At 43.5% G+C, this 72,089-nt stretch overlaps 2 protein-coding genes and 1 pseudogene across 2 annotated transcripts; 2 read left to right on the top strand and 1 right to left on the bottom strand.

Annotated features, from left to right (window-relative positions):
• The first annotated feature begins 3,200 nt into the window (after positions 1-3,200).
• On the top strand, positions 3,201-3,942 carry LOC120847023 (annotated as a pseudogene).
• Positions 3,943-22,067: 18,125 nt separating this feature from the next.
• LOC8036848 (cleavage and polyadenylation specificity factor subunit 4) lies at positions 22,068-23,360 on the bottom strand. Its single transcript, XM_002412025.5, has one exon. The coding sequence runs from the start codon at positions 23,193-23,195 to the stop codon at positions 22,350-22,352; it is 846 nt and encodes a 281-aa protein (XP_002412070.1). The 5' UTR covers positions 23,196-23,360; the 3' UTR covers positions 22,068-22,349.
• Positions 23,361-23,569: 209 nt separating this feature from the next.
• On the top strand, positions 23,570-71,445 carry LOC8036835 (transmembrane protein 208). Its single transcript, XM_002412026.4, has 6 exons — positions 23,570-23,758; positions 30,862-30,960; positions 32,894-32,953; positions 36,228-36,364; positions 56,753-56,837; positions 69,264-71,445. The coding sequence occupies exons 1-6, from the start codon at positions 23,753-23,755 to the stop codon at positions 69,387-69,389; spliced, it is 513 nt and encodes a 170-aa protein (XP_002412071.2). The 5' UTR covers positions 23,570-23,752; the 3' UTR covers positions 69,390-71,445.
• The last annotated feature ends 644 nt before the right edge of the window (positions 71,446-72,089 follow it).

Raw genomic sequence — 72,089 nt, 5'->3', positions numbered from 1 at the left:
CAAATGCACTAAGACGATGAGCGCAATGACGATGAACTTTTGGTGCTATATTAATGTTATATTTAAAGTTTCATTATTTTAAATGGACACAGGTCAGTGCATTTTTATGACGGCGTTGGCATAGTTTGTCCGAATTCCGTTCAGACTAATACAAGAAACTCAACCAAAAACACATGGGGTTGGCGGGGAGACACAGAAGTGGTGCCATCTCTTGAAAAGGAGTGGTCAACTCGGTGTCAATCAAAAATTAAATTGATATGAGTCATGTGCTCCACTCCCCTTACACTATCGTTAAAAATATATAGTTACCGATTAAAATTGAGAAACAGTTGGTTATGGCACATTTGTATTAACCGATGTGTTCCAGAAAGTTACTATGCAAGTCAGTAAACATGTGTTCATATGAACGATGTGTAGTTAAATGCCTACTTCATGCTCTCAATAATTTTTTTCTAGTTATTTGACTATTTATCTGTTATATTACCTTCAAGTCGTTATTATTAGCTAAAATTTAACTCTATTGTGTTATTCGCGTTCTTAATGGGTGAGATTGGTTTCCAGTGGCTCATATTGGTTTCTGGGACCTATTCTTGACCAGATCAGTTTCACTTGGCTATGAATAACTATTAGCGACTATTACTCCCGCTTCTGAGGCATTGGCAAGGAGGATAGAAGGGTAGGAAAGGGCATGACGTCAGCAGCGTAGCCTCCACAAGCCATGCTCCCTTGATGCCTCGCCTCTATCTAATTTTCCTCCTTACTCTCCTCACTTATCAGGCCAACGTGACCACATCAAGTGACCGTAGTTAGCCTTCGTCTAGCCTTCGCTCTGATAAAACCTACCGTATGGAGAGCGCGCAACCCTGCAAGGAATCCTTCTACAATCAACCATCCATCTCACACGTGACATGTCACGCGCACCAATTGCCAGAGAGATCTACGGTCACGTTGGCCACAACATCGTTTAAACTTTTTATGACTAGGTTTCACCAATATTGCAACGTGCCCACTCCTAGTACTTATAACCTCCTTGCCGCTCACTCAGTTCTAGTCCTAACTAGGGATGTCGCGAACTTTTGTCGGACCGGATTTTTAGGTCGAACGTTAGAGGAACCTTCGAACTTTAGACCAGATTCGACCGGTTCGCTTTGTGGACAGTGTGGCCAGACCTTGGTACAAGCATGTCTAGGTTTGGAGAATTTTTTTTATGCAAAGGGTTATTTTATTTTATGAACAGTAGCAATTAAAAGAAACCAATTCTAATCACTGAAGAAGTTAATAACTTAATTTTTTGTACTGTATTAACTGAAATAACCAATCAGCGCTGCCCTTAATTCATCCCTTAGCCATCACCATTCAATCCGAAGCCAACTGGCCAGCCTTTCGCGCATGCTCACACGAGTCGAACCTCAATACAAGGTCGTCGAACTTTCCACTAAAAGTTTGAAAAAGTCGAACCTGGTCGAACTCGAACCTCAGCCGGTTCGCGACACCCCTAGTTCTAACTAGGGGTGTCGCGAACTTTAGTCGAACCGGATTTTTAGGTCGAACTTTCGGGGTTCGACATAAACCTTCGAACTTTTCGCCAGATTCGACCGGTTCGACTTTGTGGACAGTGTGGCCAGACCTTGATACAAACCTGTCTAGGTTTGGAGTTTTTTTTTTTTTTTTTATGCAAAAGGTATTTATTTTTTTAAGAGTTGCAATTAAATGAAACCAATTATAATCACTGAAAAAGTTAATAACTTAATTTTTCGTACTGTATTAACTGATCTTGGAGCAGTCAGTATTAACTGATCTTGGGTCTTGGAGCTGGCAGACACCCAGACTTGCACTCACCATGCCTTTTTCGCCTGCAGACGGTTATCCTGCCGGTACTATGGGGATACGGTTCATTCGTCACATGCACACTCGTCACAGGAGGATTGGTCACAGGAAGATTCGTCACACAGGAACATTCGTCATAGGATGACTCGTCACGCGGCCAACCGGTCCCACAATAGTTCGTCTCCCCAAAAAATGAATCGCTCAATTTGGTTCGGGCGGACAAAGTGGCTCACCTTACATCTTAGTATGTGCTTGGCTTCTGAAAGGCGAAGAATTTGTAACAAACGTTTTAGCTTCTGGTTCGGTCCCGAACATTGAATGTTGGTTTGGCCTGACAAAGTGGGTCACCTCTTATCTTAGCATGTCTATCGCTTCTCAAGGTCAAAAAATTTGTAACAGACGTTTTAGTTTCTGGGTCCGTCCCAAACGGTGAATGAGGAGGCCATATAAGAGCGACTTTTTTTTAACTCGGACTACATTCAAAAGGATGGAGGTGATCGCAACAGAGAGAGGTGGAGCCATGCAGCTGCACGAGGGGTACTCGTACACATGCAGCAGAAAGAATTCCGATACTTATTGATTTTGTCGAATAGGGGTATGCAAGGCACAAGTAACAACTCATTTGGCTGAGTCGGATTATTGCTCGTTCAAGCCAGCAACTGAGATCAACCTGCTGAAGCCTCGTAATATAATGAAAGTAAAAGCGGAGTATTGTAAGATTAGTTTTCCTAACCATTGGTTTATGTGACAGTGGGAAGTCGTGAAACTCCTCATCAGCGAATGTGGGTAGTTGTTGAAATTTGTGATTTACTATCGTCCCCTGCCCGATCGATGTGACCAGTTGCCCCCATGACGAGTCATCCTGTGACGAATGTTCCTATGCGACGAATCGTCCTGTGACCAATCGTCCTGTGACGAGTGCGCATGTGACGAATCGTCCTCATCCCGGTACTATGCATCGTCAGCCACGCCAGCTTCGGAGGGACCGCGCCATCATCAACAACGAACAACAGCTTGGTGATCGGTCCCTTTGCGATGACTGCGCCAATGCTATCGACGACTGGACAGCAGAGGGCGTTCTTCCGTGTGCCCGTGGCTGACAGACACCCCTACAACGAATGAACTTCCCCAGTTGTTATATAAGCCAACGGACGCCACCGCTCCCTTGGGTCCTTGGAGCCGGCAGACACCCAAACATGCGCCCACCGTTCCTTTTTCTCCTGCAGGTTGGTACTATTTCCATTGGCTACCTTCCTAGAACCTGTCTTTGCCTGCCGGCTCCACCCAAAGACCTGTTTTTGATGTCATGTGCATGTTGTAAGCACCGCCACGTTGTGTTGCGCCGTAGGCGGTTTTTTTCTCGCTGGAGAATAATGTTCCTCGTTTTGTTGCTACTACTGTCGGGTGACGTCGAGCTGAACCCAGGCCCCTCGACGAAAGCTGAACAGATGACAAAAATAGAAACTATGCTCGAAGGGCTGACAGTCAGTATGGCCAATGTTACGATTAAACTTTCTAACATAGAGAGTAAACAAGAAGAATTTGTAAAAAAGCTTGACAACTTAATTAAAAGTAATGACCACTTGGAAAAGCGTGTTGCGGATTTTGAGGACCAGAACAAAAGGGATAGAAGAGCATATCGTTGACCTCGAAAACTGCAGCCGCCGGTGCAATCTCTTGTTTTACGGCATACCCGACGGAAAGCGCAATGAATCCTGGGAGGAATCAAAGAACCATGTGGTACAAATTTGTAATGAAAACGTGGAAATGAATCCTACTACGATTCATAGGGCGCACAGGATTGGTTACTTTAAAGATCGTTTCAAGAGACCATTTATAGTGAACTTTATGTTTTGGACCGAAAAGGAAGATATTCTACACTCTGGATTTAAAATTAAGAACATCGACTTTAGTGTATCTGAAGATTTCAGTAATTCACTTCGCGAAAAAAGACGTAATCTCTGGAACAACTCTAAACAAATAAGGCAAGATAAGAGCAACAAAGTGCATCTTTCATTTGATAAGCTAGTTGTAAACGGCGACGTGTTTATCTGGGACGCTGAGCGAAAAGTGGCAGTCCCTGTACGTAGAAGAAGTACAAGGCCACAACAATGACGCAGCCCTTTGACCACAAATGTTCAAAGCCCATCAACATCGTCGGACTTTCTTTCCACTGTATTGTTGCTAAACTGCCGTAGCCTTAAAAATAAAGTAGATGATTTCTTTCGCCTTGTAGAATCAATAAAGCCAAGTATTATCATGGGCACTGAGTCATGGCTCAACGAATTCGTGCTGGACAGTGAAGTATTTCCTGGTGGCTTCTGTCTACCGTAAAGATCGACACGCACATGGCGGAGGGGTGTTTTTATTAATAGGCGCACGATGGGCAACCAGTCAACGCCTTCTACCACACAATAACTCAGAGTTTATTTGGTGTCGAGTTCAACTATCCAAATGAGGCACTCTAGTCTGGGGCACCTACTATCGTCCCCCAACCATAAACGACATAGATGAGCTTAGTCATGTGCTATCTTCGATTCCTGATAGCTCTGTTATTATAAAAGGATGTACTCGTCCAATCTTCCTAACGTCGATTGGACGAGTACATCCTTTTGCACCGATAACTCTAGTTTGTATAAGGGTTTTGATGACCACATTATCTCGTTTTCTCTTAAACAATTTGTTCTTTCACCAACAAGAAACAATTCAATTTTAGATTTGCTATTGACCAATAACCCAAGCCTTATGTCTAATGTCACTGTAATTCCTGGTATTAGTGACAACAGTGCCGTTGTCTGTGATTTATCAATAAATCAGGCTCATAGACTGCAATGCCGCCACGAAAAAGCATACTGTACGAGAGAGGTGACTACGAAAACATTTCTCATGAACTTTCAGTTTATTTTCCTCACTTTTTAAACTTGAGCGTGGAGAGGGATGTTGAACATTTGTGGGATGTTTTCAAACAAAAGATTAAGCTACTCGTGAACTCTTGCATACCATTCAGAATTCATAAGGGAAATAAGGGACATAAACCATGGATTACTCTTCCAATTCGAAAACAAATGAAGCGTAAACGTCGTGCTTTAAAGAAGTATCGTAAAAATCAGTCTGACAGTGCTAGGCAAAAGCTCGAAGAAATATCCAGAGACCTTAAAAGAAATATACAAGAAAACAAAAGGACATTTTACGACTCTTTTCAAGATAAACTCAAGAATGACCCCAAAAAGTTCTCGAAGTTTGTGAAAGTAAATAAAAAAAAAGATACCTCTGTTCCTGGTTGTTGCAAAATGGCAAGTTAGTAGACAGCGACTTGGCAAAAGCAGAATATTTTAATTCATATTTTAAGTCCGTTTTTTCGCTTCCTGCGCCTATGTCCGTCCCTAGTCTGACCGGACTACAGGAGTGGTTATGGCCGAGGTGAATATCGTAGTAGATGGGATTAAGGCCTTATTACGAGAAATTGACACGTCAAAAGCGTGTCAATTACGGGTGATCTGGTCCGTGTCCAGACGAAATTTCACCCGTAATTTTTCACAATTGTAGAGAAGATATAGCGGAGTACCTTCAAGTAATTTTTACAAAATCATTAAACACTGGTTTAGTTCCGACTTACGGGAAAAGAGCAAACGTTACTCCAATTTTTAAGTCTGGGTCAAAAAATCTAGTTTAAAATTACCGCCCGGCTTCACTTACATGCATTGCTTTCAAGATATTTGAACACATTTTATATAGTTCAATATATAGTTACCCAGACTCTAGACATTTCTTTTCCCCCTGCCAGCACGGCTTTCGTCGAGGTTATTCATGTGTTACACAGCTTACAGAATTTACCCATTTCGCTTCAAGTACCATAGACAACAGATAGTGTTGATTGTGTATTCTTGGACTTCCGCGAAGCTTTTGACACCGTGCCACATCGTCTATTGTTAAACAAACTTGTATCTCTGGGCATCAATGATAAAATCGTCAACTGGGTTGCTGACTATCTTTCCGATCGCGAGCAAACTGTGGTAGTTAATGGTAAAATATCTTCACCAGTGATTGTGACCTCCGGAGTACCACAGGGAAGCGTGTTAGGGCCCTTGCTATTTCTTATAATCATTAACAGTATTTGTGAGAACATACAGTCTCATATTAAGTTATTCGCAGACGACTGCATATATATAGAATTATTGAAAATTGTGTGGACGCCAGTGTGCTTCAAAACGATTTAAATGTGCTTGAAGACTGGTGTGACCGTTGGGAAATGAGCTTAAATATCTCCAAGTCTAAACACATGTGTTTTTCTCGCAGTACATCTTCACCGACCGAATACAAACTGAAAAATGTGATACTTGACCGCGTAGAAAATTATAAGTACCTGGGAGTTCATTTGTCGTCCAGTTTGAAGTGGAATGATCACGTGGATAACACTGTTGCTAAGGCTAGTAAAATGTTGTATTTTATTCGTGGGAATTTTAAAAATACGTCTCGCAGAGTAAAACAAACATTATGTTTTTCTTTCATTCGACCAATTTTAGAATATGCTTGTGTCATCTGGGACCCACCACAAAGTTACCTTGAACAAAAGTTGGAACGGGTTCAAAACCAGGCATTAAGGTTCGTTACACGTGATTACAGCCCTTATACAAGTTGTACAAAAATGAAAAACAGTTTAGGTTGGGATTCACTCAAAGAGCGAAGAAAGTGCTTGAGATTGAAATTCTTTCACAGCATATATTACTGCCGGACTGGTATTGAAAGAAGTCTTTATATTTTTGAACCACACTATGCATCTGCAAGACGGGAACATTCTAAAAAAGCCGAGGAATTTCGCTACAATACTGATTGTTTTTCGTTTTCATTTTTTGGTTCAAACCATTCGAGAGTGGAATACACCTAGGGAAGAAATTGTATCTATTACTGATAATGATCTCTTTTATGATAAACTGCAAATTTGTATTCGCGATTAATAATGTATGTTTTATTGTTCCGTTTATCTATTGTATGAGTATCTATTGTTATTGTATAATGTTTCCTGTACCCCCCTGCATAATGCCTAACGGCGCTGCAGGTATCCATGTAAATAAATGTAAATAAATAAATCAACGCTGCCTTTAATTCATCCCTTAGCCATCACCATCCAATCCGAAGCCAACTGGCCAGCCTGTCGCGCATGCGCACACGAGTCGAACCGCACTACAACGTTCGTTGATCTTTCCACTAAAAGTTCGAAAAAGTCGAACCTGGTCAAACTCGAACCTCGGCCGGTTCGCGACACCCCTAGTCCGAACGCTGCTCGGAGCTCCTGCTCCTTTCGGTGCTTCTGCTATGCTTTTGCCCTGTTCGGTTCAGCGTCGTGCTCGCGCTTGAGTTTCCTCGCACGCGTTGGAGGTCCTCCGGCCGATACTCCCAAAGTCGTATCAGCGCCCAGGTCGCTTTAACGCTCCAATGGAAGCGCGGCGACCCCTTCCTGTAGTCTTGGAGGCTATTTCGTCGTTCGACATATCGCACAACGCGAGAGTGAAATACAGAAATATAAATTTAGGAAAACACACTTTGCAGTACACTATTAAAGGATGATAAATATAAAGTAGAGAAATAAAAGCTAGATCTCTATGGTTGCAAGGAAACTCGAGAGGAGGAAAACCGAAGTGCCGAAACGGACGATGCGAGCAGGCGAGCAGCGGGAAGACGAAGCCTAATAGATAGCTGGGACCGTGAGTGCAGAGAACTATTAGTAGAGCGAGGTCTGTACAGAATATACGCGAAATACGTGTTTTTTTTTTCTCTCAATAATAAACATACATAAACATTGATTTTAGATATCAGTACCATCTTTTATTTCAATCCTCTTCTCTACGGTAGACCGCTGCTGACGAGAGTACGCCTTTAGCACACAAAAAAAGATTCCGTTAGGTTTTTATAACACATATACAGCTCCAACCATACAGTTATCCCATGTAAATGTACAAACATGGGATTGCGCTATTTTTAATTTTAGAATGTCTTTACTGGACATTACCATACAGCAGTCAATGGAAAATATTCGTGCTTTAGAGTCTCAGATCGATATTATTTTAAAAACTTCCCCTGGTTTACCTTCAATAATATTAAAAAAATTGCAGCATTACATTCATAAAAAGGAGCGAGAAGTAATTAATACTAAACGACGTAAGGCACTTAGAGATAATGTACTCTTGGATTTTTTCTCGCCCCTAATAGAAAAATGGAAAAACTTCTTTTCACGCCTAATTAATAGAACAGAGCATACTAATACATGTAACTCAGAACATTCTACAGATTTGGGTGGAGAAAAGTCCGAAATATTCAATTATTCATCCCATGTAATTTCTAAACACGGAGAGATAGTCCTCAAGAAAGGATTAAAGTTTTGCCCCACTCCTCCCAACAATAGTGATGATTTGGACTTGCACAAAGGTTTAAATGAATTTGCACGGCAACTGCACTGTAAAGTTTTTTTCAAAGGTGCTCCTTATCAAGAGCCTTTATATAAACACAAATCATATTGGATTCCGCCGTTGAATAAACAAAATGTTAATGTCATAAAATACATAGAGGCGGTCCAGAAAGATGTTTTATCAGCGTCTAAAAAAGACAGACCACTTAATAATAATTTATCTTATAAGGATAGACAATGCTTAAAAAACCTCACGGATAACAGAGATATCATAATAGCCCAGGCTGACAAAGGGGGAGGTATATGCCTAGTTAACACAGCCGACTATGTATCGGAAGCAATTAAACAACTCAACGACACTAAGTTCTATAAAAAACTATAGATTATGATCCAACACTTAAGTTTCGAGAGACAATAAAAAAACAAATCAAATACCTAGTGGATAATAAGAAAATAGAGAAAAACATTCCTACGTATCTCATTCAGGAAAACCCGAGTCCAGGACAGTTCTATATGCTAATGGAAGTACATAAGCAAAATCACCCAGGTAGGCCAATTATTTCGGGAATAGGTACTAATACAGAGAATATTTCCGCCTTTATTGACGAACAAATTAAAAGTACTGCAGCCGGTGCCCCGTCCTACGTGAAAGACTCCTCTCATTTTCTCAATTTGATTAATGATATCCAAATAGATTTTAGGACTAATAGTACGTTGCTTGTCACAATGGACGTAGTGTCTCTTTACACTAATATACCGCATGATGAAGGTATTCAGGCAGTTCTTAATATTGTTAATGAGAACGACCTCACTGTTAGTAAAAGCGTCTTAAATATTTTTATGCACTTAGCTTTAGAGCTTAATAACTTTACATTTATGAATGAGCACTATTTACAAATACATGGCGCAGCAATGGGATCTCGCTTCTCTCCCTCCTATGCAAATATATATATGATGTCTTTAGAAGAGCGGCTACTTAACTCCTTCCCGCATAAACCCCTTTTTTATAAACGTTTCCTAGACGACATATTTATAATTTGGAATAATGGGGAAGATAAGCTCTTTGAATTTATTAATTTTGCAAACAATTTTAATCCACATATTAAATTTACGTATAAATACTCTGATACAGAAATAGAGTTTCTAGATATTAAGGTAAGTCTTACTGAAAATGGTTTGAAAACAACTTTATATCGAAAACCTACAGATAGACGTCAATTTCTACATTATAAAAGCTGTCATCCAATACAAAACAAAAAAGGTATACCATACAGTCAAATGCTACGCTTAAGACGCTTATGTTCAGAAGATAAGGATTTTGATATAAAAGCTAGAGCACTAGTAGAGGATTTCATTAACCGTGGATACCCCTTACCGCTAATAAATAATTCTATATCAAAAAGTCGAGCGATCTCTCGGAACACGTGTTTAGTAGAGCGGCCGAAAAGAAATAACCATGAATTACGACTAATCTTACCTTACCAGTCAAAACTTCCAAACATAAACAATATTCTTAGACGACACATGAACATTTTACACATGGACACAGCCTTAAAGGCAGTTATCCCTCGACCCCCTGGTATAGTGTTTAAGAGACCACGTAATTTATTAGATTTCTTTAAACAGTCCCGAAACTCCTGGTCCCTATTGGTTGCATCAAGTGCAATCATAACCAATGCAGTTTATGTGGGGACATAATTATAGCTAACTCTATTCGTAGCACAGCAAATAACTTTAACTGGAAAATAAATGGTACCTTTGACTGTAATTCGGAAAATGTTATTTATTTGATTCAATGTAAAAAATGCCAAATTCAATACATAGGAGAAACTAAAACAAGCATAAGAAAACGCATGAATCTACATAAAAGTCATATACGTAAACACGTTGCCGGACCAGTTTCTCGTCACTTAAACTCCGCAGGACATAACGGACTTTCTTATTTTAATTTTATTATATTCCAGGGGGGCTTTCGGACCACCAGAGATCGAAAAAATAAAGAATCTGAATTTATTTATAAATTTAATACTTTAGAACCGAAGGGCCTTAACAGTTCGAAAGGATCATTGCCGTCTTTTTTTATGGACATTTAATTGAGATCTTCTAATCGGTGCCGCACTGTTTTTTTTTTTTGTTTTTTTTTTTTTCTTTTTCGCTTCATCGTTTAATGCGACACGAGCAAACCCTTAACTTTGGGCCTCTCATTGGCTTCACATGACACCAGGTATAGTTGGCTTATGTCCAACCACATGTCCCAAAAACTGGTTTTATGATAAGAATGGCAGAAATAATATTATATTTAATTATTTCCATAGTATTTGCTGCATTGGTATCGTGATATATTAAACTTTTAAGCGAGAATTTAGTTGAGTAGATACCCGCTAAACGGTAAGCATTTTTCAAATTAACTTCTTTTTTCCGGCCGTTTTTCCTTTGATTGAAAGAAAAGGAGAACGAAGTGTTCTTACTTTGACTGACGAAGAGCCTACCAGGCCCGAAACGTTTCATCAAGCTCACTTTTTTGGCAACCTCCTCGACCAACTCCTTTAAGGGCAAATATTTCTTTGAGGATATTTCTCTCGAGTGCCGTCTTTTGTTCTCAGGTGCTGTTCCGTATATATGTATATATATATATATATATATATATATATATATATATATATATATATATATATATATATATATATATATATATATAGATGTATATAGATGTATATATATATACAAACGAATATGTGCCAATGAATGAACCGATGGTGTGAAGTGCCCGTGTTGTATATATATATATATATATATATATATATATATATATATATATATATAAACGCCAAACACACATCGCTACTCGACTTTGTCGTCTGCTTCGCCGCCCGCCGAAGACCCTGGTAAGTTTCTTGGCCCTATTTTTACAGAAAGAGAGCTACGCTTTGTAATTTTACAAGAAAAAAACCGACTAGTGAAATACACCTTTGATGAAAGATTTAGATTCCTACGTACAGGCGTCGATTTTTACGGTCCATTTTAGATCGAGCCTGGTGACTTGGGTCACCCTATATATCTTGAAGCTCAACATACTGCCAAAAAAGAGGAAACCACCCCTCAATTTCTCCTTTCCATTGGAGAGATATCGATTTCGAGAGATTCTTTCGTCGCCCCACAGCACAAACACGACATTGGCTCTTATCCAAGAACTAAAATGTTTAGCACAAAGTTTAGAACAATTGCTGTAAATAAACATAATTGTGAGGACAATCAGGGACCAAACTGGAAATCTCATGTACCGTGTTTGTCACCTAAAGTGATTCACCTCGGCCCTTCAACGAATTAAAAAAGAAATTGCTACTGAGTCCTAATCAGTTAAATAACTATAGTTGGTGAGAGGTTAAAGGCCCTTTCACACTCTTGCAACCGAGTACGATTGAGAGAGACCAGACCGGTTTTTAAGCCTCTTGCGATCTCTTAAGACCAGCTCCGCTCCCTCGCATCCGGTCCTAAGGAGTCGCTCTCAGTCGTACTCGGTCGCAAGAGTGTGAACGGGCCTTAAGAGTTCAGGAGAAGCTCCTTCCACCCCTTTCCACTTTAACAGGGCGAGCACTGGAGTGAATGTTGCCTCCTCTCCAGTGTTCGTTCTGCTAAAGCGAAACGGTGTGGAAGGAGCCTCCCCTGAGCTCTTAGCGCTTCACCGACAATAAGCGCACTAAAAACAAAATCGTGCACATTGGTAAGGCGCTTGCTAACAACACACAGTGGCTTCCAATCCCGCACAACACTCCGTTTTTTTTTGTTTTTTTTTAAAGTTTGGTGCGAGTTAGCTGGGACATCCTGTGTACTTACAGAAATTTACAAAATATGACCCCAACCACCACTGTATTAACTGACATGGAAACACCCAACAACAAAACCCTTGTGGTTATCAAGTTATATCTATATTCAATTGAGTACGCATGGACACTCAGAAAGGGTAAGCTGGTTTGTTTGCCCTCACAATGTTGAGCACCAAGATACCGACTCTCCAGAAAGTAGTTCCTTTTCTCCTCGATTTCGCGGCACTGCCGGCAGCAGTGGCGTCCGCCGACAGTTCTTCATGAGTTTATGGCCCGTGGAAGTGGATTGTGTGAGTGCGTGTATGTGTGTGTGTGTGTGTGTGGGGGGGGGGGGGGGGCGCGGTTTGAGGCAACGCAAGAAAACACAAATATAAAACTAAGCTAGGGACAGTATGACTTTCTATACCCTACGATAGAGCAGCACTCTGTACAGCCTTTGTAGGGTGTAAAAAATGTCTCCTTGAGCCGACGTCCTGCGGCAAAGCCCCGATAGCGAAGACAAGCAATCTCAATTTGAGTTAAGGTTTGTTGTCGTTTTTCTCTTAAAAAGGCTGGACGGATAGGCGGGACGCTGCAAAAACCATATACATCCGGGGCCGACGGGACAAAATACGTCACGATTCTCATTCCCTCTCCTCCTCGCTTCGTCCCGTCGAGCTAGAGAACCGAAGCGAGGAGGCGAGAAGCGAGGCCGCTTCCCCTCATTCTCAAATTCTCCCGGAGGACAATGACGTAAACGACCACGCTTGATCGCGCCCTTTTTTTTTTTTTTTTTTTTAAATACGGCCACCCGTTTGAGATATCGATGCATGAGTGATGTTTTGGAGCTCGCAGCGTCCTGCTCAACGCTTCTGCGGCCTTATTTTGCGAAATCCATTTATCGATTCAGTATCCCTTTAAATAAACACGCTTAGAGTCGTATTCCCAAATTATTTACCCACGAACTACTTCATACAAAACGACCCAAAATACATTAAAATGATCATCTTAAAATGTATTTTTCGCATATATAAAAATATGCTTAGCCATTATTGTCTTCCTGTTATTAATGTAGAAGTGCAGCTAATTTCTCTAAATGTGGCAAAATTGCACGTCAATATTTAAAAGAAAACTCCACTTTTTATTTTTTTTTAACTCTCCTTAAGCGTTTACAATAACTTGAACGAACTTGTGATGGCAAAACATTGAGTGACATATGATCTCCTTAAAGCGATGGTGAACCGAAATTGGGATTTCAGAAAACAAAACAATGCAGGAACTGTAGGCGGGACGCTACAATCCCTACAACACTACTCGTAAGGCGATATCTCGAATAGACGGCCGTATTTTTGGAAAAAAGATCCCGAGATTGATCGAGGCCGACGAGGCGCGTGAACGTCAACATATCTCGTTTCCTCCTCTCTTCGCTTCGCCCCCTCAAGGCGGCGAGGCAGAAAAGACGCGAGGTTGTTCCCTCTCCTTCTCGGAGAAACACGGCGTCAACATTCTCGCCAAATGCGCCTCCTTTTTTTAAAAAAAATATGGCCGTCCGTTTGAGATATCGCTGTGTGAGTGATGTTTTCGTGTTTGCAGCATCCCGTTGCTCGCTTTTGCCGCCGTGTTTTGTGGAATCCAGATTTCGTCCCTTTAATGTGTCTCGTAAAATTGTTTGCATATAAATCTTTCATTGTAAATTTTTTTAAATATTATTTGTAAACCTCGTAAATCTTTCATAAAATACGTACAAAAAATTATTACTACGAGCATGCTTCGGTGTGAAATTGACATCTGTGCAAATTACCATAGCAAAACCTTGGTAATCTCCATGCATAGAGATTCGAAATTTTATATCTCCGGAAGAAAATTAGCTACCACGGTCGCATACAGCTGAATGCTCCTCCCAAGAAGATTGCTTCAACATATATTGTTTTACATAAATATTTTTAAAAAATGTGACCCTGACCATCATTGCACAATCTGAGGTGAAAACACCCAGGAGGAAAATGTACAACCCTTCTTAGATTTCAGCTTCCTCAAATTGACCTGAGTAGGACCCTTAACTGGTATATGAAAAAAAATAAAAATAAAAAATATCAACGAAAAGCAGAGGTGTGCAAACATGAAATATTTGACTGCGAAACTATATGAATATTAAAAATCTACAACAAATTTAATTAAATATTTCCTAATATGAATAATTTACATGTCTTAAATTTAGCATGGATGCTTTAGCATTTTTTAACGTATCTTTGAAAAGAAATGCTTGTATTGCATGAAAAATATTTTGCATACTTGTGTTTAAAAAAAAGTTTCTTATAAGACTAGATAGATAAAACATAATGGCAAGCAAAGCAATGACTACCTTTTTGTATTTGAATACATGTTATTCTTTTACTGCCTTTTGTTTTAGATCAAAGTATTGTATGGGACCCCTGGCCGCTTCAGTCTTTTAAAGATCAACGTCTGTGCTTGGGCACCTCCTCCTCGAAAAAAATGGAGTCGTCGAACCAGGCTTGCACGAGCCAGAGTGAGTGCAGGAGAGAGGAGACAAAAGATCCCGCTTGCCATGTGGACCACACCCTGGCGACACCGAGTGCCCCAACCGGGGTCTCCACCTGCGGCAGCAGCGTGAAACCATCCACTGCCACCGTGCTCTCGGTGTATGCCTGCACGCCCCCCGATGGCCAGGACAGCCGGCGGATGTCCTCGTCCCAGGAAGGGACGAGCCACGACGGCCAACCCACGAGGGAGGGAGACGTGCCGATTGTGTTGTGTGTTTTTCACGGTTCCTGAGGCCTTCCTCTGCACAGAGAGCGGTTGCAAAGCTGCCTACTCCTTTGGGGCATGGACATCACATTGGGGGCACGTCCCACGTCGCACGTCCTACGTCGCAAGTGCCTCTCGCACCCATCAGATAGTGATGGTCCTGCGGCACAGGTATGACGAGTACACCCAAGCATTCGCGTCGCTGAAGGGCCTCGATAATCACCGGAAGCTACATCGTCGAGAGACAGCTAAGGCGACACGGGCCGACCGCCTCCCTTTATCCAGCGGGGACGCGTCGGTCAAGGGGACAAGCGATTCGACGAACCCTGAGTGCATGATACGGGTGCTCTCTCCGGAGGAACCCGAACAAGACGACCCCCCCCCCCCCCCGTGTCTCAACCAACACTGGAGGGTGCTGGCGACGATTTCTATGCCCGTATCATGCACTCCTCATTCCGTTTAGCAAACATGACCTCAATGCTGGAGCAAATCTGAAGGGACTAGAACCCCAACCTTCAACAACCTGGCACGGGTCACTTTCACCCCAGTTAGCGGAGCAGAGAAGATACAGAGCCGTATATTCACGCCGTGCGTGCGCCCATAGGCGTAGACTACAGGGGGGAAGGGGGGGGGGGGGGGGGGGCGCATCGAGGCTCATGCCCCCCCCCCCCCTTAGTGAAATCCCGGGGAGGGGGGGGGGGAAGAAACAGAGCCCCCCCCCTTGCGAGCGCCGTGATCCTTACCGAGACGCTGTTCACATGCCATGTAACGATTGCTTCTAGTAGTGGCATGTAAACAAAATAACGCTCACGTTGTATTTATTGACAAAATACATGAGAAATGAAATCCCAGCGTGATTTTATTAGTTTCAATCATCTGCAGTTCTGGCGGGTAACGCGGCATCGATAATTGCCGGTGTAAAAAAAATTGCTCGAAAAAGCACCCCTTCCCCCCGGAAAAATGGAAAGTCTACGCCGCAGCGTGCGTCGTCGCCCCGTCATTTGTCTCCCGTTTCTCTACATATACGGCTCTGGTTTCTCTGTATGCTTACAGTAGAATGTAGTAGCCGACGAAAACGTAGCCAAATACCTTCGACGTAGTCTTTTGCAAGTCATAGCTACACGTTGCTGTCTGGTCCGAAGTGCCCGGATGTGACACTCGGGTATCACTCCGCGAGCGCCGCAGACGTGAGCTACGCGGATCGTCCTCCGTGTCGTCTGCTTCCCAGACTTAGAAAACATGCTTTATAACATCGCTCGCGTTATAAAACAACGCGATTAGACTGTATATCCAGTAGATACACATAATGTTGAATGATCAAGGAACCTTCTAGTCCGTTCTATTTTAGTGTAGGATGTATATTTCGCAAACGCAAAGCGAGAAACATGCTCCGCCCAAAGCTCGGCGCCTGCAAGCTCACTTTCCCGCAAGAATTTCGGATCCAGCTCGGTGCACGCGATACTCTGGCTGCTCTGGCTCTGCAAGCAGAGCCTTTGCAGTTACTCTAGGTCAGGTGGGTTAACATTTTTGTTGTGAGGCGCCGCGTCGTGAACCCATGAACGCAGGAGGGGAGGGGGGGGGGGGGGGGGGGGTAGAGGGGAAGAGGGAGGGAAGGGAGAAGGAAGGGTTAACGCGCGTTCCCGTCATTCACTGAAACGTCGACGACTTCGATTTCTCGCTACTTGCGTGTTTCTACAACCCAGATGAGATAACGATAAAGCGCTCAGCCTAGTAGAAGATTGTCTTCATGGGCTCTCTGCGCGACGTCAATGTGTTTCTCGAAGTGTTTGTGGCATACAATGCTGCACTCCTCTCAAGTATGACAATCAACAGGGGCAGCATTACAACTGACATATTCAGCATTCATTCTGCGAGAGGACCTACACAAACTTTAATACAAATACTGTTGAAAAAAAAAAAAAACACCAATAGATTGATAAAAATGAAATAACTCTTTTTTCATTGGAACTTATTATACTTTTCGTTATTGTTGTATCACATGCTATGCTTTTGCAACTGCAATATAGTGGTGAACAAAGTGTAATTCGTAATATAATTACGTAATGACTTTCCTGTAATTTTTATTTTTTTACAAGGCTGTAATTGATTACTGTAATCAGTCACGCATTTCAATGATGTAAATGTATCTGTAATCAGTCACATTCTTTCAGTAATGTATAAAAGATTGCAAACACCTGACAGACATCTCACTTTGTCAATTGTCTTTAGATCATTTACTTTGTCCTTTCAAACTTCGAGACACTTCCATAGTGCGAAAAAAACCTTACAGTATGTCGCCCAAAAAGAAATTGTGGCTCAAGCATAAGTTACAAGGAATGCTAGATGCCGGGATCATCAGACCATAGACGTCAACATTTACATCCTTGATCACCATCGTACCCAAGGAAGATAATACTTTTGTCTATACACTCATTACCGCCAAAATAATTCCCAGAAAGAACTTTTCCCGTTTCTGATACCACACATAGATGACATCATCAATGAAACAGGAGGACGCTTGTGGTTTCCCAAGACACCAAGCATTTCACTGCTTTTGTGACGCCATTTGACATCTACGAGTACAACTGGCTATACCATTCGGCTGGAACAACTCTGGAGCCTGGTTTCAAAAGATAATGAGTGAGGCTCAGACTTTTTGGGACATTTCTGTGATGTCTATGTCGATGACATTATCATCTATTCTCAAACAAGAGAAGAACACGTCAACCATCTGTCTCGAGTTCTCGAAGCACTCAGCACTGCCAGGTTGAAGATCAATATCAAAAAGTGAATTCTTTCAAAAAATGGTGGTGTTCGTCAGACGACATTTTGACGGTAAAACAAAAAGCACCTAAGAGGAATCGGTGCAAAGAATCTCAAAGCTGAAAAATCCTTACATTCTACATTCGCTTCGTATTTTTCTCGGGCTTGCTGGACATTTTCGGGCATTTCTAAAATATTATGCCACAAAAACGAAGTGCCTAACCACACAAACTCAGAAAGATTCGCCGTTTGTATGGTCCAATGCATCGGTACCTGGTCAAGGTACTCTCTTTCGACTCGGTCTTAGTACTACCCAACTTCAGACACCCTTTTGAACCTTGCACTGACGCTTCACATTATAGTACAGGGGCTGTCCTTTATCAGATACATATAACAGAGCCTCCGAACCACCAGTTCGTCGCCGACGCCCGCTCTACGGGCGCACGGATACTGGCGCCCCATCGTCGCACTGGATGGATACCCATTGTTTTCGGCTTCGAATCCCCTACAAAGGCAAGAGGTAAGACTCCTTGCTTTCGCTCGCGGAGGCACTAGCCTCTACGTCCCTCTCTTTACCAAATTTGTCGTGATCTAAAGGGCCGGGTATAATCCTGCCTGACCCAAGTATCGGAATGATAGATTCATAAACTCTTAAACCCAAGGCATGCCAAGAGCCGGGCATTTCAGCAAATGTCCTAGATTTAGTTTCTACCTTTGCGTTTGGTATACCACGCGAAGGTTGAGTGGTTAAACCAGCCAAACAAACAAGCAAAGAATGACCCCTTCGTAGCGTTCTGCGGAAGGCCACTTATGCATACAATAGGCTCATGCATCCCAGTTGAGGGAACGGAATCTATTGTTCCCCCAATCCTTTCACCGAGAACTTGGCAGATTTCACTGACCCATTGCACTTTGGTTCGGCATCTAGAGGTACTTGGCGCTGGTGTGCTTGGTGACAATACTTGGACAACTTGGATACCGTCTGCACCACCCGACCTTCACTGTATCGCTCAACGCTAGACACTAGAGAGAGGCTTCTTCCCCCCTCATTGGTTCTGCCGCCTTCCTTCAGCCGCCCGAAGTCTCGGCTCCACTCGCTCTGCGAAGTCAGCTTTGGTGGAACTCTACCCTCTTCACCTTTACAATTTTCTCTTCCATCAGCTGTCATTCCCTCCCCCCCACCCCCAAACTAACGATGACCGTTTGGTCTCTGGCTGTAACTTCCACGTTAGAATTTCCTCTTTCGCAAGTCTTCTCTCTGTATAACCAGTTAAAAGCTGTTGGCCATTACTCATACACTTTCTCCAAAGCCAGAAAATTACACCACGACAGAAAAGGAAGCCCTAGCAGTGGTCATAGCGTTCAGGCATTTCCGAAGCTACCTTGAAAGTCAACATTTCAAACTTTTCTCGGACGATCAAGCTCTAACTTACCTCTTGAGCCAAACTCAACCGAGGAGACGACTGGCCAGATGGATCAGTGAAGTTCAACAGCTCTCATTTGACGTTAACCACCGATCTGGAGAGAAGCTTCTCGACGCGGACGCAGATGCCCTGTCCAGGCTCACCATTTCAAGGGATACTCTCACTGGGAGCATCAGCCACGCCTGGCTTTGGGAAGGTACCCAGGACATGGCATCACGAGATTGAACATTTTATGTGCCTGAGTCTATGGTTCCCACAATGTTACAGTTTTATCATGACAGTTGTGGATCAGGAGAACATGACAGATTTTGGAGAACCTATTGGAAATTAACACAAAGATTCACATGGAAAAACATAAAAGACGACATTGCAAACTATGTGCGTACGTGCCATGTCTGCCAAATAAATAAAACCAAGGATCGACCTCGGGGAGACGAAATGGTGATGCCTTGAATACTCTGACACTCCCTTCAAGACCATCCATCTTGATTTTGCAAAAATCAAAAAGGCAGGACAAAAGAAAACGCAAGCATTTCTAATTGCCATTGATGAATGCATGCACATCGTGACTGCCAAGGCGGGCAGAGAAGGCACCAACTCTGTCATTTCACTGATGGAATGAGACGTCTTCCGCAGCACGAAGGTCATTGTTTCAGATAATGGACCGGCCTTTCGCAGCAAGAAGTTCGAAAGATGGGCGGAAAGGTGAATCCAGCTTCAATTTCCCGCTCCTTATTATCCAGAAGCAAATGCATTGGCTGAACAGGTGATATGCGACATCGAACAATTCATGTCAATGCTCCCCGAGTTCACAGGTGGATGGAAGTGCGTGCTTGAAGCAGCAGTTGCACACAACCGTTCTCACACAGCTGGATTGAGATGTAGTCCACACTTCGCTGCATGCGATGCGAGCCCATGGCTACCTGCAGATCACCCTTCTGGCCTTAACCGACAAAATAACACTGAAAGAACAGAAACGACTCCCACTGCAGCAAGAGGAATTACGATGCACGACACCAAAGTGTCATTCCAGATATACAACCCGGCAACCTGATTTTAGCACAAGAAGGCCTGCAGGGTTCCAAAACCGCCTTTTTTGGTCATCAAGACATGCAAACAACAAGGATTTCCCAAGACACTCTGCTACATGGGACCAAACAGCAGCACCGACATGGCTGCTATTTGCAACACCATACCCCATCACCCCAGGAAGGTCAAGGCAATACCACCTAGAAGACAAGGCCTGCGCATGACGTTTCGTTAGTAAATCCCCGACCTGCCTGAAGCGGCAAACGCGCTGATGCTCGACGAGAGTATGGGCCCCATCACAACCGCATCGCTTTCACTGGTGACCACAGCTGTGTGCGTGACTGCTGTGCGCAAGCTTTCATAGTTCATTTGCAGCATGCATGCGACACCATTAACATTGCCCGTCTTAGCAGCCTATATGAGCTCGTTCTGAGCACGACTGAAGCAGGCGATGGAGCAGACAATGTCACGGACAATGTAGCAGACGATGGTACTCATCCAGGCTAGCTAGGGGGCGCTGAGGGGATCTACTAGTGATGATGTTTGTAGGAGGAAATGCACAGGCCTTGTCTTCTAGGAGGTATTGGTCAAGGACAGTATGTATGTATGTATGTGCAGTTCCAAGAAAAAGACAAGACGATAAATGTAGATAGAAAAAGATGAAACAGAAAAGGAAATAAACCTCCATTCCTAGCGTGCGAGTTAATAGAAACCTTAATTAAACCTGTCCTGAAAAAGAACTGCTAGAAGTATGCTCTGAAATTTTTGAAGCCATACCAGACAGAAACTACAAGCCATATGTAGAATTACATTCAACAGGAGCAAATGGAAACCCTAGGGAGCCTTAATGTGCACTTCACACATGAAGCTCCCTGGGAAACCCTGCTCGTGGCACATTTCTATGGGCTTGTACACACTTTTCCACTAGTTTTAAGTGACGAGTCTTCTTTAGGTTGCATTACATATATTCTATACCCTCGGTTTGCATAAAAATGCCCAAGTACTTATAGAGTACTATTCCTGGCAGACAATAAACCTTGGCCCATAAAATAAACCCGTTACTATGAGTGCAAGTGTTGCAACATCCCAACTTGTTTTATCGCAGGGCTTCTTAGGAAATAAATTCATCCCACGAAACTTGTTACCATTGGGATCTGCAGACATGTTTCTGCATTCCTATGTATAAAGCGAACTAAAAATACTTTGCTCAGATGAGGTCAACCATATCAAGACACATCATTGACGAAAGAAAAAGCCTTTAACATCCTTCTTAAAGGGGTACTCCGGCCTTTTTTATGGTGCCTGATTTGCCCCAAGATTGTCTGAACATGCCAACTTTGAACCTTTGAACTAGTACCCCATTTATTAGGCCAAAATATATATATATATATTTTGCTAGTTTATTAAATTTTATATTTGGTCCACCTTTTTTTTTAAAGCTAAAATCACTACTGGCAACAATGAAAAAGTAACAACAGTAGCAAGCAGGGGTTCTCTCTGGGCAGTAGAATTTGCTCCCAAACGATTAAAAGAAGTTTGATGATGTCAAATTAATGCCTGGGAATCTCACTCCAGCACTCGCACAGCAGCATGAAACAAATATACAGCATAGAGGCTTATAGACCTTTTGCTCAACCTGCAAGCCTGCCTGCCAGTGACATCACGGAAGTGAAAAGCACGGGTATATGAGAAAGTTTGTTTTGGCATCACCTTCATTTGGCGATTTCACACTAACTATTCTGGATGCAAAGTCACTAAATAACATGCTGGAAAGGGTAAAGGCCAGGCATTCGGAAAATATAGCTAGCTTGAAATCAGCAAGTGCACCTTTTAAGATTGGTGGGCAATCTGGAGTTAGCAACAAAATGAAGTTTTAAACGACACATTTTACTTCTGCAATGCAAGTAAAATTGGCCCAATACCTGGTCTTTCAAATATTGCGACTAGAGAAGATAGCAACGAAGGATCAACTGTGTTCAAATAGAATGAAGCACTATGATGTTAAGTGCTCTCCCAAACGGGCATACTATCCCCAAAAAATACACCGACGCGTGCCATTGATTTTGAATTTGAAACCACTGCAATACAAACATTTTCACTGCACACAAGAGTGATCATATCACCAAGTTTACTGCACAGCATACAGCTAGGCAGCCTGTACACTAGGCAATGAAAATGTAAAGATAAAAATCAATGCCCGCCCCGTTTACTGCGGTCATCATGTCGTCATGACGCCTGCTCCTATGCATTCCGCAGGAAGCAAGCATGCATAAATTAGGCTCACGCAGCAAGGCGAGTGTTCTGGAAAAAGGGGGAAGCAGCAACAGTGCTGACTCATAAGCTGCTCGTGTTCTGGAGGGCACTGCTAAGGAAAGCCAAGTGTCCCTTTGGACACTTGTTGGCATAGTGGCCCTTTTCTCCACATTTGTAGCAGGTGACCTGGTCCAGCGGTCTAAAACCTCGCTGCGAGCCCGAGGTGTTCATGGTGGCTCCTTCGTCGTGCTGGTCTCGTCTGCCGCCGTAGTGGTGGTGGAAGTGCATACGTGAATGTTCTTCCTTCAGCTCGGCCGGCATCTGGTGGCAGGCGATCGCCTTGTGGCCGGCTTCTCCGCAGTAATGGCACACAATGGCCGCCCGCTTGGCCTGCTGAGCTGCATCTTGAACGGGGAGGTCGAACTTGGGGTGCATAAACTTGCACTCGGGTCCTTCGGGGCAGAAGCCGCACAGATAGTTGAGGCACATAACGCGCCGGGTGTGACGGTGGCGGCAGTTGGGACCGTGCCGGCAGAACCCGCGATCGTACCATGGACAATCTTTGATCTTTGCCTCTGGATCAATGTGGAGGAATGGGCAATCTTTGTTGCTGCACGCGTTGAAGCGCGAGTAGAAGTAACATTCGGGCATTTTCGTCATATCAAACTCGTGCAGAAATTCACACTGGTCGCCTTTCTTGCACAGGCCGCGAAGCCAGTGCTTGCACACGACTGTTCGGTCACCCTTTACGTGCCTGAAGGGGCATGCGGACGCTTTACTGCAGTTTCCCTGAACGTAAAAGCAGCACACGGCCGCGCCCGACTTGTCCATACCAGGGAACGGCAGAGGTAACGCACCAAGCTGCTGTTCCAGGGCGATCTCCACCTCGAAGACTACGTTCCCCACTTTGGCCACGATCTCCTCCATCCTTACGACAGGTTACGGTCTACCCGAAGTCACAACGACTACTGCACAGCAGCAGATGAGCCGAAAAGGGGCGTAGAGTTTTGTAATAACGCCACGATTTTGAGACAAAGACAGGAACAACAGAAATGTCGTGCCGCGAAATCGAACTTCATAACGCCATTTTGCGGAAACGGAACCGGCTCGCCGACAAGCCGGTGCCTGTCGGTGGCTGAAATGCAAATAACGTATATATTCCTAGATATTTAATGTCTAATTACAACATACTGTTGTACGAAACACGTTATTAATAGTAGGAAAGTATAATTTTCTTGATAAATTTGCGATGCGAAGCTACTTTGGCTTGGCTTCGGCTTCAGCCATCTGCACCTGGCGGCAGGTTTCTGAACAAAAAGTCCGAACGAGTGCCAACCGTGCCAACTGCCAGGTGGCGAAGTCAGTCGAGTTGCCGGTTAACCATCAATGTGTTTTTCTTAACTGACTGCAAGTTTACGTATTTTTGAAATTTTCGTCGTCCCGTTTGTTATCGTGTGGGCAAAGGACTTCAACACGTTACAGACATGGCGGTAATGTGAAGCGTTTGAAATTCTGGACGGTCGTGGGCTATGTCGCGTGTCTATTGCCCTTACATATGCACTGCATTCTGATGTTACACCGTTTTATATGTTTGACGAAAAGTATCCGACAGAGCCGCATGTTCTCTGCCGCGTGCATGCTAGCGTTACACTGAATGATAACGTCCTGGTGTATATAGTTCTTCGAGACACAGCAAACGTCCAAATATGTTATTAGCGTATTCCTTGGATTTTCCTTTCGGCGAAACTTGTATGTTTCAGTCTATTCATTGGTCAGTCGGTTCTTTATTGATCTGTTTCTGTAAGCATTTTTTTTTTTTTTAAATAATGTTAAAGGTGTCGCGACACGTTTTTTTCCGAAATTTTGAGCTATATGTCTATTTAAAATTCCTGACCTTTATTACATATAATTTCGTTCGTTTGATCGTCCGGATTAATTTTTTAGCGTAAAAAAAGATGATATCAGTTTTCCGGGGAGCTTTCCTCTCAGTTCTACAAAAATATGTCACAGTATGTAACCAATGTGGAGCGCACGCTCTTCTGCTTCTTGCACAAGGGTTATGCTGTCAAAAGGCCAAACTCTTATTGGCTGATTGAAAAAGAATAGTGGGTAGATTTCAAGGCATCCAGCATTGAGGTCTACCCACTATCTTTCCAATCAAAGCCAATCAGAACACGGCGTCGTTCTGTCGTCACCGCAACCCCTGCGCAAGAAGCAGATGACTTGCTCTGAATACATACCTTCCACGTAATGTCAGCCCGCTCCTCTTTCTGGTGGCCAGAAGCGCCTCGTTAATTCTCAACTTTCAACTGGATGATCGTCGTAGCACAGCAATAAGAGGTTGGGTCTGCGACGCTTAATTAATTCAAATTTTCTGAAGTATGAGCGACGTAAAAACCTTACCTCTTTTTCCTCGTTGGGAAGGTGTAGGCAAGCAACTTAATTCTGAAGCCTATAATCCAGGAGCTAGGGATCACAATTCCCTAACTGTGGTACCACCATCGCTGAAAGTTGTGAATGTTCTGGTGGCCAGAACTGTCCTGTTAATGCAGTGGAAGCTACCCTCTCACGCACCCTTTCTCCCATTATGTCTGACCAAGTGGTGTCAGTGCAAGCTATGTATAGGAAATTTTTGTTGTCTGCAAGATGGCGACATAGACCTGACATGATGGCCGAAGCCAGAACGTCAGAAATTGCTCCAACAGCAGTGCCACAAGATGTCACACACGCAAGTCAATAGTTGACATCTGGTGTCTAATATTATACCCAGATATTTGTAAGATGGCCGACTTCATTGAGCTGTAGCGTCGCCTATTACACCGTGGTTGGCTTTTAGATTTCGAGCCGTACGCCGGCACCATATGTTGTTTGTGCTACCGTATGTCGTGCTACAAAGGAGAGTTTGAGGGAATCGCTTGCAACTCTGATCAGTTGAGCCGCGTCCCAATACGGTCGTCAAATAACGAGCCGCAAATAGACTCTCACTTCGACCAGAAAATTTCTGATGTGCTCACAGGAAAATGACAAGAAGGCTGGAAACAGAAGTGAAATTGATTGCCTTTGCAAGGTTGAGGAGCAGCAAGTCAAGTTACCACTGAGGAAGATTGTGATAAAAGAAAATGAATGGAAAACTCGCAATCATAAACCCGGTCTTTGGAAAACTATGTCCTAGGAATACACTCTTGAAAATACCCAAAGTGGATGTGCTGATAGTTGGGAGGTCGAGTACATGCTTGACCTCTCCACTGCCGTCCTTGGTACTAATTATGTGAAGCTCTGGGTTCGAATCCTCCTGGGATTATAAATTTTTATTGCTTCACTTTATGTCTTATTAATTCTAACCCACAATCAGGTTCCACAACCGCTTTCCACAATGAATTCAAGCCGTGGCGGGACGAGCAGCATGGCTGTGATGGTCACGAAATGACAAGACCCGGATGTATTTGAAACCGAAACAATGTTGCAATCACATGATGTAGTGGTGTACAACTAATATAAGAATGCCAATAAATAACTCAGTTTATTATTTGAAGATTAAATTAAGCTGAAAATCTGTTCAACCTTTTTACATACCTCTTTTTTATTGCTCATGCTGCTGTAGGGTGTGGCATCATTGTTTTGGACAGTCTAACAAGAAACAATTTTCAAACGCGGTTGATAAAATGCAGATGCAATATTTTGCCGTAATACTTAGGAATCAACATCTTTATGGTTTAATGAATATGATAAAATTAAGATCTGGCGGTTTCATTTTCCTCATGCATAGGTATAGCATGATATCAGCAGTCTTGAGTAAAGTATATCTAAAAAGAGGAATCAACATCTTTATGGTTTAATGAATATGATAAAATTAAGATCTGGCACTTTCATTTTCTTCATGCACAGGTATAGCATGATATCAGCAGTCTTGGGTAAAGTATATCTAAAAAGTACTTGAAGTACAAAGTAAATTAGAAGTTACTACATACTTCAAGTAAAGTAGTAAGAACACCGGCGTAATGTACTTGAAGTGAAGTACTATAAGTGGAATGTACTTTCAAAGTAAAGTACAACTACTTTTTAACAAACTTTCATTGCTATAGTTCGCTATAACAATGCTATTCACATTTGCTATAGTTTTTTTTTTTTTTTGCTGGTATGCATTGCCTTAGGGGCAATCGGGGGTGCATTAAATGGCAGCGAATTTTGGGATAAAGTCAAGTGACTCTCCGACTTCTGAATTCGGTGCCGCTTGTATGGCTTGCACCTAAGGGTATTAAACATACCAGGAGAGAGCGTGACGTCAGCCCCGTAGCTTAGGGTGACCACCCTCCTGCTAGCGCAATGCTGGACACAAAGGGGGTGGGGACAGGGGGGTAGGGTAATTTTCTTAACACGCACACCACGAACCGAGGCTCTGTCAACACATTTAATATCCTGTGCTGTTTATACATCTGCTAACTGTATTACAGCAATTAAACTGAAATAATTTTCAGTCCCAGTGACATACCTTTTTATGCTTAATGTGTTCTTAAATGTGTCGAAGTTGAAAACATAAAAACTGACTCTAGCAGAACTCGGTGCATGAAATGGAAATGAGAAACAGTAAATCTTTATTGTCAACACTTACTTTTATCAACATCGTCCTACACAGATTTTTAACGTAATGTAATTCTTTTTCGACTGTTGTAATGTTGCAGGCTTTATGCCTTGTCGGGCTGTCTTCACTAAAAACACAAATCAACAGCAATCATTTCACATTGACGCAGCGATTTGAAAATAATGATAATATTTTATATTTAAACCTTTGACGATCAATTTTCTCTTACAATATTTTGCCACCAAGGGGAGAGGCACAACAAAGCATGCGCGCCGAATCTCCTCCAAGAACGTTGGTCGCTTCCGCAATGCTTGGATAGAAAATGGCGTACCATTGTGATTCACACCATTACCAGTGACCTCTGCGCTTCCCCATGCCCCGTTGTTCGGCAGCATCATGAGTTGCAGAGTGAATCTTACTGCAGTATGATATGCGGGAAATTTTGAAGATTTGGGAATATCTTGCGGGACGCGGGACAGGAGCCCTCAATGCGGGACAGTCCCGCAAGTCACGGGACGGGTGGTCACCCTACCGTAACTTCTGCAAAGAATCCTCATGGAGGGGTGTCCTCTCCGAATATTTTTAACCTCCTCGATAGCTCTGACCGAGCGAAAAGCAGCGAGATTTCGAAATGCTGCAGGAAAGCCGTTTCCAGTACAAACCGAGCTATGCGTCGTCTGCTCGCATTTCTGGTGAGAGTAGAATATCCGTCCCAGTATTTCTTCAGAGTTGACAAAGCATAATTTTTTGTACAAATTTAACAACACCAAATTTGCGGAATGTACTTAGAAGTCGGGAGTTGTACTTCCCTCAGAAGGAAACAGAAAAAATACTTTAAGTACAAGTACATACTCGGAGAATGTATTTCAAGTAAAGCGCAAGTTTTCTAAACTTACTTTAAGTACAATTTACTTAAAGTGCTTCCCATCACTGGATATCAGCGGTGTTTAGTCGGCATCCTAAATACAAATGTTGACTGTTGCCAGGTACGTACACGTAGCCAGGGGGGGGGGGGGGGGGCCCCAAAACCTTCCATTTTGCTGGGGCCTCCTCTCTCCCCTCCTCCTTATGCAGCATTTTGTCATAGGCAACCCCCCCCCCCCCCCCCCCCCCCCCCCAAAAAAAAAAAAAATCCTGGCTACGTGCCTGATGTACGCGTCAGAGGGCTAGTTCTAACTTCAATTTCCTACAATCAAATCAAACCATTTACCTTGAACTACAATCAGAGCTAGATACATTTTTTGTTGTTTCTGCATGGAATCTGTTAAAGGAGCAGTGTCACAATTTTGTACTTTCACTAAATACATCTTAGAATTAATCTTCAATCTTTATAACTTACAAAGCACTCATTAGTTTTTCTCTCCATGCAGTGGCAGCATCAGAAAAAAAATTAGAGAAAGAGGAGCAGCGTACACCTTAAAAGGGCCACTGAAAACAAAAAAGTTTTTTTTTTTTTTACACAGTCTGGTTGGGACACGCGTGTCAAAAAATTAATTTTATGTGCAAAAAAATTTTTTAAAACAATATTGATAGATATTGATGGCGCGAGACGCGATTTAGTTGGTATTCGCCTCGTTTCCACTTGTTTTCTCTCTTGGAATTTTGGGCGCGTGGAGGAGAGGGGGATCGACTTGGCCATCGCATTGAGGTGGAGAAAGTGTATGACCATCTCGTTGAGGTGGAAAGAGTATCACCATTTGTGTCATCATAGACTTTGTGTGCAGAATTTAAAATAAATCTAGCACTGTCAATATTGCTCTAATAATTATTTTTTTTTGTTTGTGTAAAATTAATTTTTTGACACACGTTAGTTGTCAAGTTAGGCAATTTTAGGTAAAACCCTATTTTACCGAAGTACATACGGTCTATGGATGGAAATATTAGGGTTAAACTCAATTTTCTCCAAATTGAGGAATCCATGCTATAACCTTAGCTAACAGCAGTACTGTTTAGAACCGGTGGAACAGTGGGCTACAATTTATAAAAAAATTCTGAAACTGGCACTGCCAAACAATAGATAGCTATGAAAGCATGAGGTTTAGTATTGTTTGATTTTCACAATGTACATGAATCTTGTCTAAACCTTTTTTTACCTGGAATTGACAAAATTGCCAAACTAGGACATGCTGTAAGGATACTTAAAGGGACCATAAAGGCAATTTGTAAGTTTTATTTGACGATTGAGATGTGCTTCAGGCACGTCTCAGACCCTGTTGACTAAGTTCTATCCCGAACAGACCTTTGGGTGCTGCACCATTCAATGAAACAGGTGTGGTAATAATCGCGTTGGGATCGGTGCCTGACACACTGCGAGACGGTGGGAGAAGCGTGAACTAAAGTGCGCTGTGTGACGTCTAAGCACGACGACAACGGGCTCTTCGTCAGGCAATTAGTGCAAACGAACGACGTGCCTTTGGCGTTGCGTTGGCGAGTCGGGCAGAGAGCGGAGCCTGCTCTGAGGCGGCGACCGAGGAGTTGGTGGCAAGTTTGGGGCATTTTGTAAAGCGCCAATCCAGAGTTTTGCGTCCTGAGAAGCATCTCCCGTTCCGTTGGCGTGACATTGCTGAACGGGAGCTCAAACTCGTTTGTGAGCGCTGCGTTGTCTTCCATTTGTTCTACGTTGATGAGTCCGACAACAAATAGTATGGCCGCTGCTTTACAGACTGCCGTGCACTACAGCCGACCGTGGGAACTGCTCTGAGCGTTCACTAAATCCTACTGAAAACCAATGGTGCTCCTTGACGTCACTTCCCTTTCTTGAGGCGAAAAAAAAAAAAAATTCGAACATTTGTTTTGATTTAGCAAATTTATTTGCAGGCACAGAAATTAGAGTTCTAAAAAAACCTGTGTGGCATGCTAGGACCCCAATTCGTCCGAAAACACCTTTTAAAATATTTTGAAATTGTTTTCATGGGGACCATGAAGGCAATTTCAAGAGGACTTAGAGGGACCCTAAAAAGCCAGCAATTTGGCGAGCATTAGCTAGTGACCTAATCATTGTGGACTCAAGTAGTCATAGCATGGACAACTGTGGCCTTCCTCAAGGGAAGCATTTTGAATCTAATTCGCAAGCCCTGGGTATTGTGCCCAACCTGCACCCGTGGCACGGGGGGGTGGCCGAGTGTGTTAGCGTGCCACAGCTCTGAGCATGTTAAGTGCATGCTCGCGCTGCAGAACCCAGGCATCCGGGGTTCAATCCCTTCTCCTGCCCACTTTGCTCTGAATGAGCATCATACTGGTGTCCTTTCGTGTGTCACTACTGCATGATGCGCATTAAAGACCCCAGGCTAGTGATCATGCTGTACTAGCTAAATGTCTCATCCACAGCAAAGCCATTAAACTCGCCTCGGGGCAGCAGACAGCTCTTCCCTGTAAAAATTTTCAAGCAACAAATTACCTACTTACACCCATGGCACACCATATTCACATTTAATTAGCTATTCAGAAAATTTTACTTTCTGTAATAAGGCCCGCATCGGTCGGTTTCATTGCGGATGATTGGTGTTGGTGATTTGGCTGGTTGGTACACCACAATATAACAAACAGTGCATGAAACACGGCCAGCACTGTAGTTAGTTTGTCTTCTAATTTTTGTCGGTGTTTTATGCACTGTTCATTAATATTATTCCAGATATCCTCAGGTTACCCACGGTGTGCAGGGTACTAACTCCGGATCACTTTTTATTACTTCTCTGCTTTGCTCATGTGCGAGGAGTGTGCGTTGTCCATGTAACAACCAATAGGGGCGGAGAGAGTGAAACTGGGGAATGGCATGCTGCCATACCGTAATCTGAAGGAATGTGTCTGGAACGGTGAAGAAAATATACTATTTTGAGAGATGGTTTTTATGCTCTATTTCGGGATATGGGCGACATTTTGTGGGAAGTTTTCTTGAGCAATCTAGAGATGCTTTTTCCTGTTTTGAAAAGAAATGCAAACTCCACTATTGCCATTTGCGCATATAGTGCAGTTAGTTTCTTGTGTTCATTATCTCTGTCACATATTCTATTCCAGCCACAAAAAGGAAAGCAGGGAACCAAGGGTCAAAAACAAATTGTTGAGGAAAACAAGAACACAATGAAGTTTTACAGCATCATTTCAGTTGCAGCAGTGGTAAGTTTCTTGCGCAACAAAAAAATTAATTCTCTAGTCTACATACAGTGTTTTGTGAATGTGAAAAAAATTATTTCATGGTTTTTTAACAATAAATTGTGTCTGTGCAAACATTCTGGCAACATTTACCAGACCCACTTTGATTCCCGATGCAGCCACATTTTGTGAGGGGTCAGGTGTGGTGACTTAACCAAATGCTTCTGTGTTGCAACAACCAAGAGGTACTTGCTTTGTAGTCTTGCATGAATGAATCGGAGTATCCAGAGTACACTACAGTATAGATTAGGAAGAGTGCTCTAAGAGGACTGCTCTTCCTTCTCCATTAGTTTAGCTATACAGAGGGCCATCATGACACTCCAGTTTTTTTTTTTTTTTACTTCCTTTCAGGCTGAAGGAGCTCTTTTGTAAAACCACTTTACTGATTTTTCTTAAACATTTTTTTCATCTTTGTAAAATAAAAGTTATGGAGATGTAGCGTCATGAACAGCATTGTTGGTGTCGTTCGATTTATGATTTATCTTGTGGTTATGCTCAAGTCGTAGCTGATTTTGTAGAGGCATAGAGTAAACCCTCATAATGTAGCCAATGGGACTGCAAAAAATTTGATAAAAGTGGGAGAGCCATAAAACATTGGCTCACCTCATCCAAGGCACTTAAAGGGTTAAAACAAATATGCACTCAAACAAACCTTGGTGATGAGCAACTTTGAATATCTTTACTGTAATGTAAAAAAATGAAAAAAAAAAATAAATAAATAAAGAGGTCGAATTTGCTATAACCTTTTCCGGGCATCAATAATGCCTCCTCAAATTTTTTCATGCATCGTATAACTCACCGCCACTGCATTCGACTTTGTTCTGAAGCTGCCGTCGGATGTTTCGCATCTCTGCAGTTGTTGTTATTTCTCGAGGTTCCTTGTCCGACATCTCATCATCTTCACCTTTGCCGCTTACAAGATCTACAATCTCGGCATCCGTGGGAAAAGCAACAATGGAAATATCCCCATTGACATGTGCTAAGGAATCGAAGTATCCTCAGGTGCTTCGCCAATGCTTTCGTGCATATTCCTGTAAAAATAGTTGCATCTCCGAAAATCATCCGCTGGCTTTTTAAGCATGGGCGCGAGAAAGTCCGGCTTGTGCAAGAGGGCCATCTTTTATCTTTAATCATATGCGCACTTTCTGTTGCTTGAGAGACTTTTCTCGAACCCATCCAGTATGTCTGGCTTGTTTTGTTCTGCAAGATGGTCGATTGTGTTGATTCCAGGATTGCTGGAATGTCAAATTCCTTTGTGAAAATGGGGAGAAAATGGGGGGGAAAAGAAAAGCGGTGCTCCGCAATCGCCCTTTGGCTCGTCGCTCTTTTTTTGCTGTCTGCGGCTTGCTTTTGTGGAGGACACAAAGAGAACACACAAGTCTGCCGTGTGCCTCCCTGTAGGCTTGCATGCCTTCAGCAGCTCGGCCGTCGTAATAATTGTCGTCAGCCACTTGTACACTTTGAATATTCTGTCTCAAAATATATGCATTTCAGTTGAGCCCACATTGAACTTCAAGTAAAGCAACGAGTCAAATCAAATGATTTCATTCTAATGAGGAACTACTCTAATTGCATAAGCTAAATTTTCACGCCATAAAAAATCTCAACAGAACATGTCATTTATCCATTGTATGTTGAAGGCATCCGCTGTGGATACTTCAATTCTTTTTAGGCTGGTAATTAAATATATGCCTGTTAGAAATGTGCAATTTTTGACAATGTAATTTTCATGCGCTAAAATCCGAACCTTTTTGAGAAGGGTACAAATGTGACGGAAGTAGGTTGGCCATACCTGTCTTGCCTTTTATTCAAATAAGCACAGGTTCATGGTCCTTCCTCTGCATTCCTATTTTCATTACTGCTCCTCTTTTAACATGACATTTGTTTGATGTTTCAGGGGACGCATGTGGCAACACACTTAATATTTTGGAGGGATCTGATGACACTATCCTACCTGGTAAGTTGGCAAACACTTTTCAGAAATATTCGGTATGTATTTTCTTCAACTCCTGCCACCTGTAGTTACACCAAAAATAAACCCAGAAATCATGGAATCCTAGTTATTATTAACTTGATGCTAAGATATTTGTACAATGTTTTCATTTGTTTTATTTCAATTGAAGTGAATGAAAACATACATTTGATTTGTAGCTTCGGTTCTCGAGAACATATAATTATTTTGAACTGGTGAAAGCAGTGCATGATATGATCATAGCAGGACCCGTACAGAATGTGTACTTTATATAATATGAAATTGTATTGGGTTTGCCCCAGTTCTGGAGTTTGTGCTGGTGCAAGCAACATTTTCAGAACAATACATCAATTTGACAAGTGTGCAGGAGTGTCGAGGCAGGCACCATTTAGACTTGCAATCGAGTATGCATTGTGCACATTTGTGTAACACTCGATTTAAGAGCGAGCGCACTAACCTGGGAAAACCAAGAAATCCTTGTCTGTCTGTAGCTTGTCTGAAATCCGAACCTGTAATGGTTCAACCGTTGCCTTGACCCGTGTTTGGAAAAAGATCTCACCAATGGCGATGACTTGTGACGAATTCAAAATCGCAGAACACTGGCTTCAGTGTGGGCTGCACTTAGAGGCTTGAATTTACTGTGGAAAAGCTCATATAGAGCTGAAGGAATCAGCCTCGTGATATAACTTTTTGCTATCAAAATTAGTCCCAGTTGAAGCCTCGTATTTTATCACCTTCCTGTCAATCACAATTTTTGCTTTGCAGTATGTTAGGTCACTGCAAACCTAGCGCATTACATTGGGATCTTCTAAGATATTAGTGTGCCAATATCTTTCATGCACATGCATTTATGCATCACATTGGTTTCCATGAACTTAGTTGATTCATTGCATTCTATTTCCATCTGAGAGTTCACATACTGTAAATGACAAAATTTTTGCGAGGACCTAATTTTTCGCGAATCGCCTACGATTCGCGAAAAATACGTCCTGCGAACAATTCGGGCAATTTGTGAACGCTACGGAAGCTACACTCGATTCGCAAAAATTAGAACCCGCGAATAATCTCAAATTTTCAACTTTGGCCTGATTCCATGGCGACCTCAGAGTCTATGATACTGCAGTTTCTTCGCTGTTCCAGCATTTGACGACGTGACGCTGTAAGACTAAAGAAATGGCTAGCCCTATGGACCTTATCACTAAATGTCTACACATCCGGGCATTTCAATGGATTCGGCGAAGCAAAAGAGGGAGAGGGCACACGCCCAATCCCGATAGCTGATGACAAATAGGCCGTTATCAGCCTATTGTGTTCTACTGTATTGTTTCAGTAAATGATCAGCTAGCACATCTTTGTAGGTTACTTAAATAGCAATGGTGTCCACCGGCTGTACTACCCTCAACCACTGCACCTGTTGCAGCAGCAGTAAATAGAATTCTGATGGTACAGTTCTGAGTTGAAAAAAAGCCTTGCTTAGTTTCTGTGAGATGTCATTCAGAGATAGCATTTTTCGTACTCCGGGTTTAGAAATAATAAAATCCTGCACAGTTTTCCTTACATGTTCCCAGCCATAGGTCATAAAATTTCGTTAGTTAAGGGGAGACACTGCCCAGAAAAAAAAATTTCTGCAAAAAAAGTTGATTTTGAAAAATGACATATTTACATCCACCAACATCTACAGAGTATTCCTAAAAAGATTAATTAATTTTCACTGCATATTTAATTTTTTATAAATTATTCTCTGTCCACCAAAGCTAAAGGAAAGGTAGGGTTTGGAGAACTTTGAACACATTTTTCTCCATTCCACTTTTTGGTATAAATTCCATTTTAGTCAATCTATCGTTTGATAATGGCAAAACAGGGAAGGCTCACTCTTCCCTTTTCCTGACTGAAATTTAATAAGGACTGCGGCTATGGAACGTTTTTGCACTTAACGAATGTCTTTTATAAAAAAATGTTGACATTTTGTCGAAGACACAGAAGACCAAAAAGTTGACCAATTTTGCAGAAGAGAAAATTTATAGAAATAAATTACTTCTTAGAAAAAACGTTCCATAGCCGCACCCTCTAGGCATTCTGCCACATATCTAGCGAATAAAAATCTTGAATATTGTGATAGTTTTCTGACGATAGATTAACTAAACAATGTAGGCGTGTTGCTGATGGAAGCTACTCTAATTTCCTTCTCATTTAACCGACAGACCTGAAATTTTGTTATACACCCTCTAGCATGACCACCAGCCTACCCTGTAAATTTCATTAATTTTAAGACAGGGGTTCAAAAGTTGACTCCCCTAGGGGGTGTGTCCCCTTAAGGAAGTGTCGTTACATCAAAGTTAGGTGCTTTACTTTTATTTTTTAAAATAACGATAAATAATTCTTCTACTAGACATGCTGGTCGTGCACCCATGTCGTTACGTTTTCGGCGGCGAGTTGAAGTGCGTTCTGTATCTACTATACTCAGTTTCATGATAACTTGCAAACTATGGAAGCTAGGGTCCCGCGACCCATTAAGAGCGTTGGAGCGAGGCACGTGACCCGACGTCGTGGGAGCATTTGTGTCTCCACCCCAAATGCGAGGCACGAGACGCAGAGTAACCGGCTGTCATCTGCTAGCCAGGAGTCGTTTGCTTTGAAACCAACCAACTTTGGATGAACGTCCACCGCAGCAACATGTCCATCTGCTAGAATAGCGAGCAGTGCGGGAACAGTACATGAGACAAGCATATGCTCAATTTAGCCGCAAATCTGTGACGGGTGCTAATGCCAGGGCACAGTGCGATGTTTTGAGCGGAATTGGCAGATTACAAGAACTCGAATCACAGGCAATCGCCAAAAATTTTGGGGGGGTGTCAGTGTCCCTTTAAACCGTATTTGCACGCCAGAAGGATGTTCAATACTGCCTGGTCTGCAGAGCAGACGACTTGCCGGGGTGTGAGGAGAGAGGGTATTTCCCCCTTGCCACTCTCTCTTGTAAAAGAGTTGTGAGCCAGTCATACCTGCAGGCTGTAAACAAGAAAAAAAAAAAAAAGATAAGTTCTTTGGATTACTACTTTTCCTCCTACGGGCTCACCTAGCATAAGGTTCCTGCCTTAACCAGCTCACCGACTTTGCCTTTGGCGGGTTGGCTGCGATTCGTGGGACTGTTTTTCTTATTCGAGAGACTCTTTAACTCTGTTTTGCAGCTTTTTTAATTGTGTTCTACCTGCATTAGAAGCTTTCCGCTAGGTTCATTGGTCACTTTTCTATCGGTGCGCAGGTGGTACTGTTGCTGACGGTGCTAATTTATGGAGGATGCATCCAGGCCATGCGGTACATGGCAAGAGCTTCATACACGGAGAGTGGGCAACTTCGAGACGGGGGCATTGACCTGAACATGGTTGCAGGCCTTGCCGAGTAAGTATTGCTCGATCATGTAAGATGTTGGTTCTAGTACACTTTAATTGTGTTTGACACTTGCCAGCGAATATATGAACGCACTAAGCAGACATGCAAAGGCACACACACAAAAGAACAAAGGACAGCTGCCGACAGCGAGGGTGGGGAGGAAGACTGAGACGTTTAATTTCGGCCTTTTCTGCAATCTTCACCAGCCACAGTCGCACCACGGCACGGTCCGGGCTGTGGAACTCGCACCAAGAAACATCGGGGTCTAGGGACAGGCAGGGGATTGTCGGGCTGCTTCTTCTGTTTCGGCTCGTCACAGCATCTGGCCAGGGGCTGAGTGACAGGGCCATGGGCTGGTGCTCGGTGCGCTGCTGTGTATGACTGCCTCAACAAGACGGAAGTGCTGATTGGGAACGCAACAAAACAACACACAACAACAACAAAAAAAAAAAAAAAAAAAAAAAAGCACCTGTCAAAACAACGTGTCTAAACAGCACGGCGTCTAAACAGCACGGCGTCAAAACAGCACGGTGTCAAAACAGCAGAGCGACAGAAGAGCATGTGTTAAAACAGCACGCAATAAAACGGCCCAGCAAGAAAACGGCACACACGTAAATGCATGCTGTTTTTTTTTTTTTTGCTGTAAAACACATTAAATACTTATACTGCTAGCGTGTTCAGCAGAACATGTGTATTGCCGTTACATCTTATTATGTACCGTTATATGACTTTATATTATTATCTGCACCATTATGTTTATTACATTCTTTTAAAAGTATGTAATATAAAACCTTCCCACCGCAAGCCAATGAAGCTCGATTTCTTGCCGTCTTTGGAAGATGGATTGATTGTTATTCCGGCAACGTTTTATATTCATACAAATGAGGCGCTACATTTACCCAAAGGAAGAATGGAAATCACAGTTGACGAGTTTAGTGGAACTGCTAAAGAAATAGTTTATTTGACGTACACTCTCGTTTCACATATAGCTTACATGCAGTAAAAAAAGTGACAGCCCAAAAGAGTGTCAATGAAGTGCTGTGTGTCATACTGGGACAGGACGTTCCGTGAATAGTGTACAGTTAAAAAAAAAAAAAAAAAATGTAGCGTGTGTATGTTTACACAGCCTGAATTTAGTCTGCCTCAACGGGCGACTTGTCTCTCAGCCATAGATGAGAAATTTAGCCAGTCCAGTACAACCGCTAGGCTTGGGTCTTTAACATGCATCATGCAGTAATGATACGCGACCGCACGCCGGTACAATGCTCATCCAGATCGAAACGGGCAGGGGTGAGGATTGAACCCAGGATCCCTGGGTTCTGCAGTGCAAGCTTTCGCCCCGCGTGCTCAGAGCTGGTGCGTGCTAGCCCACTCGGCCACAATAGAGTAGTGTATAGTCGATAGTAGATGTACGGTGCTATTTTAAATTTTCCATCTGCAAACCAATGGGGGCTGTTTTTCAGGGTTAAGAGATTCGCTCTTGTGCCCAGCATGATCAAACAGTCTGGGTCGTCAGGTCCCCGATCAAAAAAGAGAAACTGCTGGCCATCTGCAAGTCGCAAGTCGCATGGACAGTGGTGTAATTATGATGTCGCTCGATCTGCGTTGCGCTGTTGAGAGTGCTTTCGTCCGTCAACGTTGTCTTTGGAGTGCCCTCGTGATGGCTGGCACGGTTGGCAGTGCAAACCTCCGAAAATCTGAGAACTGGGATTCAGTACAAGCATTCAACTGTTTCAAATGCTTATTTGACTATGCATGTGACATGCAGTCTTTATAAAATTGACTGATTATTTGAAATAATTATTAGCAACATGATGTTGGGGAGCAGACAGGTTAGCCCACAATGTGTTTCACCTGACAGAGTTCTAGTACCTCTCCACGATTACTGTTCTGGCAGTATTCCTAGGGGCGGCACATTTCATCTTCCTGTGTGGATCACAGAAGCTAATATACATTTTACCATTTTAGGCAGATGGCTTATGTGGTCCCCTGCTACCTAGAGAAAGGAAATAAAACGATATCAATGCATATTTGCCATGCATGGCACATAGGAAATCTTGTATAATTTAGAAAGATATTTAATAATTTCTATCTAAGCGTCGTTGGGCATATTGTGAATATGATAAATCTAGGTCATTTGGCCATTTTCGTATAACGGAAAGTATTCAAGGCGTGTAAAAATTTGCTGCTCCAATACACAAGACTCGTCAAACTTTTTATGACTCAGAATAAATAAAATACTAATTCAGAACAAGCGTGCTCTCATTTTGATTGAAGCTATGCAACAGTAAAACTCCTTCAGCATACACGCTTAATTGTTTGCAGCATATGTTTAATAATATTAATAATAATAATAGCAACAATGATAAGACTAATATTAGTAATAAAAACCATACCTTATTGACCATTGAAGTGGTTGCCATTTCTGCTGCTGATCCTAGGCACCCGGTGACGTAACACCTCCATAATATGCGGTCGCGAATTCTTTGTGTGACATGGTATGAATACCATTGGTAAATTAACTTCTCGGACCCCTTCCGAGTTTGCACGATAGACGCCATGAGGCACGGCATTGCCGCTGGAACTGTCATGCAAACTTCCCGTCTGCTACAGGTTTTCCTGGCTGCTGCCCTTGCGGTGGCTCTACCCGCCAGCTCGCCACTCTACGACCACCGTGGAGACACAACCACCTGGATTCACCCGCCGCCAGTCCGAGTCGCTTCCGATCAGCCACTACCCTGCTCGCATTTCCTTCAGCTGACCCTGGCTCCCAACCACCTTAGGATCTGGCAACCGGGGACATCATGTGATCCACGTGAAGAGGGTCTACAAAAGCCCGCCCGATCTGCCTCCCAGTTGGGGCACGACATTGCCGCTGGAACTGTCATGCAAACTTCCCGTCTGCTACAGGTTTTCCTGGCTGCTGCCCTTGCGGTGGCTCTACCCGCCAGCTCGCCACTCTACGACCACCGTGGAGACACAACCACCTGGATTCACCCGCTGCCAGTCCGAGTGGCTTCCGATCAGCCACTACCCTGCCCGCATTTCCTTCAGCTGACCCTGGCTCCCAACCACCTTAGGATCTGGCAACCGGGGACGTCATGTGATCCACGTGAAGAGGGTCTACAAAAGCCCGCCGGATCCGCCTCCCAGTTGGGGCACGACATTGCCGCTGGAACTGTCATGCAAACTTCCCGTCTGCTACAGGTTAGTTATCTTAGCAACGCTGCTAACGCTCGTAACGGTTTTTGCTGTTTTATGGTGATGTCGTGCCCCTACGACTTGTCAGTGTACCGTAATAATATTTTGAGATGTTTATTCAATTGCGCATACCACGCAATGATCTCCCATCTTTTGCTTTTAATCTCGGGAGATATTGAGACTAACCCTGGCCCTAACTCTTCCGTAAACAATACCATTCTGGAAACGCTGACGCGTCTTGAAGCAGGCCAAGCAGGTATGCTTGCTGCGATTACATCTTTGCAATGTGATTAGCTAGCGGCCGATGACAGGGCCATACTTCTTAACAATAGGATTACTAACATTGAGCATGACATCATGGCATTGAAGAGTGCATCAGCTCAGCCACAATCACCTAACATCCCTCTGAATACTATCCCATCGGAGCTTTCTAAATTAAAAGCGAGGTGCGACGACGCCGAGAACCGTCTCCGTCGATCAAACCTACTTTTTTTTGGTATACAGGATTCCGAGAATGAAACGTGGGCGAAGTCCGAAGAAGTTGTTATTAATTTCTGCTTACATAAATTGGGCATCGAGCTGGATCCTTCCAACCTTGAAAGGTCCCATCGCTTAGGACGCTTCACTGAAAACAAATCCCGCCCTATAATTGTCAAGTTGCTACGTTTTAAAGATAAAGAATCAATCTTGGCGGCCGGTCACAAACTAAAAAATACTACTTTCGCCGTCCATAAAGACTTTTCTGAATCAGTTCGCCGAGTGCGTGGCAAATTATACCAGTTTGCAGAGCCGCAAAACGTGCCCTTTAAAATCCGCTTTGATAAACTTCACATACATAACAAGCGTTACATTTACGATCCGATTAGTGACTGCATAAAGGAGCTTGAAGCATAACTAAATGGGAATAAAAAAAACCGCCTCCCGACACCAAGCAACTGTCGGATCAAAACTAAAAAATCGCAGTCTCATGTTGTTACTTTTACAAATGTTCGTAGTTTCCTGCCTAAGAAAGATGAAATATGCAGTCTTCTCGACGACTGCAACTCCGACATAGCTATATTTATGGAAACTTGGTTAAAACCGGACGTTAACGACGATGAGCTTTTTTATTCAAACATGAACTTTTCTGTATATCGTTGCGATCGGCCTCGGCAGAGTGGTGGTGGCGTCCTTGTGGCCATAAAAAAAGAAATGCCTTCATTTTACGTTCAACTGTCCTGCGATCTCGAGCTATGTTGTGTTTGTCTTTCATCGCAGTTTAGCAAAACGCTTCTTGCAGTGTGCTATAGGCCCCCAGGTTTTGACTGTTCTTTTGTTAATAAACTACATACTGCCCTAAACGAAATCACAATACGATTTCCCAAAGCAAATCTTTTACTGTTCGGTGATTTCAACTTCCCTGAAATCAACTGGCAGTTACTCACATATACGTCACGTGATTCCAAGCACTTTCTTGACGTTTGCATGTTGTTCAATCTTAGTCAAATGATCGACAAGCCTACCCGTGATGATAATATCCTTGATTTAGTCCTTGTATCATCGCCCGATCTTGTGCAGTCTACTATTTACATGCCTGGTCTTAGCGGCCATAGAATAATGAATATATTGATCACACTGCCTGTTCTAGTTAAATCGCCCATGTCTAAAGTCATACGCGATTTTAATAAAGCTGATTACGCTGGTATTAATGCTAAGCTCACCATCTTTTTTGACGCCTTTCTATCTTCCTTTTCGTCGCGGTCCGTAGAGGACAATTGGTTGTTATTTAAGCAAAAGGTTACTGACCTGATCAACTTACATGTTCCCTTGCTGCGGATTCGTGGAGATGTTGGGCAACCATGGTACAATAAAAAGCTGAAATCAGTTGATAACAAAAAGAAGCGCTTTTCCGAAAAGCGAAGGCTAGTGGTTCTCCTTCTGTGTGGAATAAGTATTTTCAGTGCCTAAAAGAGTACACTGCGTTAATTAAAACTTTCAAGAAGAAGTATTTTCATCAGGACTTGCCCAACATTCTTCAAACCAACCCTACTAAATTTTGGAAAACGATTACACCCAATCCTAGTATGCAGTCCATTGAGCTAGTCGACAAGGGCGGTGTCGTGCCCGGCGAACTTGCCCCGTCAGTAATGAATGATTACTTTTCTTCCATCTTCACAACGGAGCCACCAGAAAATATTCCTTCCCTCCCTCTACTTCCGTTTTCCCAAATGCCTCCGATCACTGTCACTGCATCTGGAATTTCTAATCTTATAGATAAACTGAAGGTATCTTCTGCCCCGAGACCTGATACAATTTGCTCGAAAATACTGAAGAACACGAGAGACATCTCCTGCTTATTTCTTCAGCTAATTTTTAACCAGTCATTGTCAGATGGCTGCGTTCCAACGGACTGGAAGATTGGCCGGGTCATTCCTGTCTTCAAAAGCGGTGTTCGATCCCTTCCTGATAACTATCGTCCCATATCGCTCACATGCATTGCATCGAAGCTTTTAGAGCATATCATCCTCTCTAACGTTATGAATCACCTAACCTGTAATAACTTTTTTTTCCAAAACCAGCATGGTTTTCGCCAGGTTTATTCCTGCGACATGGCCCAACTTTTTTAATTTTCTCACGACCTGCACACTAACCTTGACTCGCTCTCTCAAACGGATGCCATCTTCATAGACTTTTCCAAAGCTTTCGATCGGGTTCCTCACCTGCGCCTACTTGCAAAACTATCGCGACTCAATATTGATCCCTTAATCGTATCTTGGATTTGCAGCTTTCTCTCATCCAGAGTCCAATATACAGTCGTCAACACTTTAGAATCAAACCTTACCGATGTTTTGTCTGGGGTCTACAAGGCAGTGTCCTAGGTCCGCTTCTTTTCTTGATCTTTATTAACGACCTTCCAAATTCTATCACCTCTAACATACATTTATTTGCTCATGATTGTGTCATTTATCGCCAAATAAATTGCTCCTCCGATCACCTTCTTCTTCAGAAAGACCTCGATAATATAACCAAATGGTGTGATCAATGGCTAATGTTACTAAACCACTCTAAATGTAAGTTTGTCTGTTTTTCTCGAAAACATTCCCCATCTCTTTTCAAATATTCTCTAGGCTCATCAACAATTGAGTGTGTTCGGTCGTACAAATACCTTGGCGTTCATTTTTCTTCCCGTATGTCTTGGACCCTCCACATTGACTCCATACATGCCGAAGCTTCCAGAACGCTTGGTTACACTCGACGTTGTCTGCACTCAGCCCCTCCAGCTTTGCGCCAGCTGGCCTATGAAACTTCTGTGCATCCGAAGATTGAGTATGCTGCTGCCATTTGGTCCCCACACCAAATTTACCTCACTAACACCTTAGAATCTATTCAAAATTGTGCTGCCCGATTCATTCTTTCTAATTATGAGCGCACTGCCAGTGTGTCGGCCATGAAGGCTTCCTTATGCCTCCCCACCCTCATTTCTCACCGAAGAATATCACACATCTGTCTTTTCCAGAAGATTTTTTATTACCACCCTCTGCTCAGACAGTCTCTACTGTTAGAACCGCATCGTTCATCCCGACGACTTTTTAACTCCCTTAGTGTACCATGGTTCCACTGTCACCTTTAACAGCTCATTTCTTCCCCTTGCCATAATAGAGTGGAACAATCTACCGGACCATGTAGTGCTCTTCAGTGACCCCGACCTCTTCAGACATGCTGTATCGTCTATATTTAATATGTAATCAGTGCGATGCTCCTACCTATGGCCAGTGCTCAGCCATATCTCGTTTCTATGTTTTGTTTTTTGTTTTTATTGCATAAAAGTTCTACTTGTGTGCTTCTTTGTATTGCCCCCCCTTATGTAATGCCCCTGGCAGGGCCTTTAAGGGATAATAAATGAAATGAAATGAGGGAAGACCGGCACTGCACTAAGACATATGCTTAAGGCGGGCTTGTATAGTCACCAGGCTGAAGTCAACCTGGATATGAGGTACAGTGCAACACTTCAATAGAAACTTTAATTTAATGAGGGGGGTGGGGGGGCTAACTTTAGTGTGTGGTGTTTGGTGTAAAAATAATGGTGTACTTAAGTTTCAACCTCTATTCAAAAGCACATCTGCGTGTCTCCACGGATGTCGACCTTTGGTTCGTTGCATCTCTCTTGTCTGGTGTACGCCAGATCTGTAACCACACTTTTTTTTTTTGGCAGTGACAAGGACGCTTTTGTTTTTCTGAAGTCACGGAGAAACATTTTTAAGGACATTCTTTTCTTTTGAAAAGAATGGCTTTCTAAAGGTTTGTTCACACACTTGCGTTTGACTATACTCTGTTTTATGATAACTTGGTGAACTGTGGAGGCTGCGGTTCCCGTGACCCAATAAGAGCGCCGCGGAGCAAGGCACGTGACAACACTCCATGGTCCAGGTTACCGAGGCCTCGTTACTGCCACAGCACCAGTGCCGTCCGCGACAAAAGTTGGTTCTAGTTGTGTTGCAGTAAGACTCTCCTGACCGGTGCACTACACGACATGGAAGAAAGACGAAGACATGTTAATTTTTATGGGTACTTAATAGGGATCAACTCTTTTCCGGGCAAAACATAGCTTTTGAACGATGTTTGAATGATCGCAGCTGTGTAATCCACTGCTTTCGCCCAAAACATCGCACTGGGCCCTGGCATTAGCACCCGCCACAGATATACATGTAAACTGAGGGTAGGGTTCTCTCATGAACTGTTCCCAAAGAGCTCGCTACTCTAGTAGCGGCAATTTCATGCTGGGTGAATGTTCATCCGAAGTTGGTTGGTTTCGCAGCAGACAACTCTTGACCAGCAGACGACAGACGGTTCCTCAGGGCCTCACATTTGGCGCAGTGACACGAACGCTCCCGTGACGTAGTGTCACATGCCTTGCTCCAACGCTCTTATTGGGTCGTGGGAGTCGTAGCCTCCACAGTTCGCCAAGTTATCATGAAATGGAGTATACAACCAACTGAGACGAAACCGCTTTTTAGGCCTCTTGCAAGGGCTTACAACCAGATGCGCTGCTGCGGAGCTGGTCGTAAGCCATCGCAAGGGGCTTAAAAACCGGTCATTCTCAGTTGGTTGTAGTCAAACGCAAGTGTGTCAATGAGCCTCGAGACAAAAAAATTGAACCCTGCAAAAACATGGCGTAAAAGGAAAAAAAAGAAAAAAACAAATTTTAGATGACTTGTTTGCGAACACCGCCGGTGACCCAATTTCGAACAGAAAAAAAGATACTTGTCCAGTTTAATTGATGAGATAAGGACGAAGTACCGGTAGAAAGGAAATTTTCGGGAAGCATAGGGTCAAACATTCTGTGTTCTAATGTAATGTCTGCCCCGGTTGCAAAAAACAAAAACAAAAAATATAGACACTGCAAGCAAACAAACTAAACCAGTAGACAGTCATTCCTCTGCCTGCCACTAAACTGTTCATTGGAGCTTGCTTCCAGCATCGACCATGAGGAATATCTGTGTCTGGCTTAGTGATGAAAGAAAAGAACGAGAACATGCACACCAACAATGGACCTTTTGCAGAAATATGGGCCTGAAGGTACTTGGTTCGAAAACGAGCACTCTAAAGGCTGCAAACACGTCGGCTATGACCTGCTCATCTCAGTAGTTGTGTGACCGTCGGATAGAAAGCGCTGATGCACACGATGCCGTTAAGTTGCTTTGGTTGCTTTAAATTTCAACATACACGCAGCTGTGTTGCCTTTTTATGTTGTTTTTGCTTAATTTTGTGATACAAATGTACCCCTTGTAGCCCACAGTTAATGAAACAGTGGTGCTGAGCCACTTTAAGAACCTCCGAACAACTTTCATGTATGACTGATTAAGTTCATTATTATAATTGGATTACCGTAAAATACCGGGCAAGCGCCCACTCAAACTTTGGGGATAATCACAAAAAAATGGGGGATGGGTGCTTGTCCGGTCATAAATCTTACATATAAATGTACTGTGTGTATTTTCCCAGATCTTACAGATTTGGGAATGGGCACTTAATGTGGAATGGGGTGGATGTGCGGTATTCTACGGTAGTTTTGGAGTCAAAACATTGAACAAATGCACAGGGAGGGTTAGCATCATCTACAATCGTACACGATGACACTGCAAAAAAAAAAGAAGTCAAAGGACACCTATGCACTTCTTATGAGTTGTGAATGCAAAAGCATGAATGTTGTTCTTCCACTCCCTTAGTTTGTCTGCAACGTAGTGGCGTGGACGACCACCCTGTGCTACTGCCTGGCCGACGGCCGAGCGCGCACTCTCGTGAAGTGGCCGCGCCGCACTAAGCTCGGTCGTGCGGCCTCTCTGGAGTTTGCCCGGAAAGGCTGTGTGGCTGGACCGCTGCGTGCGCTGTGCCACCATGGAGAGGGCTTCTCTGGTGGTATTTTTTTAACTACGCCGCGCGAGAGCCAATGGGAGCCTCATTCCTTGACAATGCACGCCAGCCAGTGGGAGCCTATCCATCAGATTGCGGCTTCACTTTGCTCCATTAGGACAGGGGAGTTTAGGTGCCATTTGGCGCGGCTTCAATGCTGATGACGGTCGGTTCGCTTCATGGGACCAGTTAATGCTTTCGCATTAAAACGAAGAGACTAATGCATTGCAATGTATAGCATAGAAGCAAGTCGAGAACCTGAATAACAATATGCTGAATCGCGGAGAACTGATGAACTTGCAAGTTTATTGCTTACTGTTCGGTTATTGTGTACATGCAATTTTTGTGAACAGCGCAGACTGGCAACCTTCCTATAATGATGCAGAGAATCAATTAAAAAAGTAATAATTTCTCAACATTTTTGTTTAATGAAGTTAAGTACTTGTGAATTATATTTATAGTTGTATCTAAGCCAAATCAGGCATTTATTTAATTATCAGCCCTCTAAAGTACTTGTTATAGCATTTCAGAATATTGGCTTTAGGAAATAATCTATTTTTGATATAAACATTTGATTACATTGTGCTCAAGGTATGACAAAAGTGACAGGCCCGTCAAATTAAGCACGGCTTTCGTAAAATTTGCCCAATAAAATTAAAGGGGACAAGAAAAGAGACCTCGGAAAGTAAAGTCGAATGGATACTTCATAGACATGTGTAGAGATTTTTTTTTTCTTTGAACAAATGCGCTTTGTAGATTTCGGCGTCGCCAGTTATTGAAAGCGAATCAGTATTTGCCATCGACAACGCTGCATTCAGGTGATTTTCATGCAGACGGTTCTTTTCAGCGTTGCATATTGCGAGCCACAAGCACACTCAAGTTGTCTGTGACAGCTTTTACGCGGAGAGACCTAACCCTTGTACATATTTAAATAAATTCAATTTAACTGGTTATCTTAAGAAAATCATTAAAGCACCTGGAAGGTTGCAGACATGTGACCGAGCACAATATACAGCTTTTTGGTATTCATAAATAAACCAACGGAGTGAATGTTTGTATCACAAAAACGATTCTGAATGTCGAACACATGTATATAGGTGCGAGATATTATGTACAAACAAATTGCCTGATGTTGACGTACCATTATGCCCAGCATTAGATAAAATGTGCATTAAACGATCGTTGCCTATCATCTCCGCGAGTTTTCTCATATAATTAAAAGCAACTGTATTCGGTCTCTTAAGATTACAAAGGATGATGCTTTCGGGAAACACTCATGGTTCCTACGCTGATTGTTCTCACCACCTTCTCGTTCTATTGCGGATGTTCAGCCGCTATTAGTAAGCAAACATGAGTTGTCATAAGTGATTGACCTTTGAACCCTTGTGCTATCTAAGAGTCTTCTATATGCTCAATCTTCGCATATGCCAACATTGATTCCTGTGCATCATATGCTCTCTTCACAGGTATCCAGTAGGCGGACGGCGAAAATAGTCAAAATGTGGTACAAAATTAACTGCAGAAATTGTGCACATAATGAACTAATGAAATTAGGTAATAAATATAAGTTTGGGATAGCTCATTCCAGAGTAAGTAATGAAAGCACTGTGAAACGTGACAAAAAGACTAAAGCAGGGAACACACGGGCAACGAAATCGGGCGCTGCGTGGCAGCGCGCAGCAGTATCCATGACAACCAGTACTGGCATCCCTACGTCACTTTCGTGTGGCACCGCGACACTCGGATCTGGTCGACACAGACAAAGTCGCACGGTACGCCTGTAGTGCACCTAGCGGTGAGTGGCGAATGCCGCATGGCACCCAGTTTCACCGCTCGTATGTTCCATGTTGAAGACAACGCATCTGCTGAGGCGTGGAGGGGAGAGCGAGCGACGGGTTGAAGTAACCTAATGGCAGCCGCTTCACGTGATTTCAAGATGGCAGTGCCCATGCGAGGGTGGGTGAGAAGGGAAAAGGCTTCCCCCAAACTCGCTTTCATACCCATTCTGGATTATCTTTCACCTCACTTCCCTGTCTGCTCGGCCAGCCCGAAGAGAGGAAGGGTGACGGTTTCATTTCCTCTCGAACCCATATTTCTGCAAAAGGTGAATAGACCCCTTGCAAAAAGCCTGGCAACAGTGTGTCTCGGCATGGTAACCATGGCAACACCGAGGCAGTCAGCAGCTGCGTGCCATGGGGAAGGAAAGCAGGTTCCAACCTCGCTGTGCGCCAATCGAGCTTTAGGCGAATCATCTGTTGTTTTAAGGGGGGACACCCCCTCGGAGGATCAACTTTTGAACACTTGGTTTGAAATTATTGAAATTTACAGGGTAGGCTGGTGGTCATGCTAAAGGATGCATAACAAAATTTCAGGTCTGTTGGTTAAATGGCAAGGAAATTAGAGCAGCTTCTATCAGCAACAGGCCTACATTGTTTAGTTAATCTATCATTGAAAAGCTATCACAATATTCAAGATTTTTATTTGCTAGATATGTAGCAGAATGCCTAGAGGGTGTGGCTATGGAAAGGTTTTTGTAAGAAGTCTTCTATTTTTATAATTTTTTTTCTTCTGCGAAATTGGTAAACCTTTTGGTCTTCTGTGCCTTCGACAAAATGTCAACATCTTTTTATAAAAGACATTGGTAAATTGACAAAAAACTTCCATAGCTGCATTCTTTATTAAATTTAAGTCAAGAAAAGTGAAGAACAACCCTTCCATGTATTGGCATCATCAAACGATAGATTGACTAAAATGGAATTTATAGCAAAAAGTGGAATGGAGAAAAATGCATTCAAAGTCCTCCGAACCCTACCTTTTCTTTAGCTTCGGTGGACAGAAAATAATATATAAAAAATTAGCTATGCAGTGTAAACTAATTAAACTTTCTGGGAATACTCTAGATTTTGGCGGATGTAAATCTATCATTTTTCAAAATCAATATTTTTTGCAGAATTTTTTTTTTCATGGCAGTATCCCCCCTTAAGGACAGCTTATGCATTTTAAGAAGACCAGAAAAGACGTCAACACACTGCTGTGTCCTAATCTGCACGCAGTATGGATGCACTTACAATTCGGGATGTAAAGTGGTATGTATATATGCATATCGAACCGTCTGCTGCCTCGACCGTTTGGCTAACCTCTTGAATTCGCATGCATTTGTTTAACGAGGTTAATATATTGCCTCCGTTTTATACTGCTTTGCGTTTTCTTTACTATTGCTGTTAGACAAATAAGTTTGATGGGGATAAATGAGCATCGGTTTCACCCGACGTATCTGGTGCCGTTCGGCTGCAGCGTCACGATTTTGCATGCAGTTGCTTAAAGGACCGGTGCAACGATATTCAATTGGAATGTTTTTCACTCTACACCAGCTTACTGGCACACCTGGGACTCAAGGATACCCACACTTTAACGCCACTGGCCAAGAAACTCCTTTGTTGCGGTGTAATTTCAAGGACAAAAGCGATAATTTTCATTCAATCTCTCCTTTGCAAAATTTGATGACGTAACGTGGGGATCGCAGTACACCCAAGTGACGATATTTGAATGCGGTTCATAGATTGGACACGAGCATTACGTGGGCACTCGACTTGGGCTCGTGATAATTGCTAGCTCGAGAAGCATTCGGGTAGTGACTCGTGTCCAATCGCTGCAACGACAACAACAGCCGAGCCATGACAATGTCTGGAACTCAGCGCGTGTCCTGCGCTTTGCCAACCCCAGCGCGTGGCTATGATCAACACTGGCAGCATTTAATCGGCTCCAGATCACGTGGCCGCTTGTTCTGGCAGTGAGTTGAGGGAATGAACGCTGCTCGTTTTTCTTAAATTTTTTTCTGGGGCTTCTATTGCGTGGGGTGAAAAACGAACGGGAGTTTAACAGGTCATTAACGTTAGGGATCCGTTTTAAGCGGTATTTGCGCAAAGTACAAAAATCGTTGCATCGCTCCTTTAATACACTATGTAGTTATTTCATTGTACATTTACTTTGTGCTGCTCGATAGACAGATAGCACTGGCATGGCGAAACGAGCAGTAGAATTCGCGCATCGGTCCTGTGATTGTTTTCTGCTCTTAGCAAACTATGCGTGCCAGACAATAAAAAAAAAAAAATCTTTTTTAAATATGTTTTTATGTTACTGAAACATCCACTAACACCATGTTACTTTATGCTGCCATGCAGTATAGGGACAGCACCCTTCTTGAGGGCCTCTTTTTTATGCAAGTTTAGTGGGCTCTATGCTATGTGGACTCTAAAAATGACTTGCAGACACATCATGATGATAGCTCTTTGTTTACAGCTAGCAAGGTTATTTTCCCAGCCAGCGATGGGAAACAGAACCGCATCACTTGCGTCTGCCATGCGCTTTTTCACGCAGAGCTGGCGGTCGAAGAAAAAACGTTCTTTCACCAAGGAGAGCGCGCACACTGTTGCCAGTGGCACATAGAGTTGTCACGTTTTTGAAAGGGGTCTATTCTATCGCGATCATCTTGTTGTAAGGTCCATCTATACACACCCTGGTGAAAGAAAGGGCCGGGGGTGCACCACCTTCTGTTTTCATTTTTGAAAAATGTACTTGCTCTAAGGATATCCTGACCTCGATATCAGGATCAGGGGTTGGTTTTTGTTTCCTCATCTTTTGGAATCCCTTGTCATTTTCGGAGTGGCTGACATTGACGATCCAGCATTGGCAACGTCGAACTCGAGCAATCGCAGTCGAGCCTATTCGTCACAAACGTATTGGATGAACACAGGGAGCTTTCCGAGGTTGCCGAGAGCGGCCAACGAAATAAGAACTCTCGTGCCATCCTGTCGTAGACGTCACGCCAGGTGAATGAAGCCATACGTGAGAGTCGCGCGACTACGGAACGGTATAATAAAGATGAGCATATGTTAAATAAACTATTTTTTTAGCAGTTCCACTAAACTCGTCAATTGTGACCTTCATTCTTACTTTGGGCGCGGAGGGTGCCGCATTTGTATCGATATAAAACCTCAACGGATTAACAATCAATCCGTCATTAGAAAGATGTCCAAAAATTTAGCTTCATTGGCTTGTGGTGGGAAGGTTTTACAGTAAAACCTCGTTATAACAAAGTTGAAGGAGCGGTCGTAATTATTCCGTTATAACCATTAGTTCGTTATAGCCAATGTCCATTTCTTCCCACTATTAGCAAGCAAGGGAAATTATGATTGCTTTGTTATATCCATTAGTTTGTTATATCCCATTTTGTTATAACGAGGTTTTACTGTATATTACTTTTATAAGTACCTAGATAATCAAAAATAATGGCATAGTAGGTAAAAATATAAAAGCGTATAACGGTGGATAATAAGATGTTACGGTAGTACACTTGTTCTACTGAACACGTTAACAGTATTTAATTTAGGCGCGTGCTGCTAATATGTAATGTGTCCTACAGAAAAAAAAAAAAACGGCATGCATTTAAGTGTATACTGTTTTCTTGCTGTGCTGTTTTGTCGCGTGCTGTTTTGGCACATGCTCTTCTGTCACTGTACTACCGTATTTGCACGAATATAACGCGAGTTTTTTTTCGAAATTACGTGCTCCAAAACGCACCTCGCGTTATATTCGGAATCGAGTTCAGCCACGAGGCGCGATCAGTGCGCGCGAGTCTGGAGAAAGCCAGAGGAAAAAGTCATCCCTCCAGCTCAATGCAAAAGATCCAATGGAAAAAGAAGTAGGGGTGTGGAGGGGCATTTTCTAGCCATTGGGCCACGTGAAGGGGCGAATAGAAAACATAAAAAAGCATTTTTATCGCTTTTGTGTTTTTACAACGCGCGCACGCCGCACACGCCGCACGCGCGCGCGCCATGCGGGAATGCGGGCACCGGCCAATTCGAGCCAAGCCAAGCCGGGCCAAGTCAAGTCAACACAAGCCAAGCCAAGACCACCGACCGCGTTTACGCAATCGTGCAACACGAGGCATTTGTTTACTAAGAGGGACCAGAACAAGAAGTGCGATCGTGTATCGGGTTCAGCTGTCTTTTCTCTGCCTGCGCATTGTTTAGTTCCTGCTCCAGAGTGGTCTGGTGTTTGTGTGTTGGTGCTTCTGCTTCCGCGCCTTGTTTGGATTGTGGGCTGCCGAGGAGCTCCCACGGAAGAAAAAAGAACTACCAGACAAGCAGGTGCCGTGCTGCTGCATACCTGCGTAGTCGCCAAGTGGATTGTAAACGGAAGGACCTGAGCAGTGAGGATGAGTGCAGTCAGAACATAAACTGATATTTCTTCTATTTCCATTGACTTTTCACTTCTGCTATGCCACCGAGTGCGAGAAATTGACGCGGCATCGGTTCGCGTTATAATAGTAATAATATTTTTTTTTCTTTTTGGGGGCATCAAAAACTGCCCTCGCGTTATATTCGTGGTCGCGTTATATTCGTGCAAATACGGTATTTTGACGCATGCTATTTTGTCGCTGTGCTGTCTTGACGCAGTGCTGTCTTGACGCAGTGCTGTTTTTACCAGGCTGTTTTGTCGCATGCTGTTTTGTCGTGTGCTGAAGATGGCTTGGCATCGCCACCATACCAATAGGATGGTGCTGTCGGCGGCAGAAAGGATGGGACATGACGGTAGAAGAGACAAAGGATTTATGAAGTCCAGGCCAGCACATGGGGCCTGGCACGAGGTGGTCGTGTCTGCCATGCCCCTGTTGTCGTCTACACCTTCGTAACGGGGAAGAGCTGCTTTCCACCTCTCTGGCATTACTTGATCACTGACATTTGGTATGTTTTTACAAAAGGCTGGTTTATTTTGTGGCACCCGGGTAATGGACGCTGCTGCACTCTATACCTTTCCTAAATATTTTTGGCACATTATCTCACTCTCCAGTGTTGAAATATGCCATTCCAGTGCACAGAATGTCAATGTTGAAGCTTGTGCTTACTTAGTATTCATACTCACGAAATCTATGCAAATATGCAATGCTAAAAAGTTCCATCTGTAGCGCATTTGAAAAAAAAAATGATGTGCAGAATCTTTTCACTCAGTTGTCAGTGCCCTTGGGCCTGTTTGCTGATCAGTGCAGCTATCTTACCCGGTGGGTATGAGGGGAAGTTATTGCCATGTGATCAGTTCCATGGGTACAAAAGAGAATATAGTGTCAGTGCCAAATGGCTGCCAATATCCCTTCTCTCTCTGATGTCAAAAATAAAACTGCATAAAAAACAAATGAGACTTGAGGTATAACTGTCATGGACCTCGTCCATGTACTTAAGGGGTGGCATGTTAAGTTGCCACTGATAAAGGTAGTGGTAAGCAGAAATATAAAGAAAACCCGTCGATGAATCCTTAGGTAATGTGTTTGCACGACCCTTTGGGAAACGTTAGCACTGACCCCTTCACTTTTCTGTTTTGGCTTTCTCTTTTGCTTCTATTTTTCGCTGCCTCTTTTTGGCCCCGTTGCGGAGTCAGTGTTTGCGATTCCGAAAGGGGGACGTGCATGGCCTTTCCCGAGAGTCAGTCTAACGCATGCCCTAAAGATCCCCCAATGAATCTTTCTTTAATTTTTTCCGGCCTTGAGGGTTCTCGTTCGCCTGCCTTGCAGCTTAGCAGCGGCATCCGCTGCCCGACGCTGCTTTCGCTGTTCACCGGTTTTGCCCATCTCCTTTGTTCAGAGTTTGTCTTCTTTTGCCGCCTACTTTAACCAGCGCTACTACTCAGTTCACACTCCGTTTTGTTGCACAAACCAAGGCACACATGCTCCGCACACCTGCAAGCTCAGACTCGCCCCAGCATCCGTACGTGCATTGGCTTCTGCCCCGTGACGTCTCCCCACTCTCATCTTGCCGCGCCCGCGCGCACATTGGCTTTCGCCTTGTGACATCACCTCCCTCTCGCCTTTCTCCTTTACTACTCTCCTCCTCTCTATGCGGTGCACTTCTCTTTCTGTTGTTTTGTCCAGAGATGGATGCCGTCAGCTTTTCCCTGTCATGTGTTGGTACTAGTGCTAATGCATTAAAACATTAGCACCTGAGGGTTATGTTTGCTAAAGTAATTTTTGTATAGACATGTCACTGGTCCCAAAATGTTCTGCATTTGCAGACTGGTTAACACACCCAATATGTAGCATGTCATCCATGTTGATGATGCTGCGTTCACTGAGATTGCACATGGGGCTGTAGTTCTAAGCAGAGGTTTGTTCCTCCACAACATTTGCATGAAAGTTATGCATATGCTTTTTTAAGCTTGGCTTTGTTTTAATACTATGAATGTAAAGCTGTAGCAATTTTAATAAAGATTTGTGGTTTTGTAGGTTTTTTCTGGTTTGGCTATCTGCAGCGTGCGATGGAGGGGGGGGGGGGGTATGGGTGTCATGCTATCGGGTGCAGTAACGCTACGAGGAAATGCAGCAGAGTGACATCTCACCGACCGAGAAGTCTGTGATGGAAGTGGGTCTGAGCGGTCCGATGCAAATGCTGGCTCCCAATGTTTGTGTCTTGCTAGAAAACAGTTTGCACTGTGCCAGAAAACAAAACTTTCCATACCATTCTGCTTCTGAAGTGACACCTGGGTCCAAATGTCGGAAAACCGCAAATGCAGCCATGACGGGTGGTCCCCTTGGAGGCGGTGACAGCAGATCAGATGTTACGACGAATTTATTTATTTATTTATTTATTTATTTATTGTACCCTCAGGGCCCGAAGGCATTACAGAGGGGGAGAGCGTAGGCAGGGAAAATATAACAATTCAGCAATACTAAAACAAATAAAAAGTGAACAAACAGGTCAGAAATCAGCGCAAAAATGGTTATTTATGGCACTTCGAAAAAGATTAGAGTCTGTTATGGCAGCAATTAAACCGGGAAGGTGGTTCCATTCTTGAGCTGTGCGTGGTAGAAAAGATGAATGAAATGTGTTGGTTAATGAGCTTGGGACTCCAACTTTGTGCTGGTGATCTACACGAGGCGAGATGTAATAGGGGGGAGTTATGAAATGGTCGCGTAATAGGGGATTATGAAAATAAATTTTATGAAAAAGGCATAAGCGTGAAATTTTACGGCGAAGTGAAAGAGATGGTAAAGATAAATTATTCTTCATTGACGAGACACTGGCGGTGCGGTGATAGTTCGATAGAATGAAACGAGCTGATCTATTTTGAATGGATTCTAAAGCAGTGATGAGGGTAATATGATCGGGATCCCAGATGGATGCTGCATACTCAAGCTTAGGTCTTATTAATGTTTTATAGAGGACCAATTTAAGTGAAACAGGTGCTAAAAAAAAATTCCGTTTTAAATAACCCAGCATGCAGTTAGTACGATTAGTGACATATTCTATATGGGGTTTCCATGAAAGGTTAGAAGTTAAGTTAACACCAAGATACTTGTATGACGACACTTGTTCCAAGGAGTTGCCATCAAGGTAGTAAGAAGGACTCTCACTAAACTGACGGGTTACTCTCATGTGTTTACATTTACTAGTGTTTAGTTTCATTAGCCACAACTCACACCAACGAGACACAGAGTTAATATCAGACTGAAGTGTGAGCGTGTCTTGGTTACTTCGGATTTCACGGTATATTACGCAATCATCGGCATAGAGACAGACGGATGATGACATATTAACTGGTAGGTCGTTAATATAAATTAAGAATAGTAAGGGGCCTAGAACAGACCCCTGGGGAACACCAGAGTTTACTGACGCAAGTGGAGAGTTTTCATTATTGACTGTTACAAATTGCGAACGATTAGTAAGAAAAGAATGAATCCATGCAAGAACGTTAGGGTCAATGTTAAGTTTAGCAAGTTTCAATAGTAATAGTTTATGACACACTTTATCAAAAGCTTTTGCAAAATCCAAGAAGATGCAGTCCACCTGGGAGCCTTGGTCAATGAGAGAATGAATGTCGTGAGTGAAAGATAGAAGCTGAGTTTCACATGACAAGGATTTACGAAATCCGTGCTGAGCTGTGGTGAAAAAATTATTCAGTTCTAGGAAGTTTACAAGATGGGAAAATATGATGTGCTCGAGAAGTTTACATGGGATGCTGGTTAACGAAATGGGACGATAGTTATGAGGAGAATGTTTGTCACCAGCTTTTGGAATAGGGACCACCTTCCCCACCTTCCAGTCCGAGGGTAGGTCACCCTCTTGGAGTGACTGTTCGAATAATTTAGCAAGAATAATTGAAGAATATAACTTGGTGCTTTTAAGAAATTTTGAATTAATGCCGTCCACTCCTGAAGAAGAAGACAATTTCAGCCCATCTATTGTCTGAGATCTTGTGCTGAAAATGTTGAAACATTGCTGGTCATTGCTTGACTCAGACAAGCTTGAAGAATCATAGTTCATTGTTTCCCACAGACGATCGCGGTGGCCTTCTGACGGTTTCTGACGCTGGGTGAAACAGGCTGAAACTGCCGATGTGCTGATATTAATGTGTTATGTCACGGCTTCAGTTTTATTGTATTTCTACAATTCAAAATTATTTAACGAGCTTTGGGGAAAGTTATTTGCTCCTCTATTCAGTTTCTTGTGCTCTTTCAGAAAATATGTTTCGTTGAAAACATTAATATTGTTGCTGGAGTTCTCCTTTGAAAATTCCTCTAAATTGTTCCTGGTTTGCTGATCGCTGCTTTCAGATCTTGTGCCGGTGCGCGACATATTGGCATCGGAGTTTGGTGCACATCCTTAAAAATTAAACGCAAAAATAAAATGTACCCGAGTTATCAGTCATCAGTGTCATTGCGTGATAGTATTCACAATTTTGAACATGAGCATTTGTCTATCCAAATATGAGTATATTTGCAACTTCTGAAAGGAACTGGCTTTTTATGTCTTCCAGGCACTTGAAAGATTTGATCATCTTGACTGCATCTATTCAAACACTCTCACTCATATCAAATTATGTATGGCTCCTTTGGCTTTTGGTGAGTAGCAAGTTTTATTACACCTATGTGAATAACTTTTGTCACGTTTTTCATCTTCTAATACATTTAATTTTTGTTTCTTTATCCTTGTTACTCATAATGCTAAGTCATTGACCACTGCTTGCAGGTGATGACCTTCATGTAATTGGAGAGCTGCCTCAAAAAAGGGATCTAGCCAAAAGTGTAGTTCTAAGATTGCATTTTCTTTCATTATCTTAAAACTGAATCCTAAATTCAGGTCAAGCATTTGGTTGCGAAGAACTGCCACCAAATCCTAATAATAGAAGGAGACATGCAACATTGATTGTGGTGCCTTTCTAGAATTCTTAATTGTTTGTGTACAGAGCGTGACACTGTTAGTGCGAACAAGCGATCGCCAATTTTTTTTGTTTTTCTCTTAGAACCAAATGGTTGTCATCAAAGATATTATTTTTTTATAGAAAGAGCTCATTTAGGGCTTTAATATAGCTGGTAAAATTGTGTGCCCACTAATACTCTTTCCTAATAAAATGGGCTAACAGTGTCACAATGTGTACGTCTCTTTTTGGGAGAGCAATCTATGAGCACAGTGCTCACATATGCATCTTCAAGTAACGTGCGGTTTGATCCCAGCACACTAAAATGGTTTCTGAGATTGTCTAGTTATAGTCCTAACTCAGTCTATTACCTAACTCATTAAGGCATTCTAAAAAACCTAAGCTTTGATTACTTATATGCATCTGATTTCCGTATTAAAACTGGGATCAAATGTCACGGCAGGTTTGCTTTTCTGCGATTCGACGTAGAAACCAGAGCGTCATTGGACGTGCGATAGCTGATCATCGGAGATCACTTCCCTGTGCATGGATCGCACAGATTCGAATATCGGTCCACTGTTGGTCGGCTCCCTTGCTTTGCAGGAAACGATCGCTCGCAAGTGACCCGAAGTAGGGTCCATGTGGGCAAAGTAATATAGGACAGCCCCTAAGTAGCCCTTTGGGTCTCACTGTGGTGCAAAGTGGGCATGCCAGATTCGGGCTGCCCGACCCCTGTGTGTCCCATCTCGGCTATGTGAATGCAAAGTTGGTGTGGGCAAAGCAAGGACATGCCCTCTTAGGATGCCCATGCAATACACCCGTGGGTCCCACCTCGACTATGCAAGGGCATGCCCAATAGACCTTTTTCCAGTAAGCTTCTGCGCATGCGTACCATCCCGCTGTCTCCATTTTCGCAGGACACCATGACGAGGTACCCTGCCAAAATGGCGACAACAACATTGTCAGCCTCTATCTTCGCGCGTATTTAGTCTATTTTGGCACTTTGTTCTTTAGTATCGATAGTATGGGGTGTAAAAAAGCGCTGAAAACCGATACAACGGCACGATGCCAATGTGTTTTGATGGGCAGAGGCATGTTGGGCTGCTCTTCTAGTGCAGTTCGCAGACAACACCCCAGATGGCGCTCGTTACTCGAAAAAGGTCCATTTTGGCTACCCATGAAATACCTCCGTGGGTCTTGTTGTGTCAGGTGATTTAAACCAGAAAGAAAAGGCCAGTTGTGTAAACTGATAACCATCTTTTATTATGTTGCCGAATAGATTTTTTCTTGGATTCGCTTGCCTTTCTTTGGCTTACATAATGGCTTGCTAGAATATCGGAACTGAAATTAAAACACAACATTCCCTCCTACCTTAATGACTGAAGCAAACAACTTAGGCGTGGTGTAAAAAAAAAGAAAGGTAAAAATTAAATACAAATGGTGTTCAACACTTTTAACGGTTTGCTCTCATTTCCTGTAGTGTGGGGGCCTTAGCCCTCTTAAAGCTCTGGCAGGGTGTTGACTGGCTGCCTCCTGACGGTTGTCTTGTTCAGCCGTTCCGATGTTTTGCCCTGCATGCTCTGGGGTGTCTTCAGCTGGAGGATGGAGTCATCTTCATTGTCCTCTTTCTCGTGTCACTTTAGGTTAGCGTTTATCTTCTAAGACTTGCGTTTCGAGTTGTCTCTCTCTCGTCGTCTCGCCGTGATCTTCGATCCTTGAACTTTTGCCACCACATAGGGGTCTGGGTCGAAGTATGGCGTTAGTTTGTTCTGCTTCTTTTGTTTGCACAGTACTATATCCCCTTGTTTCAATGAGTGTTGCCAGGTGTGTCATCGCTCGTCAATGTATATCTTAGATATCCTTTTTGTGGCCCGTCATCTTAACGCACATTGAAGTCCTGGTTCACTCCGTTGTCTGGGGGTCGTGGTAGTATCGTCTGCATCTGTCTGCCAAAGAGAAGTTTGTACGGAGATCTCTTCGTTGTGGCATGTGGGGTTGCTCTGTAGCACATCAAGAAGTCATCTATGTCCTGCATCCAATCTCTTCCCTGGACAGGCGGAGCCTTGGTGGCCTTGGTTAAGGTTTGAACAAAGCGCCCTGCCTCACCGTTGGCTTCGGGCCAAAGTGGTGTCACCCTGTGATGTTTAAATCCCAGTTCTGCTGCAAACTCCCTGAACTCGCTTTAGTTGAAAGGCAGCCCATTGTCGCTCTTGACTTGTTTAGGGATACCCATTTCAGCGAATGTTCGTCTCAGGAATTGCAGAGTTGAGGTCGCATTTGTCGAGGCTACATGTCCCATCAATGGGAAGCGCGAGTCAGTAAGAATGAGCAGATACTTGCCATTCTCAAACGGTTTTGCGAAGTCGATACACAGGTTTTCCCATGGCCCATGAGGGAGAGGTGTCGGCTCCTCAGGATCATGATGTGATGCGCATGTAAAGGCCTGGCATGGAATACAGTTTTGCACAGCTTGTTCAACCAATGTGTCCATCCTGGGAAACCACACCGAGGTGCGGAGGAGTTGCTTGGTCTTTACGATGCCCATGTGGCCTTTGTGCGCAAGTTCAACGGCACGTTGCTGGATACCTGCTGGCAGCACAATCCTTGTGCCTCGAAGAATGATGCCCTCGGGCGTCATGGCAAGCTGTGTCTCATGGTGTCTGTAGGGTTTGAGTGTGGTAGCACTCCACAGGAGATGTCTCTCTGCACCCTTGGCTTGAATGGCTTGTTGCAGCTGACAGTACGTTGAGTCTTTTGTCGCTGCCTCGATTACTTGTTTTGTCGTTATTACCTTTGGTATTGCTGCCTGTGACGGGAACAGAAGATACTCATCAGGAATTATCTGTCCTGTAACCATTTTGAGTGAACTTCAGTGGATGGCGTGACATGTAGTTAGATGGATTCTCTGTGCCCTTTTGATGATGTACTGCAAAGTTGTAGAGCTGAATCCTCAGGCAGAGATGCTCGATTCTTCAGATGGTCGTGCAGAAGGGTTGGTCAGAATCGGGCACGGAGCCAGGATTTCGTTTCAGGGGGGGCCCGTCCATGACAAAATGCTGTATGACGGGGAGGGGGGAGAGGAGGTCCCAGCAAAAATGAGATTGAGGAGGAGGAGGAGGAGGAGGAGGAGGAGGAGGAGGAGGAGGAGGAGGAGGAGGAGGAGGGAGGAGGGAGGGAGGGAGGGAGGGAGGGAGGGAGGGAGGGAGGGAGGGTAAGGGGGAGGGGCCGGGGCCGGGGCCGGGGCCGGGCCGGGCCCCATGGGCCCACACCCCTTGGCTACGTGGCTGGTCAGAGTGCTGATCAGGGGCTTGTGATCAGTGTGAAGGTTGAATTGAGTCCCATACAGATAGTCGTGTGTGCAATCAGACACATTGAAGTGTTCGATTGCCCACACGACAGCCAAGGTCTCTTTCTATCTGGGAGTAGTTGCGCTTCGGATCCGTCAGACTACGGCTTGCATAGGCGATCACTTGGAGTTTGTCACCATCTCCCTGTGCTAGTATGGCTCCTAGACCTTGCGGACCTGCATCCACAGTTAGGTGGGTGCTCTTCTTGTTGTCAAAGTAGGCAAGGGCGTAGCTGCTTGTGAGTGTGTCCTTGAGCTTGTCCAGCGCTCCCTGATACTCCATGATCCACTGCCAGTCAACATCTTTCCTTGTGAGGTTGCGAAGAGATGCGGTGAGGTCTGCCAGGTTGGGGATGAATCTTCCCGAATAGGTGATCATGCCCAGAAGGCTCCTCACTTCTGCTGGATTGTTTGGTGGGGCCATGTCAAGAAACGCTTGGACTTTTGCCGGGTCAGTTTGTATTCCTTTCGCTGAGAAGAAGAGCACTTCTTCGGGTTGAGTGTGAGTCCACAATCCCTGAGGCGTCGTAGCACAGCTTCTACTGAGTCATTATGTTCTTGGTCTGTTCTTCCATACACTAAGAAGTCGTCGCTGATGTTAATGACTCCTGGGATGCCAACGAGCACTTGTCGGACCGTGTTCTGGAACAGCTCTGCAGCAGCATTAATTTCAAAGCTCAAACGCTTGTATCGGTAGAGTGCAATATTGGTTGCAAACACTGTGATGTGTCTCGAGTCCTTGTGCAATACTAGGTGGTGGTATCCGTCGTTGGGATCTAGTTTCGAGAATACAGATCCGCCATTGGGGCTTGTGACAAGATCATCCAGCGTCGGGGATGCATGCCGCTCTTTGTCGATGGCTTGGTTTGCTTGGCACATGTCTACACACATCCGAACAGTGTCTGGTGCATGTGGCTTTGGCACGATGACGATGGGAGAGACCCATGTAGTGGGGCCCGAGGCTTTCATGATCACATCGAGCTCCTCCAGTCGCCGTATCTCTTTTGTGACCACCTCACGTATGTTGAACGGGATGGGCCGTAGCTTCTGTGCCACTGGTGGAATTGATTGATCAATGTGCAGTTTCACTTCAATTCCTTTGAGCTTTCCTAGTCCTCTGAATAGCTTGGGATACATCTCTTGGATGCTCTGCGAGGGAGAACCCTTGCACACGATTGAGACAAGTCCCAGAGCTTCGGCTGACTTGAAGCACAACAGTGACTCACTTGGCGTCCTTGTCACCAATATGGTATCTTGTATCTTGGAGTCCTTCTAGTAGAGTTCAGCAGAAAACTTGCCCAATAAAGGAAGTTCTGTTCTTGATCCGTACGCGAACACCTTTGGTACTGGGCCACTCAGGGTCGGTTTGCCTGGGATCTTGCTATTTCATGGCTGATGACGTTTACCGAAGCTCCTGTGTCCACGATAAAGTCAATGTCAGGGTCACCGATGGCCAACGTAACTTTTGGACCCTTTAAGTTGTTGTGCTGTAATATGAAACTTGGTCGTCCGAATCGAAGTCCGAACTGTGCTCAACCAGCCTGTGAGCCGTGTTGGGTACACCTTGTTGGCTCTCTCCTTGGCATACGTCTGTGAAGTGTCCTCACTTTTTGCATGCTTTACATGTTTTGTTCCTTGCTGGACAGAACTTTCCTTGCTCGTGGGGCCTCACTCCACCACAGTTGAAACACTTTCTTTCAGTTGTAGTTTGTTGCTGCTTTGACGTGTGGGTGGATCTCTGCATCCAAGACTTCTCTTTGCGCATCAAGTGATTCGCCTGGTTGGTCTCGGGTGTCTCCATTTCTTTCAGCTGTTGTGAGGTGACTTCGTACATACGTCCTTGTGTTAGAATCTTCTCGAGCGTCTCGTCAGTCTGGAGCGCGAAACGTCGTAGTTTCGTGGATGAAGTACTGAGCACGATTTGCGATTTTATCTTTGCGTCAGTGTCCGCAAAAGAACAGTGCATTGCCATCGCAAGGAGGCGTGTGTAGAAGGCATCGATGCTCTCACCATCTTGTTGGGTCATTTTTCGGTAGTTGAAGATTTCATAGTTTCGGTTAACCCTCTGTGTGACGTGGTCATGGAGCAGCTGTTTTGCTTTTTCATAGTCATTTGGTGATCCAGAAGTGCTTCCCGCTTCGCTTCGACTGGTCTGTCCCATAGTGGTAACTGCCGTGGTTACGCTGGCTGGGATTGCCGTCAACGTTGCGAGTGATGCATACACAGGAGCAGCAGAGCCTTCTTTTGTTTTGCGTCCTTCACCTTGAGCGCCGTCCACAGATTCTCGAATCTGTCGATCCAGCGTCTGCACCGATCTCCGAGCATTGCTGCAGATGAACTGCAATTGAAGGGCGCGAATGCCGGCAAAGACGAAGCAAACGCCATTTTGCTTTTGTGCCCACACTGCTTGAAATTTTCTGAGCATTAGGAGCCGGTGAACTGACCTTGCTTGCTCGTTCGGTGGTCCGATGAGGAGGCACGAGGTTACCTTGTCATGTTGGACGCATCGCTCGTTGCCAATTTGTTGTGTCTGGTGATTTAAACCAGTAAGAAAAGGCCGGTTATGTAAACTGATAACCGTCTTTTATTAATTTTGCTGAATGGATTTGTTCTTAGATTTACTTGTCTTTCTTTGGCTTACGGAACGGCTTGCTAAAATATTGAAACTGAAATCAAAACTCAACAGGTCCCACCTCGGCTATGCGGGGGCAGAGTTAGCATTGATGTCGGTTCCACGGGGGCAATACGTGGGCATGTCATCTTGGGCTGCCCTGCAATGCCCCTGTGGGTCTTGGCTATGTGAGGGCAAAGTTAGTGTAGAGGTGGGCTCCACGGGAATAGAGCATGGGCATGCCCAACTTGGTCTGCCCGTGCAGTGCCACCGTGGGTATCACCTCGGCTATGGGGGCAGAGTTAACATAGGAGTGGGTTACCAGCAGGGTTGTAAAAGTTACTTCAAAAATGTACCTAAGATACAGTTACAGCTACTCATACGAAAAGGTACCTAGGTACTCGCTTAAAAATGTACCTAGGTACAGGTACAGTTACTTCAAAGATACTTTCTTTATTTATTTTTCCCAAATTTGTCAAAGTATATTGGAAGTAAAGCTTTTATAGTAAACACACAAAAACGAGTTCGATAAATGTGCTTTATTGGTGTCAATGCGAGAAATAAGGAAAACGGCATTCACATGAGCATTCCAGGACACGTTAAATGTTCTACTTGATTTTAGAATCAGGACCTCCTCGAAGTGTTTATCTGACATCTTCAATCGCAGTTTAGGAGGAGGGAAGAGAGTGCGCCACTTTTCACAGATACAGGGGCTTTAAGAGAAACTGCGCACATTTTGCAAGTTATCTCGCCCCAATTGTATAGCTGCCAGTGGAGCTTCAAACACGCAATGAAGTCGATTTCGGTTTGAGAGGAAGGAAGCAGGTCGCTATTTTCTCTAACAGAATTCCGAAGTGATTAGATAAATTGGTGCCGCTAGAACGGCATCGCTAAACCATCGTTTGCTCAAATAAACACCGCCATTCTCTGAAGTGTTGCTCGATGAAACATCATGGGCGGGGCTTTGTTCGCTAAAACATCGTTCGATCAGGTCAGTGCCTCCCAGGTCGTATCCAACTCAACGTTTATCACGGCACATGGTAGTGTGTTAATACTTTATATTTTCTAAAGTTTTGACAAACTGAATAGAAAAGTACCTGTTAAAAGGAACTTTAGTTAGATACAAGCTACCGGAAAATGTTCCTAAGATACAGATACAGATACCGAGAAATGAAAGTAGCTAGGTTTGTACCTCAGGTACAACGGAAGTACTTAGATACCGATTTCCAGTTACTTGTACCTAGGTACTTTACAACCCTGGTTACCAGTTTGAGTTGAGCTACATAGTTGGTACATGGTCATTGATGGTGGGGAAGAAGCTTGAACACTAGACGATTACACAAAAGGACAGGACAAGACAGTCCTTTGAACACACTTCACAGCAAAGAAAAAAATCTACAATGTGCGAAGGCCCAGTGACTCATAGTGAACAAAAATGCTGATGCATTCTTTTCTTAGTTCACCATCTAATATCACATATTTCAGTTTTATATCTGCATTGTTTTTTCTCTGCTGTAGTCCCTGTTTTATTAATGTGTGTTTAAAGTGTATTCAATTTATCAAATATTATGAACATGTAGCAGTCGAGTGGATGAGGAAGAAGAGTAGACCAAGGGATGAAAAAGGTTAAATACTAAAGAATAGTTGATAGTCAGCTTTGTGTGTGTTTTGTCCCGTTTCCGCGTAATTGTTCAGTGCAAGCTGTTTCCCCACCATCAATAGAAGTAGACTTCACGATTGCAAAGCTTGGGAATGCTTAACTTAGGGGGCTTGTGCAGTGCCCCCGTGGATCCCAACTTAGTTATACTGGGGCAGAGTTGGCATCAATGTGGGCTTCATGAGGGAACGTGTAGGCATGCCAACTTGGGCTGCCCATGTAGTACGTCCATGGGTCCTGCAGTGGCTCTGTGGGGGCATAGTTTGTATAGATATGGGCTGCACGGAGAGAAACCGTTCGCATGCCCGATGTTGGCTGCCCATGCGATACCCCCGTGGGTCCCACATTGGCTCTGTAGGGCAGAGTTAGTGTGGATGTGGGCTGCACAAGGGCAAAGCGCGGCGATGCCCAACTTGGGTTGCTCATGCCTGGCACGTAGCCAGGGGGGGGTCCATGGGGCCTGGCCCCCCCCCCCCCTCGAAATCTTCCATTTTGCTGGGGCCTCCTCTCCTCCCTCCCCTCATACAGCATTTTGTCATGGGTGGGACCCCCTGAAACAAAATCCTGGCTACATGCCTGGCTCATGCAATACCCTCATGAATCCCACGTCGGCTCTGCAAGGTCAGCATAGATGTTCGATTCAAGGGGACAAAGCGTGGTCATGCCCAGCTTGGGGTTCCCACACAATTCCCAAAAGGGCACTTTGTGCTAATATTGTGAACATTGAGCGGATGTCCTGGAAATTCCACAAAGGAGATCTATTTAATTTGATACCAAATCACCGAAGAATGTATTTCAAGTCATGAGTAAGACATTTTGGGTTTGCAAAACTTTAATATACTAAATCAGTACATTCGGTGTGCATGTGGAGAAGGCACTCTTATGTGAGTGGAATTTTTTACTCGAGTATATTGAGCTGAAAATTAAATCTAAATATGATCGTTGGAATGTGTTTGTCTGTTCTAAGGCTTGGAGTCTTTAGCTGGCTCAAGCTGGCTCAAGCTGGTTGTGTATACCGATTACCTGTCTAACAGGAATTATATGAAAATGTGCAGTTTTCTGTTTCATTTCGCACACATGAAATGACCAATTTTTTTATAGTCTTGCTCGTGACAATTTATTGATCTATCAAATATTGCACACTTATTAATGGTTATAAGGTTTTCATTAGGCAAGCGGGGAAAGGGAGGAATGCTCAGTCTGGGATGCACTGCAATGCCCCCATCAGAGGTCATTGGCCTTGCCCCAGACGCACAAAAGTGGCCAGTTTGCAGTGCTCCCGATGGGGGCAATCAATAAGAGGGCACTGGCTGCAGTTTCAGAACTTTTAAAAAAGATCAGAGAGGATGTAATGGTTGTAAAGCGGGAAGTGTGTAAAGTTTTAGCTGATGATGAGTTAATTGCCTGCGGTAAAGAATCTCGTAAAGGATCATGAAAAGGGCTTTTTGGGGGCTATGCAAAACGGCGGGATGAAGAGACTGGGACATTGCCGCCTGCTGAGATCGATCAGCGCCACGCCGCTAACCAATCTCAGCTTGCGGCAATGTCCCATTAAAACTTGGGTTTGGGCTAGTTGCTCCACTACTGAATTAAAAGGTTAAAAGCACAAGCAAACTTGGATAATGAAAAAACATGGACGACAGGACAGGCGCTTCTCTCTCAACAGTTTTTTTTATTATCACCATTGTCACCTATATATACACATTGCCCAAACCACATCACACTCAATTGCCACAATCAAAGGCAACCATCCAAAACACCATTTCACTTTGAAGCAGATACACAGACGGAGTGCTGATGCAATTGCTTTCTTTCTTTTTTATATAGAATTCCTCTATAATCTCTTCCGTTTCGTCTTTTGCCTTTCTTAAAAACTTTTTGGAAATCAGGTCAGTTTTACTTTTTAGAAGCGCTTTTCCTGTCGTTTGTGTTTCTTCATTGTCCCTGTTTGTTCGCACTTTTAACATTTTATTGGCCAGTGTCCCGGTTTCTTCGTCCCGCTGTGTTGCATAGCCCCCCTGTTCTGCGGGGTGGTCAATGAAAACAATTTATGGCATAAGGTTATTTTCCGTGTTCATACAGACTCGTTTAGGGTATGTCCATCTTGAGGGTAGTTTGTCCCTTTGCAATTAGTGGAGTTGCTTGACAGCCTGTCTACCATTTACCAAAATGCCTGTACTACTTTGTTTTCCTTAGATATAAAAGATTTATATAACTCCTCAGACAGTAAGCTGTCATTGAGTAGGTTGCGAGACACTTCTCAAGCTGAATTCGGTTTCCTTTCAAGCTCGAGTGGGTATTCGGTGGACGTGTTGTTGTGACTCTTGAACTGTTAATTGAGGTCCCACGTCGTCTGGGAAAGGCTGAATTGAACCCAAATGGGCTGTGGTTCCCAGGGGGAACCTCATGTGGGCTGCTTAAATGGCCCGACGACAGAAGCCGTTCTGGGCAATATGCGGCTGCCTTAGTAGGCCCCCTGTGGATCCCCCGAGGGCAGCCCAGTTGAGCTGCTCAATGGGCCCCCCTTGGGCCTAACTTGCAAAACTGATGCGGGACCCACGGCAAAACTGATGCGGGGCCCACTTTGTGCTACTTGGGGCTGTTATACGTCCGCCGGTGGCCTCTGGTTTCTGCACCAAATCGCATAAAAAGGGGTGTGTCGCAATCTTTAATCTCATTTCATCAATCTTGGGTATATTCGAATGCTTGGAGGCCATAGATTGCGTTATGACCATATATGAACAATCTCGGAAACCACTTTAGTGCCTTTTCAAGGTTTCAAAGAGAAACATTTTAAGCAAACTGGAACGTAAGCTACATACTCCTAGGCAGTCTTGGGTAAGTTACTTTTTAAAAGTATTTAGTTTCAGTTAGTTACTTTCCTAACAATGTATTTTAGTTACAGTTACAGTTACTTAAAAGTAAAAGTAACGCGTTACAGTTACAGTTACTTCGGCAGGGTAACTTAGTTACATTCAAGATACTCATATCTGTAAGCAACTATGAAGACATGGATGACAGAACAAAATGAGCAACATTTACATTTATTTGGGAGTTTCTGAAAACTCTAAACTTTTCAAGATATATTTAATAATGCCGTGTTATTGTTTACTTCATATTGTATCGAAGCAGCAACTGCTTTTCGAAGTTCTTGTCACTTAGCTTTCCCCCCTTGATGTTGAAAACGTCCCGCCCTTGCTGAAAAAACGTTCAACAGGTGCACTAGAAGGAAGTGCGGCATTGAGGCATAAAAAATTATTCTTAACACTGGGGAAAGCTGTTGAGGATGAATAACGCTGTTGATGAGGTGACAGTCTTCCATCGCTGTTCTTCACTGGTCTACTCAGTATTAGCACGCAGTCGCAAATAGGAGTCGTCGTCGTTGTCATCATCACATGTTGGCTCCCGTGTAACTTCCTCGGAAGGGCACAGTGCGCTAGATTCCTCTTCAAGAAGCAGCAGAGAACGCGTTGTCTGCGCTTCATCCATCCGTGAAATTTTAAATTTTGGAGGTACCGCTGTAGCCAGAAGGAGCTCGTCGGACCTGAGGACTCACATGTGTAACATCAAAATTAAAAACAAACGTTTCACGAGCGGGTCGCAGTACAAGTGCAGTAGCTGTTACGTCCACGGTATTTGCCATATGATGCGTGCCCTAATAAAAAAATTGTAGGAATATTGCGGCCAAGGCCCTTTAGCCTCATATGTAATAAATATTTTCAACCGTTTTGCTTATAATTTAATGAAAATGTGTGCATTACTTGTCTTGATAATCGTGAATGAGCTTTCCTGGCAGACGTAACTTTCTACAAAAAGGCGCTAACAAAGAGATCATGCGTTTTCGAAAGAATAAGAAACTGACCTCGTCATTACTGTGATCTTCACTGTGTCTACAAGCGAGCTGCAAAACTTGAGCTTAGGCAGTAAATGTAGCTGCCGCATCAGCGCCACCAATGTCAGCACCAAAGCGCTCATGAACATGTACTGTTCAACTTGTATAATGTCCCGAGCGCCTTGGCAACTCCTTGCGTGGTCTAAGGAATAAAAAAAAAAAAAAAAAACACATTAAAAATACCGGAAAGATGTGAGATAGCTTTTGGGCATACCTGGCAATCCTCCTCGATGAACTTCTGGTCGTCTTTTTGTAGACACGGCAGTGCGCCATGGGGCCACCCCCCTGCCTACGTGCCTGGCTGTTGCTAAAGCCTGCATTCTTTTCAAGCCTAGTCCGAGGTTAGGTCCATGACAAGAGGCACTGTGTAGAGAGGAAAAAAAGGTGTAAAAAAGGGGGAGCAGAGCCAAAAGGACAAACCTCCCACATGAACAGGAGGATAATTTCATTGACTGATCTGCAATAATATGCATTCACTTTTATTGATGTATTAAGTGGAATATGCCACGTAAAAAAATATAACTGGCATAGCATGTTTTCTGCTTTCAGTCCAGTGTTCGTTATGTGGGCAGTAAGATTGCTCATTGCAGCACTTCAATTTTGCTTTTTTTTCTTTTTTTTTAGGCACCGGGTCGTGCAGTCTACTTACTCTGGGTCAACATCTTGGGCCCATGGTTCTTCCAGCCGGCAGCCCCTGAGGTGGATGATAAAAAGCAGAAAAAAATGGAACGCAAGACAAGAAGGCATTAAACTGTGTTGCTGTTTCAGTGAAAAATCTAATAAGACCAGCATGCTCTGTTCTAGCAAAAGAAAAAAAAATGTTTATAGGAACTATGAATGACCTTAGAATTTCCTGTTGTGTTTTTGGCAAATGAAATGAAAACCACACTTGAATTTTAATACTGTAAACTTCAAATATGATTTTTTTAAAAAAGACAAGGATAGAACAAATTCTTATATAATACAAATTATGTACTTGCTCGTTTATCCGTACCATTACAGTTGTCATCTTTAACATGAAAAACTGGGCTAATCGATTGCCGCTAATTATGGTGAAAAACAGCACTGCAGAAACCAGGACTATTCTATGAACAGGCGCTATACAACAGACACCAACTTGCAACTGAAGCTTTTTCAATGCATATACAAAAGAACAAAGAAATCTTACGGCTGTAGGATTGCTTCTTTGCTCTTTTTATGCGTTAAACACAGCTGCGAGTCAGTGCATGTTCTGTCACTTGTGTTCCTTTGGTTAGCACATGTTTCGAGCACTGTTTTTTACCAAGTCGCGTTACCTACAGTGTGTAGCCGTAAGAAACCACATTTGACACGCTTTGCAAAATTTGAATTCCAAACGAACATACCTGAAATTGGGCACACAAAAGTTTTGCAAGAAGTTTTATGCCTATATTTTCGGACCTCAAATCAGAGGCAAGAGATTGTTAAAAATAGTGCAAATATAGTGCTGCACACAGGTTTTGGAGCTTACTCTCAGGTGGTCATTGTTTATAATTTGTTAAAAGTATTATCGCGATTATCTTGCTCACTTCCGGCCTCTGCTACTGGCTCTCAGCATGTTTGCTTTCAGCAAGCCTCCCGGGAGTGAGCTAATAAACCAGTGTGCAGATGACAAACAGGCTAGTATAGGACTTAAGAAATGCACGGCCTCCTATTTTTGGTTTGTTTTTAATATTCCACTTCCTCCGAATTGAGCTTTAAAAAAAATAGACAGAAGACTTCTTTCGAAGCTAAGTTCGCATGTCCGATTTCCAGTGTTTGTAAAGTACATCTAAAAGGTGCTTGAAGTAAAGTACAAAGTAAGTGAGAGATTATGTACAAGTAAAGTAGTAAGTACTCTGGGTGCAATGTATTTGAAGTACTATGGATACAATGTACTTTCAAAGAAAAGTACAAGTACTTAAAAAAAAACTTTTATGATGCCTTTTCATCCCCCTATGCAGTGGTTTTCTTAAATTGGTATGCATTGCCCCAGAGGTAATCAGGGGTGCATCAATTATTTTCGGAAAATGGCGGCGAATATTGGATAAAGTCAAGTGGCCACTGAGTAGTTGTTTTACTGTAGCTGACAAACTCGTTAATGCAATCAACATATGAGGCACTTATATGTTGACAACGCATAATTTTGTGGTACAAATTTCGCAAGACCAAATTTGAGGAATGTACTTTGAAGTCGGAAGTTGTACTTTCTTTGGAAAGTACCAGAAAAAATACTTTAAGTACAAGTACATACTCGGAGAATGTATAAAGTACAAGTTTTCTAAATCTACCTGAAATAGTACATGCTTTAATAACTTAAAGTACCTCCCAACACTACCAATTTCAGGTATGCATGTTTGTAATTAGAATTCTGCAAGGGATGCGAAATGTGTTGGTCCTTATGGCTGCACCCTGTACATATGTTGCTCTCAGTACAGAGGTAATAAAAGTACAATCGGGCTTTTCTTGGCCACGCCTCATATAATCATTGTTTTTCATGATTGCTAAGCTTTACGGCCGCAGCTCGTATGGTAGGATATCAAAGATGTGGCTTGTACATATAGATCTTATATTGCATCATACTGCACCTGTGATGCAAGCTTGTCTGCGTGATTCTGGGGTAGCCTCAGTGAGGATGCGTCCTAATATTACGTAGAGGCTTGCCAAGTTCCAACATTATCTGAAGCATATTTTGTATCCGAATGGTATTATGTACAGCCATTTGTTCAAAATGTTGTAAACCTGTTTGTTTTTGAGGGGGAGGGGGCATAAAAACATGAATAAAACCAACTGAACTTTGTGTTTTGTACATTTGAGTCCTTAATCAAAATTGTTTCCTAACGATAACACTTCATATTATGATTTTAATACTTTAGCACTGCCAACAATATTTCACTGAGCACTGGTTCAGCAAATGGTGGCACTTAGTTTTTTTTTTTTAACTATCTTAAATAGTTATGCAAGTTAGTCTGCCCAGGAAGAAAACCGGTTCCCAGTTTCCTTCTCTCCATTCCCTCGTTCTCTTTTCCCCTCCCCACACGAGCGGCTCTCAGCTACTACCCGCCGAAAACAGGGGGATCTCCCTCTCGAATGGAAACGGTCTACTACGATTCCCTAGTAGGGAATTGTAATAGACCGTTTTTCTCCGGTACGGTATCCGTGAGCAAAACGCCGCATCTGCGCATGCGCGCCATCAGCCTTATCTGCTTAGTTCAAGATCTTGTGGCGGATTACGGAGCGCTATCCGGGTGCTTAGCGGGCTGCGGAAACTGGCGTACTACGGAGCGCTATCCGGGTGCTTAGGGGGCTGCGGAAACAGTAGGGGGTTTTAGTAGGTCGTTTTCGTACAGCCGCTCTGCAGAGCGGAGCGCGGAATCGCCACTGCGCCTGCGCGCCGATGGCCTTGGCTGTAGAGTTCCGGGTAGCGGAGGGGCTTAGCGGAGCGGGAAACAC

This window comes from Ixodes scapularis, unplaced genomic scaffold (genome assembly GCF_016920785.2).
Source record: "Ixodes scapularis isolate PalLabHiFi unplaced genomic scaffold, ASM1692078v2 PGA_scaffold9__187_contigs__length_104089568, whole genome shotgun sequence".
Lineage (NCBI taxonomy): Eukaryota > Metazoa > Arthropoda > Arachnida > Ixodida > Ixodidae > Ixodes > Ixodes scapularis.
This window is presented reverse-complemented; position numbering and strand designations above follow the sequence as displayed.

Coding starts and splice junctions, on each gene's coding strand:
- LOC8036848 (XM_002412025.5), bottom strand. CDS start 23,195: ATGGAGGAGATCGTGGCCAAAGTGGGGAACGTAGTCTTCGAGGTGGAG.
- LOC8036835 (XM_002412026.4), top strand. Junction 30,961..32,893: donor TCATTTCAGTTGCAGCAGTG/GTAAGTTTCTTG, acceptor TTGATGTTTCAG/GGGACGCATGTGGCAACACA. Junction 56,838..69,263: donor TATGGCTCCTTTGGCTTTTG/GTGAGTAGCAAG, acceptor CTTTTTTTTTAG/GCACCGGGTCGTGCAGTCTA.